This window comes from Pinus tabuliformis, chromosome 6 (assembly GCF_031772625.1).
Source record: "Pinus tabuliformis cultivar Carrire ecotype Pingquan chromosome 6, CPIR1, whole genome shotgun sequence".
Taxonomy (NCBI): domain Eukaryota; kingdom Viridiplantae; phylum Streptophyta; class Pinopsida; order Pinales; family Pinaceae; genus Pinus; species Pinus tabuliformis.
In genome coordinates this window covers 1,408,541,919-1,408,614,007 of record NC_142292.1, presented here as the reverse complement: position 1 = coordinate 1,408,614,007, position 72,089 = coordinate 1,408,541,919, and positions in this window count along the sequence as shown.

Genomic DNA, 72,089 nt, shown 5'->3' with positions numbered 1-72,089 from the left:
ATTGTTGTGCACCATTTCTATTATCTAACTAGATTGGATAAATGAAGCAAGGGAGGAATGGAAGAATGACGAAGAAGTGTGGGCACTTATTCGAATGTTACAACAAGATTCCAGTACATCTTATACATTTAGCTGGCAAAATGATTCATTATGGTACAAAGGTCGCTTATGCCTCTGTAAGAATTCCCAACTCAAACAAAAGATTCTTATGGAATTGCACACTTCTCCCTCAGGAGGGCACTCAGGATTTTTAAAAATTTACCACAGGGTTAAGAAGGAATTTTTTTGGGATGGACTTAAATTGGATATTCAAAAGTTTGTGGTAGAATGTTTGGTTTTCCAACAAAATAAAGTGGAAATAATTAAGACCTCGGATCTATTACAACCTTTATCCATTCCAAGCCAATGTTAGGAGGAGGTTTCAATGGATTTTACCAGTGGTTTACCCAAGTCTGAGGGAAAGAGTGTCATCATGGTGGTAGTTGATAGACTTACCAAGTATGCATACTTTTGTGCATTATCACATCCATTTAAAGCCAGTACAGTTTCTACTACATTTATGGAAACAATTCAAAAGCTACATGGAAATCCAAAGATTATCGTAAGTGACAGAGATCCCATTTTCACTGGAAATTTTTGGACAGAATTATTTTCTTGTCTTGGTACTCAGTTAGCTCATAGCTCATCTTATCATCCTCAATCTGATGGTCAAACTGAGATAGTAAACAAATGTTTGGAAGGATATCTTCGTTGCTTTGTATCTGATAAACGGACACAATGGGTCAAATGGTTGCCTCTGGCTGAATGGTGGTATAACACTTCCTTCCATACAACAACAAAAATGACCCCATTTATGGCACTTTATGAATATCAGCCACCATCCATCACATCATATTTAAGAGAAAATTCTAAGGTTCAAACAGTGGAACATCACATCGAACATCAACAACAAGTCCTCCAACTCTTAAAGGATAACCTCATGTTGGCACAAAATAGAATGAAACAACAGGCAAATCAGCATCACAGCGAAAGAAGTTTTGATATAGGTGATTGGGTATTCCTACGACTACAACCATATAAACAAATATCCCTCAAGCAAGCTAAGAAGGATAATAAATTATCACCAAAGTATTATGGTCCGTACAAGGTGTTGCAAAATATTGGTACGATGGTATACAAATTGTAGCTTCCTGCAGCTTCTCGAGTGCACCTAGTTTTCCATGCCTGATGTTTAAAGAAGGTTATACGCGACAAGATCCCAGTTCAAACAATACTGCCAGAACTTGAAAAGGAAGGAAAAATTATATTGGAACCGGAAACAATCACAGAAACAAGAACTCAGCAACTACAAAATTGATCAATTTCGGAGTATCTCATCAAGTGGAAGAACTTACCCGCTGAAGATTCCACATGGGAGGATGAGAATTTTATATAGAAGCCTCTAGAACTACTCAAGCATTGAGGACAACATTCTTTTGAAGGAGAGGGGCATGTTAGGTCCCTAAAATACTAGTGATTACCCCATTACTATTGTAGTTGTATCCCTTGTCAATATTGTTGTGCCCCTATTATACCCATATGGTTATATTGTGACTCCTTAGACTCCTATATATAGAAAGGAGGTTTTGTCATTTGAATCATCCAAGAATTGTTCATTTGTTTAATGTAAAGGAGGTTGCTACCTCGAAGAGGTTGAATTCTAAGGCGTTCGACTATCTTTTCTATCTTTTTGTGAGCTAGTTTCATAACAGAACTTCACATCGGAAACAAACTGAAACCTCCACAGATGCTCCAGGGAAAACTAATGTCGTCGAGGAGCGGGGATAGTCCTCCGGAGTCAGAATCAGGAAAAGATTGTTGGAAAGACCTATCGGTAGTAGAACACCAAAGAGAAGGGCCAAGGATTTCTCTTGACCAGAACCCTCACCACCATCTAAAAATAATTTCATTTCAGCAAGCATGAAGGTGAAAAGGAATATAAGAAAGAAGAATAGGCCAAGAAACATGATACTCCTTCACTAGTTAAGAATGAAACCCAAGACTTGCTTTTGAAAATTAAAGAATTAGAAGCTAAAAAAAAGGAATGAAGCAACGGTTAGAGGATATGGAAAGGGAAACAAGGGTTCCGGTCCTTGACACATTGGCAGAGGTTGTTGAAAAATTGGGAGTAGAAACCACATAGGGGCATATATGTGCAGTATGTGCTAAAGGGGAAACAGCATGGTATAAAATATGTGATTCAAACACCATCTCTGTTGTAGGGAAAAGTATCCGATTCGGATGACCCTATCCCACTCTAAGGGTGATAGTACCTCAGCAACAACTGTAAAGAAAACTACTTAAGGTTTACTTCTTTATGAAAGCAAGAGAGAATGAAGAAATGCACTAACCGTTGTCTTGCGCTTAATGTCGAATCCAAACTCTTCTCTTTGCTTGCTTGCTCCCAGCTCCTTGCTCTTTTGTTGGCCCAGCTACAATGAGATCCTGCAAAATAACAAAGAAGGAAACTACAAGAAGCATGCAATCATAACTGATTCAAGGATTAGCATAAATCAAATATACAATTATCACAATACATCATTGAAACAAGTGCATATAGAAGAACCTCAATAGCTTTTATTAATGGAAGAAGTAAAGTTCTGAGAGTGTTACAACCATTGAAGGCCCCAATCCAGCAACACCTCCCAGCAGAAAGAATTTCTCCTCTTCACCTCCTTCAAGCAATCACCCAATAGCTCTATACTGAAACCAACAGCATATCATTACTTTGCACAAAATTCCAGCCTCCTGAGCTCATAGGAGAGAGCTCAATATATAGATGAATTGAGAAAGGATGAGTCAGCTTGCAACTGATGTGTAGCTGCCTTGTGTCCTCTCTCTCTTCAGTTGATCTTCAGTTCTTGAGTCCACTTAGAGAACCTTGCTTCCACTTGGAGAAACAGAGCCTCTGACTCATCACAAGGCGAAATCTCTGATCCAAGTGTCATTTTTGGAAGATTCCAGAGCAATGACTCAGTGTGCCACTTGTCCCATCTCGCTCAGCGCAGGTGGCCTTTGTTCTACCTGCTTTGCAACGCAGGTACACCATGGAGGAGTTGAGTCTCAGTGCAGAAGCCTAGTGGAGCACCTGCTTTGATTTCAGGATTGCTTGTTTTTGAGTGTTTTCAGGTGGAGAACTGATCTGAGAGCTGTTGGTTTGCTGACCTTGTTCCTCTAGGGGTAGGAACATCATGTTTAGGGACTTTGGATCCCTTGGATTATTGACAATTCATGCCTGATGCTGCAAGGCACAAAATTGTCTATAACAGATGCCCCCTAAAGTATGAGGTCGTTTATCGGGTGAAATGCTTTATTAGGAGGATCCGAAGTTCATTCAATCTGCTGAGAAGTGTCCTGTAATAAGATACAATACAATACATTATTTTTCATACTTTTTCATGATCTAGCTGAGGCGGGCATTCCCATGCTCAGCTTTATAAATTCATTTTGGTACATAGAACAGACGATCGTCTGATGGTAGACTGATAATTCTCTGCTGAAATTATCATCCTTTGAGAAGGATGATCATCTGCTGCAATGATGTACACATCAAATGTCTTTATATCCTGAATATATATCGCAGCCCGGATGGATGAAACTAGATCCGGGTCTTCAATCTCTTCCGATCTTCACTCGATGTACAAGTCGATCCATGTGAGAATTTCTTGAAGTCGAACATGGAAAGACATCGCTTGATTACCGGTCAATGATGTAAACTGTTAACAAGCGCGAGAGGAATCACCGATAAGGATGATGACCCTCAAGGTACGGCAGTACAATTCACATGGTGGGAATAAAGGACTTGGCGTCGACCACCATGCAAAATCTTCTGGTCGAAGGTCATTGATGTATACCTGTCGCCGGAAGTGAGAAACTTGCCATTGAGGTATGCAAGCTTCAAAGTACTGAAGGGGTTGTTCCTAGATCAACTCCTTGGATAATGAGCTGATGTCGACAAGGAGCGATCCGTCAAAGGAGGGCCTTAATGAATCCCACATCAGTGACACGGAACGGAGCTAGTGATTGTGATGAGGTGAAAACAAACTGTGATGTATGATTCAGGGTGGCGGTCATGAAATGGATGAAGGACAATGTATGGCAGTGGATGGGACACGGTTGACTCTTTGCAGAACAACATCTCTTGAACATATAACGACACTGATGTGATGGATTGGTAGCATTACCCCAAATGTGGATGGTGTGGCGAGGACCATGGTGATGAGACCGGTGAATGAAACAACCCAACCCGATGTGATGCGGAGGACAAAGTGTCATGTTCAAGAGCGACTTGCTACCATTAAAGCTGTGAGGTTCTCCCAATTTTTTCCCCAGTCATTGCTGACCAGTACCTCTTTATTTTTATCAAGCTTGAGGAGGATAACATATGCTTGTTCTACAACCTGCCCTTCGGGCAAGCCCATCGCTATGTTTTAACGAGCCTAGCGATAGGGAAACTCGTTCTCGTCTAAAGACAAGTTTGTCGCTATTTAATGAATTTAACGAGTCTAACGACAAGGATAACTCGGTCCTTTTCATTTTTAGAGAGTCTGAAAAGGTACATAAAGTCAACTCCTGAATTCCTTTTTCGTCATCTAATCCCTTAAGTCCGAAAAAGTATAAAACAATACAGAAGGGATGAATTTTCGATTGCTTTAACGAGCCGAACAAAACAAGCGCTCGATCTTTTTGTGCAATAATCCCTCAGGTCCAAAAAGATTAAAATCTAGAGGAGGGATAGCTTTCCGGTTGCTTTAACGAGCTGGAAGGCCAAAACTCGGCAAACTTTTCATATTTTTACGAGTCAGTGAAAAGAGCTCAAAGAAGACTCGTCTTTTGAGGAACGAGTGATGAACAGGGCAGCAGCAGATTCCAGGTACAGGTTGGAATATCCCAATCACGGCAGTGTCACAAGGATGGCTTAGTGAAATCACTCTTCGCAGCTGTTCCTCAAAATGGGTAAATAAACACATGGAGATGAACGATTGGCCAAACGAACGGATGGAGGTGATGGCATATAAACACGACCAAGGGCTTTAATATGGCTGTCAAAGGTTACATTTACCAAGGTTATTTACCGGTTCATTTTTTCTGGGTAAGCTTGAACTCTAGGGGAAGATTGCTCACAACTTATGTTTATTTTTTAACGAGCTTGAACTATGTGCTAAAACTGCTCGGATCTTGCGTTTATTTTTTAACGAGCATGAACTGTGTGCTAAAACTGCTCGAATATACCAGTCATAATACAAGAAACGCCTCAGGTGAGATAGCTATTTTTTAAGGAGCTTTATCTCACGAAGCTATGCTCCTATTTGGCAAGTTTTGACTTTTGCCCCACATCCTTTCTTTATGCAAGCTGGAAACTGCTAATCCTACGAGTTTAACGGGTTAGACCTACAGGTTTAAAGGGAGGACCTAAAAATTTAAAAAATAAATAGTCGTCCCGTGCTTGCATTCCAAAAGGTTTGCATGCCCCCAGGTATAAAGTATAATTTCGAGGTGCTGCCTCTTTCTTATTATCCGAAAAATGGTTTTATTTGCTGCCGCAAACTGAACTCTTTTTTCGGCGATGTCTATCATTAGGTTGCTAAGGATGGTGACTACTTGTTGCAGCAATTTCATCTCTTTCTTTGGAGGCTGCCCCTACTTATCCTTCAAAACATATGTTTTAATGGGTGAGGCTTGCCTTCAAAGATGGTGGCTACTTGCTGCCACAAATGGATCTCCTTCCTCAGGAGAGCCTATTTATCTAGACAAGGGGAGCGAGAAGCTGATTATCTCACTCACATAACTTTGACAAAAGAATCTTATTCTAGAACAACCCTCTCTTCCTTCCTTCGGACGGGGTACGGACTAGTCATATTCTTTTGCGGAAATCAACTTTATACCCAAGGTTTCCTCTGCCCAAGGCAGGCCAGGGTGCATGCCCCCTGGGTCCCAGTTACATCTTTCCGAATCACTCGCATTCATCGGGAAGTAGAACCGGGGGTGGAGGCATTCCTTGAGTGAATAAACCGTTAAGGGATGGTATTTGACTATTTGCGATGCGTGATCCTGGAAATGAAAGTTGGTCTACGAGCTTGACCATTCTTCCTTCGTGCGGAAAACACATGACTCTAAAGAGTGAGGACACTATCGCCTCCATGCAATATATATAGTCTCGTCCAAGGAGTAAGTTATAAACCAAGGGTCCCTGGATGACCATGATGTTCATATGAACTGTCTTCCCTTTCAATGTAACTGGAACATTGGGGAGAATCCCTAACGGGTGACTGGTTCCTTTATCAAAACCTGATAGATTTCTTATCTCAGGTAAAAGCGTCAGGGAACCCAGTGCTTTCCAAGCAATAGAGGAAAGGATACTCACAGATGCCCCTTCATCAATGATAGTTCCAGCCATCACCATTCTGTAGATTTGGACGATGATTCTGAATGGGATACTGGCTGGTAACCGGGGTTTGCCTAGTTGATTCCAATCAAAGGATACAACTAGGTTGCTTGGTGGTGGGACCGAATATACGGCCGGATACGACCCTGACGATGTTCCTTCCTGCGATAAAGGAATGGGCGCATTGCCCTGATGCTCATCAGAGTCTGTGTTGATGAAAAGAATATGGACGATGTCATCCTTATTCTCTTCAGTGAGGGTGTCATTCGAAGATGAATCTTCAACGACGGTGTCATTTGAGGATGAAACCTCTGAAGGAAGAACCGGGTCAACTGCCGTTTCGACCTTTAGACTTTCGTCTGGTCTGGATTCAGTAGGTTCATTCTCAATGACGGACACTTCAGCTGACCACTTGAGCGGGCCAGCTGGATTTTCAACTATCGAGGGATTAGGCACGAGTTTTTGGTATCTAGGAGGAAGTCGTAATGGTGATACCGGACGATCTTCCAAAACTCTCTTCGCCTCATCTAAGAATGGACATCGGTGGATGGCGTGATCGCCTTCACACAACATACAGGGTGATCTTGGTCTCCCTTTTCGTCCTTCACTCTCGCTAGTTGATGGACTGCAATCAACATGACTACCAGAGGTTGATGCTACCGGATTGTGCAACCTTGGGGACCAGTCCCTTAGTATCCGGGGAATACAAGGACAATCACGATGGAAGTGGGTCCCTTTGCAAATGACACATGGTGATTTAGGCCCGGTTGGTGCAGTGTGTGGATTTTTGTCAGATGTCTTTTGCTTGCCCCCAGTCGCCTTTGCCATAGGCCCCTTCTGCTTCTTTTCTCTCTTCTTCTTTTCCTTCTTCTCCATGGGAGGCTGACTTTTGCCGGCTCTACCTTGCGAAGATGAAGGATCAAAGGAAGTATTGTAAGAAGTGGAAGGCTGGTGGGTAGTTCTAGACTGGTCTGACTGTTGATTCGACTGCTCAGGATTAGTGGCGATCTGCACTACATTAGTTGAAAAGAGCCATACGGGTAGGCCAATTGTCAATCCTGGAAGTGACAATGTGGCCATATGAGGCGCACCAACATCTCCCCAAGAGGAGAAGGGATTGGGATTTCCGCCAAGGTTACTTCCTTGGTTGGTGGGCTCCATACTTTTTCAACTGAAAGATCAACGTGGGAATAACAGGTGATTATGTTCCGATTTAAAATAAATTTTATTAACGACGCTTTAGACACAACTTTGCTTTTTCATGTTTTAAGAGTCGAGAAAAAGCTAAAGATGACTCTAGTCCCCTTCGATGTTTTAACGAGCCCGAAGTGACAAATGCTCGGATGGACTTTTTCAGTTATAGAGTTTGAAAAAGGCCAAAAGAAACTTCTCTGGAGTTCTAGGCAGAGGGTGTGCCAAACTTTTCGCGAAACCACAGAATACGTTTTACGGTACGGGTGGTCGATCTTCGTGAATGCTGTGTTCACTGCATCGCGATCAGTAGGGCGGTCGACACGGCTTCCTATGGATAAAGGTTTTGTTCCTATAGGGGTCTCCCAATATATACACGACGGTACGTGGGAGCACAAGTCCGTATTAGTGCCACCGACTCTCAGGAGGAATCACCCACCTTCGTAGAGATCGACAATCACTATGCTTAACAACGCCGGAACACGTCTCTACCTAGACCTCTATGTGTTTGCGTTATGTTACAAAGCGTTGTTATGTAAATTGAATTTATTTTAATGTTGATCTTGCTTAGCAGTTTGCCTTTAAGGATCACCACGAGATGTATGTAACAAATTCCTGAATGCAGTCTAAGATGAGAAGCAAACTTTTCAATCTTTCAACTTTGAAAATCTTAACTACTGAGGAGAAGAAAGACAAATCTTTTCACACAGATCATAGAGCACACACTAATGCAAAATTTCCTAAATCAGCATGCAAACAGTCAAATGCAAAATGCACAATGCATGCATTTTCTTTTCCCTTTCTTAATGTTGATGTATTACAAAAAGAAAGTTGTTATATAACTTTGATTTCGATTTAAAGCGAAAGTAAACAAGTTTGTCCAAAATCAAAAGACACCTTTAAGATTTACTTGTTTAATCACTGGAAATACATGAAATCAAACCATAATGACGAAAGTAAAAAAGACTAATCAGCTATGGACAGCAAACAAGCTAACTCTTTAGACCAGCAAAATGCCTAACACAGGTTCAGATCTAAGAGGCCAAAGCAAGACTAGTTTACTTTCGTTATGGGAAATTGTAAATGATGTAAGAAATACAAAATAACAAGTACAATTTCATTACATAACAGAGGCGGAATGATGGCAAGTAAGGTTGGTTTCAGAACAGGTACAAGACTGGTAACTGGTTGCAAAATCTATAGTGAAAACAGGCAAGAAAAAGGGAGGAAACCCCAAATGCACAAGGCAAAATTGGGCCAACGCAGGTGCTGCACAGCCAGTCTGGCTCTCAGCGCAGGTAGCCCCTTCGGGACCTGCGTTGCAAAGCAGGTAGCCTGTGTACTACCTGCTTTGGAAAACGAAAGTTGCGTTTTCTCAGTTTCCGGGTCACAATTTTCTCAAAAATTCACAGTTTTTGCTCAAATCAGAAGCAATCAGTCAAGCACACACTAAGGGATGACAAGGAAGATGAAAAGCTATCACTAAGAGCTTACAAGGATCCTTGTATATCAGCTCTTCAAATCATGAACATGCTCAGAAATGAGCTAGAGTAGCTACCCTCTACTTCGCTTTTGATATAGTCAAAAGCTTTTCGATTTGGTACTCTTTTGTTCAGGAAACGAATAGCAAAATACTACAAACAATCAAACAGATACGATCCCCAGCGGAGTCGCCAGTTTGTTGTAGGGAAAAGTATTCGATTCGGATGACCCTATCCCACTCTAAGGGTGATAGTACCTCAGCAACAACTGTAAAGAAAACTACTTAAGGTTTACTTCTTTATGAAAGCAAGAGAGAATGAAGAAATGCACTAACCGTTGTCTTGCGCTTAATGTCGAATCCAAACTCTTCTCTTTGCTTGCTTGCTCCCAGCTCCTTGCTCTTTTGCTGGCCCAGCTACAATGAGATCCTGCAAAATAACAAAGAAGGAAACTACAAGAAGCATGCAATCATAACTGATTCAAGGATTAGCATAAATCAAATATACAATTATCACAATACATCATTGAAACAAGTGCATATAGAAGAACCTCAATAGCTTTTATTAATGGAAGAAGTAAAGTTCTGAGAGTGTTACAACCATTGAAGGCCCCAATCCAGCAACACCTCCCAGCAGAAAGAATTTCTCCTCTTCACCTCCTTCAAGCAATCACCCAATAGCTCTATACTGAAACCAACAGCATATCATTACTTTGCACAAAATTCCAGCCTCCTGAGCTCATAGGAGAGAGCTCAATATATAGATGAATTGAGAAAGGATGAGTCAGCTTGCAACTGATGTGTAGCTGCCTTGTGTCCTCTCTCTCTTCAGTTGATCTTCAGTTCTTGAGTCCACTTGGAGAACCTTGCTTCCACTTGGAGAAACAGAGCCTCTGACTCATCACAAGGCGAAATCTCTGATCCAAGTGTCATTTTTGGAAGATTCCAGAGCAATGACTCAGTGTGCCACTTGTCCCATCTCGCTCAGCACAGGTGGCCTTTGTTCTACCTGCTTTGCAACGCAGGTACACCATGGAGGAGTTGAGTCTCAGCGCAGAAGCCTAGTGGAGCACCTGCTTTGATTTCAGGATTGCTTGTTTTTGAGTGTTTTCAGGTGGAGAACTGATCTGAGAGCTGTTGGTTTGCTAACCTTGTTCCTCTAGGGGTAGGAACATCATGTTTAGGGACTTTGGATCCCTTGGATTATTGACAATTAATGCCTGATGCTGCAAGGCACAAAATTGTCTATAACAATCTCGAAGGAAAATAAAATGGAACCATGGGAAGCTACTACACAAGAACCCCTTGACGATGCTGATGTTACACAAGAACCAACAGTCGGAATGGAGCAGCCTATGGAATTTGACCTAGAAACTGAAACAGAAGAACCTACCAGTGACACTGTTGTTACAAAAGAACTAGCAGTCGAGGCAGAAGTTTTTCAGGAAGAGAAAGTGAGATTTAATCCATAACAGCCTATTGATGGGACTACTACTACACAAGAACTAGTAGTCAAGGTAGAACAACTCCAATTTTGAGATGCGGTTACACCTTCCATTGCATTAGACCCTAAAGTAGATTGACACTTAGAAAATTTTTTATTAATTTCTGAAAGGTGGAATTGGAAAAGTTGTCACTCTCCCCAAAAAAAGGAGTAATTTCTTTAGAGGAGCAACAAAAGATTAATCACACTCTTAAGGATCAATGAGCTGAGGAGTTTCTGACAGAAGAACTCATACAATGGGAGACGAAGGAAGATGAGAATAAGAAGGAAGCACAAAGTCAGGAGATGCAACAAGAAATTAAGGAATTAACTAAATATAAAAGATAAATGTACGAGTTCGCCCTAAACATTTTGGGTTGCATGGCACCATCTCCATATTATCCAGTTTTCCTGTGGGAAAAGTGTTATCTTTTCCAATTGAAAGATATTTGTGAGAATAGACCCTATGTTGGCTTGAGGGGGCCTAACCCAGGTTCGGAGTTATTTAGCCAAACAAATCCCTACACTACTGGCCCTTTCGGCATCAGTGCGTGGAGCATGGACTGAATTCTCACCCAAAGCAGTATGGGGGGGTGATGGAGCCAAGTTTCTGCACCCTTGAGATGTTTGTGGTGTCGATTTACTCCAACTATGCCTATATTCATGCAAGTTACTTTGTGCACTGTTCTAACTTTCAATACCCTCGTGATCTGTTACAACCCTAATAAGGGACTCAGACGCTTTCACACTGCTATGTCAGTGAACTGCACTATTTCCCCAAACTACATCATGAATCTTACTTATCTTCTTACAGATGTTAGTCAACTTCGTGTAAACAGATATTCTATCTTGTATTCACTTAATCAATACAATCATATATATTCGCGCATCATATAAACAATAGAAGTGCAATTTATACCCAATATATTCAATGCATAAAACAGGAAATAAATACACAGAATTGATATGTAACTTCTCTTTATTAATGCTTTCAACTATTACAGACTTGACTCGCCCTGCGCACTCAGCTGTAGACTACTAGGCCTCTGCACACTCAGCTGCAAAGCCTTCTCCTACTCTACGACCCAAACTAGACTTTACACTTCCTTTCTTCCACTATGCTTCTATTCCATGATTAGATTAGATTATTCTTCAATGTCTTAACTACTTAGAGCCTCACTCTATTTATACAATCCCATGGTCCGCAAACCATGGGTAGGTCTCTACAGCTAACATTACATTACAAAATTGAGGGCGAACAACCCTATGACTCTTTTACAAGCTACACACTCTGCACCCACAAAATGCGGAGTCTTTACATCGGAGTTACAATTTTTGACCAAAATCTAGGCTCTAAGCCCCAAAACTTCCCTTGGGGGATCCCGCGCCCAACACCATATAAGGGTACTTTTACTAGGACTCTTTTAAATGTATTTTGTCCCTGTGATTTTGATGAACAAAGTTTGTTGTGTGAGCTCTTTTTGCACAATATATTTGCTGAGCACGTAATTCTACAAATGATTATAATTTTTTATTTATTTTTTTGTGGGAGACTTACAGTTGTGAATCTTCATATCTTTTATGAGGAACCAAGTTGATTGGCATCTTTCCGAGACATCATTTGATAGGAATGCAGAGATGCTGAAAATGAGATCAGAGCTTGGTATGACTACTATATTGAGACGAGAATTCAGAAGATTTCTTTGTAGTCCTAAGTTGGTGGAACAATCATCCCAATATAGGAGAAGAGTCATCGGGTTTTGTCTTAATATTTTTGCATAGTTGAAAAGTAGTGCATTGGTGGGAAGATTGAAACATTCAGAAGCTAGCAACGAAACTTTACAGATGAGGGATCCCTTTGGATTTCGTAACTTTGTGATAGTTGTTACTCAAGTTCCTGAGTATGCATGAATTTTTAAATCAATGGGAGATTTTTGGATAGGACTTAAGTTCAAATTCCCTTTGATTTGGCTTTCGATTGAGAGCTACTAGCCTCACTACCAGTAAATAGGTATGATGAAAGATCTTGGATCTCACAAAAATACATCAGGAACACGCCAGTGTTGTAATAAAGGATGAACTTGAACATTCAGAGGAATCTGCATGAGGGCATGCAGTGGCTTCAGTTGGGGGGAGATGTTGGGTGCAATATTTAAGGATATTTCAGGCACCTTTTTCCCTATTTTTGGCCATTTCCCTTCAACAAATCCATCAATCCCTTGGCACAATGTCACTCTCCCAATATTTTTCCCTAACTTATTAATTATCCCATTTTATGTTAAGTATCGAAAGAAACAATGTCTTTTTGGAATGACTAATCAGGGCAATTGTGGAAGAGATATTTTAGATGTTTTTCTTTCAAGTGATGTTGTAATTACTAAAGACTATGGCAAAATAGTTGCAACTGTTACATGTTACACCCTGAAGGTTGTTATTACATCATGAGTTGATTGTTACATCATGACACTGCAACTACACTGCAAACTTTTAAAGACCATGGCTACTATTTTAGAGATAATTGTTTAAGACCGCGAGATGTAACTCTGTGTGGATTATTAAAAATATCTGAGGAGTTATAGCTATAAAAAGTGGCGTAACCATAATAGGTCTTTAATTGAAAACTGGTTCTAACAAATTCTATTTTATTTCATTTCTATTAAATCAATTAGCATGAGAATCATGATATTCTCATGACTGATTCGTTCCCTAATTTTCGGGATTTGTAAGACTTTATAAAAAGGCTCAATCCTATGAGAAGGGAGTGACAACATCTGGAACAATACCGATATTTTGATATTGTATCTTTCAACTATTTTAATATAGCAAGTACTTGGTGATGATTATGCAATTCTTATGTTGAATCTTTGAGTAATTTCATTCCATTCCTACACCCTAATAGGGAGGAAAGGCCTCCTCTTTATCAGGGACCACAGTATTAGTAGTATACTTATTTTCTTAGATATTGATGTGAATTTCTTATTGTCGTTGCATATGTTGTGGAATAGACACACTTCTGTTTTTCAGATTCATGGTATGTTGTTTCATATTATTGCTGCACTCTAGTTAATAATACATGGTGCACCTATTTCTTTTCTGAAGCTTATGAAGTGTGAATTTCTTCTTTGTTGAATGAGTTTCATTTCTACAGTGTGTTCTTTACTTCCTTCAAGTGTTAGTTTCATTTTTGCAAGAATGTTTTAAGAATTCTGCAAGAGTGTTCAATGGCATTTCTTGTATTTCCTGGTTGTTCATGTATCGACAAAAATAGTTCACACTCCTTTGAAATAGCACAAACATGAGTGATAAAATAGTGCAAACATATGGTACAGGTAAGTCATGGAGTATCTTCCTTCTCGAGTATAAATTTCTGTAAAATATACAATAGACATCACCACTTCTCGACCATCTTGCTCCTTTGCACTCCTTTCTTCTAGTCAACTACACAATCAACCTTTGCCAAGAACCTACACCATGCACCTTTTTCTACTTCACCTTTATTAAACCATTTCTCCCCAATAGCGAGCAACTCAATGGCCTTTAAAATGAACTGCTCTATCACTTCAAACTTCAACGAGCCTACAGTAACTATCTTTCCATCAAAATTTTGTGCAAAATCCTGGGTAATGGCTGAATCATAGCCATTAAACTTATACAAGAAGGGAAGAAATCCTACTTCCTGTAAAATAGGCAGACTCATTTCATATTCCACTATCTCCTCCATCTCTCTGATAGAGCATGGTTCCATCCACTCTGGTGCCATAGTGTCTGTAGGATTGCTAGAACATACAATCCTCCAACTGTTCAAAACTTTAGACTTCTTCAAGGATCAACAACCATGAATTTGCATGATGCCAAAATTCTTTCATAATTCGAAATTTGGAAAGTGCAGGAATAATTTTCTTTAATGATCACATGATTCCTCTACCAAACACTCATTTGGAATACATGTCGGTTCATATCCCAATTCCTACACTGACACCATCATGTTTAAACTCCACATCACCCAACAAAGCAGTTATCATGCTTGAAGTAGAAAATTCAGTTAATAGGACAATAGATTCTATAATATTTCTAAAATAGGCAAGACAATGATAACTAGGAGCAACGATTAGACCAACTACAATTTCAAGGGATTAGATGGTAAAAAGTGGTCAGCCTACACATGGTGGGAGGAAAAATCAATTAATGGTGGCATGAATTTGAATATAATGACAAGGAATTTGAATGAAATGACCTCCATACATGCATTTAGCCCTCATAATGACATTCTATGGGGATGGTTGTTGCTTGTTATGATAAAGGCCACCTAGATCTAATGTTAATTCCTGCACTTAACCATTCATTTCCCTTTAGACGTAACAATAATGGTCACTAGTACAAATAAGAATATGGGTACTTATTTTATAACAAAGCCATTATTTTTACACATGGCTACCATACTTTTTTTTAATAATCGACCCATAAAGACAAGAAGCTCGAAATCAATTCATAATGAATTCCTATACTGACATAAAAAATATAAATAAAAAATTTCTCGCACTGTAACAAGAGGGATTCCTACACTGTTATTAGTGAGATTCCTGCACTGTAACAGGAGGATTCCTGCACTGAACAAAAACAATTCTTGTACCATGATGAAAAAAGAAAAGGTTCTTTCACTGAAATAACCAATCAAGTTGCCTCTGAAAAATTCAGGTTGGATTGTATGTAAATAGATTGCAGAGTTTGAGGAGATTTTTTATCACTAGGTTCAAGGGTCATCATACTGTTATCCAATATAGATAAGGCTTCAAAATTTACTAGCACCTGAAAAATATGAGGGAGAAAAAGAAGCAGAATAGGGATATTATAAATAAAGGTAAGGAAATGTTGGGTTGTGTTATATTCTTTCTAGGGGGTTTTAATGGGGCGGGTAGCCCCCCTCTATGGGATCCGGGGCAACACCCAAGGGAATTTTGTTTTGGACCCTATATTAGGTGGGGCGAACCTACCTATGGATTTGTGCATGGTTTTCACACATGGTTTTGGGCGCGATGGTTTTCAGTCCATGGTATTGGATGCTTTAGCATGTATATATGTGTATTGTAACATTGAAAGGAACATAATGAAAAATCAATCTAGTAGTCCTAGTTTTGGGATCTATGGGAAAAACTTTGTCTATATGTGTTTTATGTGTTATGCTCTCACATTGCTTATTTTCTGTGTTTTAGAATTCGTATGCAGGTAATTTCTGTATGGGGTTAAAACCTACGTTTGGTATCAGAGTTGTTTTAGCTTCACAGGGATGCCTTTGTTGCTAAGGGGTTTCGCTCGGGCCTGTGGTAAACCCTGTTCAGTGGGAGATCTGTGGGATCAATTCTAGTGGTGAAAGAAGATGGCGAGTAGTGGAAAGATAGAGGTCGAGAAATTTAATGGTCAGAGTTTTGAGTTATGGAAACTCAAGATGGAGGATATGTTGGTAGATAAAGATTAGTGGATCGCGGTAGATCCGGGTACTAAACCAATAGGAGTGTCCGATGAAGAATGGAAGAATTTGGATCAGAAGGAAAAGAGCACAATACAATTGTGTGTCTTAGATTCAGTATTGCTGAATGTATCATGGGAAGCTACGACTAAGGCTTTGTGGGTCAAATTAGGGACTTTGTACCAATCTAAGTCTCTGGTGAATAAACTGTTCCTACGGAAAAAGTTGTATAACCTGAGGATGAAAGATGGAGACTCGACGACAGAGCATCTGAATGCATTTAATACTATGGTAAGTTAGTTATTATCTATTGATATTAAAATTTCAGATGAATATAAGTGCATCAGTTTGTTATGTTCTCTATCAGATTCGTGGGATAGTCTGGTTATTACAATAGGTAGCATTGCAACTTCCTTGTAGTTTGATGAAATAGTCTCATCCTTACCGACAAAGGAGATGAGATGGAAAAATATGGAGAGACAGAATGGTGATGCCTTGTCTATACGAGGATGGTCCCAGAACAGAAATAAAAATAAGTCATCGAGTGTGGAGATCTAAATCTAGAGGGAGATCTAAATCTCCAGGAAAACCTGTAAAGGTGTGCTAGAAATGTGGAAAGGAAGGGCACTACAAAAGGGACTGTAAATCTAAAGCTCCTGAAAAAGGAAAGGGATCTGATGATGCTCCTTATGTAGAGGCGAAAACCACCTCAGATGAAGGTGGGGATGTATACTTGTCTTCTTCAAGTACACATGTAGATCATGAGGCATGGTTGATTGACTCAAGTGCATCCTTTCACTTCACTCCCCATAGAGAGTCGTTTTGCGAGTATGAGAAATATGATGGTGGTGATGTCATCTTAGGGGATGATAGGATGGCTAGAATCATTTGTCGTGGAAAAGTAAAGTTGAATTTGCAAGGTGGAAAGGTTAGAAAACTTCTGGGTGTTCTGCATATTCCTACATTGGCCAGAAATCTGATTTTTGTAAGAAAGATGGATGATGCAGGTGTAAAAATAGTGTTCAAGAAATATACCTGCAAGATGGTTCGAGGAGCACTGGTATTGATGCGGGGAGTTTGGATTGGAACTCTGTACAAGCTGCAAGGTAGCACTGTTATTGATGGGTGCAATAGTTTTGTGGTTCCTGAAAGTGGAGCAGAAAATCTTGTGGTCTCTGGAGAAAATACCATGCTATGGCATCAAAGGCTTGGACATATTGGAGAGAAGGGCCTTCAAATACTTCATGGTAAAGGTATGGTAGAAGGTATGACTAATAGCTCTCTCGATTTTTATTTCTGTGAAAATTGTGTATATGGGAAGCAAAATCAAGTCAGTTTCCCCTCTAGTGGTAAGAGGGCGAAACAAATATTAGAGCTTGTGCACAGTGATGTGTTTGGACCTATGAAGTTTCCATCACTGGGTAAGTTTGTGTACTATGTATCATTTATAGATGACTTCTCAAGGAATACATGGATATATTTCCTCAAGAAGAAACCTAAACTCTTTGACAGGTTTAAAGAATTTAAGTCTCTGGTGGAAAACCAGACAGAGAAGAAGATAAAAATGCTAAGGACAAATAACGATGGAGAGTTTTGCAGCAAGGAATTTGAAGAATTCTGTAAGAAGTGTGGTAAAGCACGATAGAAGACTACTCCATACACACCTGAGAAAAATGGAGTTGCAGAAATAATTAACAAGACGTTGATGGAAAGGGAAAGAAGCATGCTCAGTGGTGTTGGGTTAGGAGAGGAATTCTGGGCAAAGGTAGTGGAGACGGCATGTTACCTGGTCAATAGATCACCTTCATTAGCATTGGAGGATAAGACTCCACAAGAGGTATGGACTGGTAAGAAATCCTCCCTTTCACATCTGAGGGTATTTGGATGTGATGCATATGTACATGTTCCAAAGGAGAAAAGAACAAAGTTGGATAGTAAATCTAAAAAGTGCATCTTTATTGGGTATAAGGATGGCTTAAAGGGTTATAAGCTTTGGAACCTAATAACAAGGAAGGTTGTGTACAACCGATATGTGGTGTTCAGAGAGGTGAAAAATGTTATTAAACATGAAGTCCCATCAAAGGAACCTGAGAAGATAGAATTTGAGCTAAAGGAGGAAGAATCAGACTCTACAGTAGAAGAGGAATCAAAAGATGAAGAGCCACAAACTCTGGTTGTGAGAAGATCGGTTTGAGAAAAAAGGAAGCCAGAAAGGTATAGTCCATCTGCTTTCTATTTTAATTTTTCTTTATCTATTATTTATGATGATCCCAGAACTGTGAAGGAAGCAATAGATTTAGAGGATGGAAAACTATGGAAAGAGGCCATGGTTCATGAAATGGAATCTTTGCACAAAAATGAGGCTTGGGATCTAGTGGAGTTGTCAGCCAGAAGGAAACCCATTGGTAGAAAATGGGTGTTCAAGAAGAAGAAAAATGCAAAAGAAAAGGTGGAGAAATACAAAGCTCGATTGGTAGCAAAAGGTTATTCCTAGGTGCCGGGAATTGATTTTGATGAAATTTTTCTCCTGTTGCCAAGGTAGCTCCTATTAGATTACTTTTATCTATTGCTGCTACTTTTGATTTTGAGGTAGAACAGATGGATGTGAAGACAACATTTCTCCACAGGGATTTAGCAAAGAAGATCTACATGAAGCAACCTGAAGGCTTTGCGGTAAGGGTAAGAAAGAACTGGTATGCAAGTTAAAAATGTCTTTGTATGGGCTAAAAAAATCACCAAGGATGTGGTATCAGAAATTTGATACATTTATATCGAGACTTGGCTTCACGAGAAGCAAAGCAGATCACTTTGTGTATTTTAAATTAATTGGTGACTGTGTTATTTATTTGGTCTTGTATGTGGATGACATGTTGCTGGTTGGAAATGATAAAGAATTTATCCAGGATTTGAATACCCAATTGTCCTCCAAATTCGACATGAAAGATCTTGGTGTTGCAAACTATATTTTGTGCATGGAAATTAAAAGAGATCGGGAAAAGAGGAATCTCTGGTTAAACCAGGGGAAGTATGTTGGGACAATATTGCAGAGGTTTAATATGTAGTATATTAAATCGGTGAAGGTTCCTATTCCTGTAGGTGTAAAGTTATCTGTTGAACAGTGTCCCAAGACACAAGAAGAGGAAGAGGACATGTCCCCTGTTCCATATGCAAGTGTAGTCAATAGCCTGATGTATACGATGGTTTGTACTAGAACAGACATTGCACATGCAGTGGGAGTATTGAGCAGGTTTATGTCAAAACCAGGGAAGGAGCATTGGACAACAATGAAGCGGTTTTTTAGGTATTTGCGTGGCACTATTGATTATGGTTTGTGCTACCAAGGAAGACCAGGATTGGACAGAGTTTTGGATATTTGTGGCTTTGTTGATGCAGACTGGGTTGGAGATATGGATCAGAGAAGATCTACAAGTGGGTATGTGTTTAACCTATTTGGAGGTGAAATCAGTTGGATGAGTAAGAAACAATCTATAGTGACACTATCAACTATAGAGGTAGAATACATGGCAGCCACTCATGTAAGCAAGGAAGCAGTTTAGTTGTAGAGATTGTGTTCAAGTATGTGGTTAGTACAGGGAGCTATGAGGATAGATTTTGATAGCCAAAGTGCACTTTTCTTGGGAAAGAACCCTGCTTACCATTCAAAGACAAAGCACATTGATGTTTAGTATCACTTTGTGAGGGATATGATAGAAGACAAAAAGGTGTTGCTAGTAAAGGTGGACACTTTGAAGAATATTGCAGATGCAATGACAAAATCCGTGAGCTCTGAGAAGTTCTCTTGGTGTAGAGAAACAATGGGTGTTGCAGGGATGGATAAATGACTAAGCTCTCATGTGGCCCCTTGTGGAAAGAAAAAAACAAGTGGGAGAATGTTAGGTTGTGTTATATTCTTTCCACGACTAGCCCCCCTAGTTAACCGATGGGTTAGAGGGGGGGCAGAGCCCCCGCTTCTTTGTGTCGACTGCGCAGCGGGGGGATGGAAGCCCCCCCTACCTAGGGGGTTTGAGGGGGGTAGGTAGTCCCCCTATACGGGGTCTGAGGTATCGCCCCGAGGAAATTTATTTTTTGACCCTATATTAGGTGGGGTGAACCTACCTATGGATTTGTGCATGGTTTTTGCACATGGTTTTGGGCGCGATGGTTTTCAATCTATTGGGTCCCTATAATACTAGTGATTACCCCATTACTATTGTAGTTATACCCATTATTAAGATTGTTGTGCCCCTATTGCCCCCATATTGTTATTACTATGCCCCATAGAATCCCTCTATTGTTATTTTTGTGGCTTTATATTATTAGGGTTAGGTCGGCTAGGTTATATTGTGACTCTTTAGACTCCTATATATAGAAAGGAGGTTTTGTCATTTGAATCATCCAAGAATTGTTCATTTATGTAATGTAAAGGAGGTTTCCCCCTCGAAGAGGCTGAATTATAAGGCGTTGATCTACCTTTTCTATCTTTTCTTGAGTTGGTTTCATAACATTTGGTATCAGAGCTTTGGATTCTAGGGTTTCGCTGCTCCAAACAGGTCATCGTGGAATTTTCGCTATAACATTTTTTTCTAAAATGTTTCAAAAGTTGCAAAAAAAACCCATTTGAGAAGAAATCATGCTGAACCTTGGATCCTAATTTCAGAGCTTTTCGCGCTATATTTGCGGAGATATGATCTGAGGAAGTTGGTCCTTTTGGAGACTCCTTAATTACATTCCAAACAGGTGACCTGGGGAAAATCATCATAACTTTCTCTCTGTGGATCAGATTGAAATTTCATAAGAAGGTATAGAAAGAGGACGGACTGTAGTTTCTTGTATACATTTTTTAGATCCAAAGGTCGAAACAGTGACTCGTGGCACGTCATACAAGTTCGCTCTACTAAACTAGTCTATAATCAGGTCACTGTGGGAGATTTCACATAACTCTTCCTTGGAGAATCCAAATTGGATCAGACTGGTGGCATTGGAAAGAGGACATAGAGGGCTACCACAGGTTTCAATTTCAGAACTGGATGATTTGAAAATACAGAGATACATCAAAGGCAATATCAAGCTCCTACAAAGTGAAAAAAAAGGTGTGTAGATTCTTTTAAATTTTTTGCTTAAGAGTGGTTTGAAAATTTATTTTGAAGGAATTCAAAGGGCTAGTAGAGCATTATTATCGGTAACTGATGCCCTGAGGAAAGAAAATGCAAACACCTAGTAAGGAACCTGAAAGCTCTAGCATGACTCATGAAGAAGAAGAAGAAATGCTACATGATATATCAAAATTACAAGAACAAGTGCAACAAGTGTCACTTGCACAAAAAGCAACAAAATCTAAGATGGATGGTTTAAGGAAAGATGTAGAAGCTAAGATGGATGGTTTAAAGAAAGGTGTAGAAGCTAAGATGGATTGTTTAAAGAAAGGTGTAGAAGTTAAGATGGATGGCATGGAAGCTAAGGTGAATGGCATGGACGCTAAGATTGATGGCATGGATGATAAGATGGAAGAATTGAAGATAAATATGAATAAGTTGCTACAAGAAATGGTCACTAATGGTGAAAGGGTACTAAAGGAAACTCATGATGAGAACAAAAGAAATGTTAATCATGATTCCATAGACTCTAATGTTGGATCGAAGACTCACCATATTCCAAAAATCGATATGAGGAAGTTTGATGGCAAGGATCCCGCCACATGGATATTACAGATGGAGCAATTCTTCGATCTCAATAATGTGCAAAACACACAAAAGGTACGTATGGCAACTTTATATTTGGAACCAAATCAGTTTGTATGGTATCAATGGCTTTGCTCTCGTAAACAATTTATCACTTGGGCAATTTTTATGGAAGAATTGATAGCACATTATGAGGATACAAAAAACAACACTTTTTTTAGAGAATTGATATGTCTCAAACAAAAGGGTTCAATAATGGAGCACATTGAGGAGTTCCAAAAATTGAACATAAGGGTAAAAGATATTCCAGAGGAGCATAGGATTGATGTGTTCATAGGGTCTTTAAAGGATAATATCCAACATGATGTTCGCCTTTGGGAACCTAATTCATTAGAGAAGGCATTCAGGTTAGCAAGAAAAATGGAAAGCAAAATTATGGCAACCAGGAAGCATACCACTCACAACTATAAAGACAGAAGTGTTGTTGCCCCTAGTCTTCCACAACCTATAAGGTTGACACCACAACAATTGGAAGAAAAAAGAGCAAAAGGGCTTTGTTACAGTTGTGATAGCAAATACACTAAAGGTCATAAGTGTGCTGAGAAGAAATTATTCTACATAGATTGTGAAGAGGAAGAAGAAAAGGAGCAAGAAAGGTCAAAAGAAGAGGATATACTCCAGGAACAAAGCCTAGATGAAGAACAAATAAATCCGACCATATCTTGTAATGCATTGGCAGGAATTACCACTCCTCAAACCATCAAGATAGAAGGACAAATCAAGAAGAAAAAGGTAATAGTGTTGATTGATTCAGGAAGCACCCACAATTTTATTCATTGTAAGGTAGCAAAAGAATTGAATTGCTTCCTATATCCAGCACCAGAGTGTCAAGTGATGATTGCAAATGGAGGAACAATAAATTGCTCTGGAAAGTGCCATAATATCAAGCTATCCATGGGAGAATATGTATTGACTAGCCCAATGCTTTCCATTCCAATGGGAGGTGTTGATGTTGTACTAGGAGTCCAATGGCTACAATCCTTGGGTACAATAGCTTTTAATTTTCAAGAAATTTTCATCAAATTTTCTACAGAAGGAAAGGAAGTTGAATTAAGGGGTATTGCAGGGAAACCAGGAAAGATAATCAGCTCTAATGGTATGACAAAGCTTCTAAAAAAGGAGAAAAGAGGTGTAATTGCACAATTATGTTCGCTAGATGTTTCCACATCGGAATCATCTATTTCTCCAAATCTCCAAAAAGTCCTGGACAATCATTCCAAGGTATTTGAGACTCCCAAAGGTCTCCCACCTATGTGTGATCATGATCATGCTATTCATCTGATTCCAGGAAGTGTTCCTCCAAACATCAGGTTGTACAGATATCCCTATGTCCAAAAGAATGAAATTGAACGTATGGTTGCAGAAATGCTAGAGGCTGGTATAATTCAACCGAGTCAAAGTTCTTTCTCTACTCCAGTAGTATTGCACAAGAAGGATGGATCATGGCGCATGTGTCCGGATTATAGGGAGCTCAACAAGCTCACTATTAAAGATAAGTTCCCCATTCCTGTCATTGATGAATTACTGGATGAATTGCATGGATCAATTTACTTCACCAAGTTGGATCTTCATTCAGGATATCATCAAATCAGAATGAAGACTGAAGACATTCTGAAAACAACATTTAGAACTCATGAGGGTCATTATGAATTTTTGGTCATGCCTTTTGGCCTTACCAATGCACCTTCAACATTTCAAGGTTTGATGAATTCAATTTTCAAACCATTCCTTAGAAAATTTGTGTTAGTATTTTTTGATGATATACTAATCTACAGCAAGTCTTGGAAGGATCATGTTGAACATGTTGACAGGGTGCTACAACTATTGGAGGAGAAACAATTATATGCAAAAAGATCCAAATGTTTCTTTGGAGTCCAGGAGGTGGAATATCTGGGTCATATTGTATCTCATGAAGGAGTTAAGGTAGACCCTAGCAAAATTAAAGCCATTAAGGAATGGAAAATCCCCACATCCATAAAGCATTTGCGAGGATTTCTTGGGTTGACAGGGTATTATCGCAAGTTTGTTAAGAATTATGGGAGAATAGCAGCACCTCTAACAACATTATTGAAGAAAGATGCATTTTCATGGACTCCAGAAGCAACAAAGGCCTTTGAACATCTTAAAGAGGCAATGTGCCAAGCACCGGTCTTAGCTACACCGGACTTCACAAAAACCTTTATTGTGGAATGTGATGCTTCAGGAAATGGAATTGGTGCTGTTCTAATGCAAGATGAAAGACCCATTGCTTTTGAAAGTCGTCCAATCAAGGGAAATTTTTTAAGAAAAGCTATTTATGAGAAGGAAATGTTGGCAATACTCCATGCACTTAAGAAATGGCGACCCTACCTAATGGGAAGACACTTCAAGGTAAAAACGGATCATGATAGCCTTAAATACTTTTTAGAACAAAGATTATCCTCTAAAGAGCAACAAAAGTGGGTCACAAAGATGTTGGGTTATGACTTTGAAATCATCTACAAAAAGGGAAGCAAAATGTGGTGGCAGATGCACTCTCAAGAAAGGATGAGGATGTGGAAGCATTGTTGTGCGCCATTTCTATTATCCAACCAGATTGGATAAACGAAGCAAGGGAGGAATGGAAGAATGACGAAGAAGTGTGGGCACTTATTCGAAAGTTACAACAAGATTCTGGTACGTCTGATAGATTTAGCTAGCAAAATGATTCGTTATGGTACAGAGATCGCTTATACCTCTGTAAGAATTCCCAGCTAAAACAAAAGATTCTTATGAACCCTTAGGAGGGCACTCAGGATTTTTAAAAACTTACCACATGGTTAAGAAGGAATTTTTTTGGGATGGCCTTAAATCAGATATTCAAAAATTTGTGGCAGAATGTTTGGTTTGCCAACAAAATAAAGTTGAAACAATTAAGAAACCGGGTCTATTAAAACCTTTATCCATTCCAAGCCAACGTTGGGAGGAGGTTTCAATGGATTTTATCACAGGTTTACCCAAGTCTGAGGGAAAGAGTGTCATCATGGTGGTAGTTGACAGACTTACCAAGTATGCACACTTTTGTGCATTATCACATCCATTTAAAGCCAGTACAGTTTCTACTAAATTTATGGAAACAATTCAAAAGCTACATGGAAACCCAAAGATTATTGTAAGTGACAGAGATCCCATTTTCACTGGAAATTTTTGGACAGAATTATTTTCTTGTCTTGGTACTCAGTTAGCTCATAGCTCATCTTATCATCCTCAATCTGATGGGCAAACTGAGATAGTAAACAAATGTTTGGAAGGATATCTTCGTTGCTTTGTATCTGATAAACATACACAATGGGTCAAATGGTTGCCTCTGGCTGAATGGTGGTATAACACTTCCTTCCATACAACAACAAAAATGACCCCATTTATGGCACTTTATGGGTATCAACCACCATCCATCACATCATATTTAAGAGAAAATTCTAAGGTTCAGGCAGTGGAACATCACATCGAACATCAACAACAAGTCCTCCAACTCTTAAAGGATAACCCCGTGTTGGCACAGAATAGAATGAAACAACAGGCAGATCAACATCGCAGTGAAAGAAGTTTTGATGTAGGTGATTGGGTATTCCTACGGCTACAACCATATAAGCAAATGTCCCTCAAGCAAGCTAAGAAGGATAATAAATTATCACCAAAGTATTATGGTCCGTACAAGGTGTTGCAAAAGATTGGTACTATGGCATACAAATTGGAGCTTCCTGCAGCTTCTCGATTGCACCCAATTTTCCATGTTTCATGTTTAAAGAAGGTTATAGGCGACAAGCTCCCAGTTCAAACAATATTTCAAGAACTTGATGAGGAAGGAAAAATTATATTGGAACCGGAAGCAGTCACAGAAACAAGAACTCGACAGCTACAAAATCGATCAATTTCGGAGTATCTTATCAAGTGGAAGAACTTATCTGCTGAAGATTCCACATGGGAGGATGAGAATTTTATGCAGAAGTATCCAGAACTACTCAAGCGTTGAGGACAACACTTTTTTGAAGGAGAGGGGCATGTTGGGTCCCTATAATACTAGTGATTATCCCATTACTATTTTAGTTATACCCCTTATTAATATTGTTGTGCCCCTATTGCCCCCATATTATTATTACTATGCCCCATAGAATCCCTCTATTGTTATTTTTGTGGCTTTATATTATTATGGTTAGGTCGGCTGGGTTATATTGTGACTCCTTAGACTCCTATATATAGAAAGGAGGTTTTGTCATTTGAATCATCCAAGAATTGTTCATTTATGTAATGTAAAGGAGGTTGCCCCCTCGAAGAGGCTGAATTCTAAGGCGTTGATCTATCTTTTCTATCTTTTCTTGAGTTGGTTTCATAACACAATCCATGGTATTAGATGCTTCGGCATGTATATATATGTATTTTAACATTGAAAATAACATAATGAAAAATGAACCTGGTAGTCCTGGTTTTGGGATCCAAGGGAAAATATCTTTGTATATGTGTTTTATGGGTTATGCTTTCGCATTGTTTATTTTTTGTGTTTTAGAATTCATATGTAGGTAATTTTTGTACGTGGTTAAAACCTACAAGAAAATCATTAGGGACACTTAGAATAAAGTGGATTAATCCATAGAGGGATATAGGAAAAAAGGACAAGGGGAAAAGTTTTAGGGGTAAAAGAGGGAAAAAATAGAAATGGGGATAGGAAATTTTTGTAGAAGAATAGGAGGGGAATTTAATATATTAAGGAACAAAGACAAAATCAAAGGGAAATTTCAGAATAGGGAAAAGAAGAAAGACAGAGTATTCACCTTTAATGGTTAATGCCTCCGCCAAATAATATTATGACCTGTGTGAATAAATTAGATGTAGCAAGACTTTTTGTGCCACCTATATAAAGTTTTACCATGTTTCTTGTTCTAAAATTTAATAAGGGATTAGTTTTTGTTGGTTTTTTTTTATGCCACCATAAATTCCGTAGAAACCTACTTCTTCTCAAAACAAGTTAGCCATGCATTCCAATTCAAGTGACATCCCATTTTATTAAAAAGGAACCTACTCTCCAACAATCTAGTTTCCAAGCATATCCCCACATAACTATGCCAACAAGATGATTTTCACAATCACGTGTTGGTTATTTTTTTCATTAATTTCTAGCTTTTATTTTCCAATTATTCTAGGAAAAGAGTAAATCAAAAGGTACTCATAATAGGCTGGTATTCTCTCCTACCTACCATCTTCAAATCTGATTGTTTTTGTACTTGTTGCATGAAATCTTCCTTAGTGATGGGCTAAAAATATGTTCTAAGCCTATGCCCATTCACCAAGAAAACAACTCCTTGTCCATCAATGGTTTTTATCTCCACTGCTCCATTCTCAAAAACTTTAACCACTTCGTAAGGCCCTAACCAGTGTGTATGAAGCTTCCCCTTAAAATTTTTAAACTTTGAATCATAGAGGAGCACCCAATTACCTGGTTGGAGTTGCTTTTTCTTAATTAACCTGTCATGCCATTTACTGTGTTGTTGTTGCATCAAGGTAGTTTATTGAACAACATCCCTTCTCATTTCATCAAGTTCATTCAACTGCAAAAGGCATTGTTGTTGTGCTTCTGAGAGATCCAATCCCAACTAGACTGCAATTATGAAGCTTTTAATCAGCAATTTGATTGGCAACAATACTTTCTTCTCGTACACCAGCTCATAAGGTGTATGACCTGTGTTGTTTCTCCAAGAAGTTATATAAGCCCTTACTTCCTTCGTTAATCTATTTTCCTAATCCTTTTTATGAATATTTACTGTTTTTGTAAGGATGGACTCGATCACCTTGTTTGTAGATTCTACTTGGCCATTTTCTAGCAGGTGATGCAGTTTAGATTTCCTGTGTAGAATCCTGTATTGATCTATAATTCCTTTTACTAGATTAAAAAAAATCAAGGTCCATTGTCAATAAAAAATTATCTTGGTAAAACAAATCAAGTAAAACTTTCATTAAATGAAAAATCAACAACAACTCTTTTAGTAGCATAAGGAACAATTCTAGCTTCTACCCATTTTTTTACACAATATATACAAACCAAGTTATGTCTTTTATTTAAATATGTCAGTGCTATGGGTCCCACAAATTCAATGGCACATTTCTCAAATGGATCTAAGATGAATTGAGGGCATAAGTTCATCTCATCGTCTTGACTAGATTGGCCCATTCATTGACAACTATCACAATGCTTAACATATTGTTTGGCATCCTTGAACAAGGAAGGCCAAAAGTAGCCAGCGCAGAGAATTTTATATGTTGTTCTCTTGTCAGAGAAATGGCCCCCACAAGGCTCATCATGGGAAGCTCTCAAGATATCAAACACTTCCTCTTCTCTTACACATCTATGGATAATAAGGTCGGGTCCAGTATAGAAGAGGTCTCCTTAGATCCAGGAGTATGAAGCACTTTTTTGAATGATTCTACGCCTTTCTCTAGTGGATAGGTGTGGTGGTGTTTTCCTGTGACAAGATAGTTAGCTATGTTAGAAAACCAAGGAGAGTTTTTCAAAACAACAAAAATATGCTTGTCAGGAAATGAATCATCTACAAGAATTACTTGACCAGGATTATTCAATCTAGAAATATAATCATCTACTACATTTTATTTTCCTAGCCTATCAATTATAGTAACATTGAATTCATGTAGTAAAAGAAACCACCTAGTTATCCTACCACTAGTTAAGGGTTTATTCATTAAATATTTTATGGCAGAGTGATATGTATGTATAAATACTTCATAACCTGTAATATAGTGTCTAAATTTATTAATAGAAAAAACCACAACTAGAAACTCTTTCTCTGTTATTGTATAGTTAAGTTTAGCAAATGACAAGTTTTTACTAATGAAGTAAATAACATAGGATTTTTGATTTTATTCCTATCCCAATGCTACACTAATGGCAGTATCTGAGGCATATGAGGAGATATGAAATGGAAGGGACCAATTAAGTCCCCTCAAGACTAGTACCTATACTAATTTCTCCTTCAGATTCTCAAAAGCTCGTTGGCAAGCCTCGGTCTAAGAGAAATCACTATCCTTAGCTAATAATCGAAAAAGAGGGGTAGCTATCTTGGAAAAATTCTCAATGAATCTTCGATAGTAACTCGCATGTCCTAGGAATCCTCTCACTTCCCTTTGTGTTTTTTATGCAGGCAGGAATATAATAACATCCACTTTGGCCAGATCTAGCTCGATACCCTTGTCAGAAACAAGATGGCCAAGGATCACCCTTGCTTTGCAGATCAATCTACATTTCTTATCAATGAAATCAAGACGATCCTCTTGACACCTATTGAGTACTTTCTTTAAATTTTGAAGGGCTTCTTGAAAAGAATCACCAAATACTAAAAATTCATCCATATAAACCTCTACACACTTGAGGTCAGCAAAAATAGCCAAGAATTCCCTTTGAAAAGTAGCAGGAGCATTACAAAGTCCAAAGGGAAGCACTCAGTAAGCGAATTTCCCCCATGGACAAGTAAAGGTAGTCTGTCCTGATCCTCAGGTGAGATTTGTATTTGGTTATACCTATTAAATCCATCTAAAAATGAAAAGTACTTTTTACCTGCAAGGATATCTAACACTTGATCAATGAAGGGAAGGGGAAAGTAATCCTTGAGAGTGGATTTATTTAATTCTCTATAATCAATACAAATGTGTCATCTCCCATCCTTTTTTGGGATTACTACTAGTGGAGAGACCCACTGACTATTAGATATAGGATAGATAAAACCAACATCTAAGAGTTTTTGAAGTTCTTCTTTAACAACCTCTCTTAGTGCAGGGTTCATTCACCTTTGGGGTTGTCAGATAGGTCGGGTACCCTCTTGAATATAGATATGATGAGTACAAGTTTCATGGTGGTTGCCTTTCACGTCCTCATAACTCCATGCAAAGGCATCAAGATGATATTGCAACAAGCTCACAAGTTGCTCCTATTGGGATGGGTCTAGGTCTAAACCAATGTGTAAAGATTTTCTTGGACTTACCTCAACAAGAGTAGTGTTAGGATCGTGGACATCTGTGGTGGCTACTAAACTATGTAATGATTAGGATGAGGATTAGGGATCACAGTTTTCCATGAAACTTGGAATAAAATCTTGATAAAGTGATTTAAAATTTTACATGGTGTCTGAGTTATCCAGAAAATATCAGTTCACACCCTCCTCAATTGACTTAGTATACTAATGAACCATAGAAAGAGACTAAGTGTCCTGATCACTAATATCAATATCCAACCGCAAGGTATCACAAAGCTCCTGGATAGATCTAGAAGGTGGGTACAAGTTGACCTTTTTCCTCACGTCCCCATGGGAGATGTACATGTCATTGGAGTGACATCCTATATAGGCATATGCTGTAGCAAGCCATGTTCATCCCAAAATCAAATGGTGCCCCACAATAGGATCCTTTGGTTGTAACACAATGAAATCTATGTGGTACTCCCATGAATCAATTGAGACAACCACATCATCTAACACACCCTTCGGCTTGATTTTATCTATCAACAAGTTCAAGCACAATGGGGGTAGGATGAATGTGGGTCAACCATAGATGTTCCATGGTTTTCCTAGTCATAAAATTAATAGACATTCCAAGATCTACTAACACATTGGGAACAAGGATATCAACTATTTGAACATAGACAATTGGGTTTCTAGCATCAATATATTTCTCAACTTGAGGACATCCTTACATCAACTCAGCTACTCTCCCAACAAACTAGATAGTGTGAGTTTCAACTCTCTTCCTCTTGGGATTTTTAAGACATGTTTCCCTAACAATCTTAGTAAATATAGGAATCTCTTTTAGATCCCATGGTATAGGGACCTTTCTACAAAGATTCCTCAACTCGTAATCGAGGTCATACTCAAGGGTGGGTTCAACTTTCTTCACAACCAGCCTCTCTAGAAAGGGAGGTTGGTTCGAAGAAGAAGGTAAGGATTATGCATGTATGGGAATAGGATAAACAATGGTATCATTGTTTGAAAGATTAATATTTTCCTCCTCGGTTTTATCCTCAATGATTGCCACGGGTTTTTTTTTGTTTTTGTTTTTGTTTTTGTTTTTTCTGAGTTTATTACCCTTCCTGATCACATTTACAGGTCATTAACCCCAACTGGCATGGAATGATAAATATGGAAAGGGAGCAGTTGAATAGAATGAATCATTTTTACCACTTTATTATTTGGGTTGGGAATTGTTTGTGCTAGAAATTGATGTGATCAGAATGATGGCGGCAAAGGCAGTGGTGGTGGCATGGTTACGGTTTTCTGAGGTAACAAAGTTGGTAGTGTAGGTTGTGCCATGGGATAAGGTGCATATGATGTAGGATATGACTATGTAGGCATGGGATAGGAATAATGAGAGTGTGGTGGTCCCCTCCATCCTTGTTTCCAAGGGGGAGGAGGAGACTACCCATACTGAGAATGATACCCATGCTACCAAGACTGAGGATAATTCATGTTTTGATAGGAATATTGTGGTGCATTATAACTAGGAAAATATGGTGCAGGTTTAGAAATCATACTTGTACTTACCTGTGGCCATGACTTTCGTGCCCCCATAGCATGCAATGGCTCAGGTACCGAATGTTCTCCCTCAAATGTTGCTTTTAATCCTAGTATGGATGGGAATTCTTTGGTAGGATGCTTCCCTACACATATTACACAACTATTAGAACTTTTAACATTTGCATGACACTCACGTAAAATATGTTTTTTTTCTACATTTTTGGAAATAAATGGATAATGTTTCTTTTTCTTCTACTAATTTCTGCTGAAATTTTAAAGAATCTATATTTTTACTAACAGTATTCATAATTTTAGTTTTCATATTATCCATTTTATTTTCCAAACCAATGATCATAGCATTTGTAGATCCAAATATGTTGTTTCTATAATTTCTCCTAATTCCCTTACCAGATCTGGATTGGTTTCGTGAGAATTTCCTACACATGTCACAAATCTGATCAAAAGTGTTTTGAGCAATGTCTCCTTGTCCTAGAAAATTCAAATTATTTCTAGAATCATTAGAAAACCCTCATAAAAACAAGTTTCTAACAGTGATCATATCAAACTTATGCTTTGACCTTTGAAGAATATATAAGAATCTCTCCAAATAGTCTTCCAAGGTCTCATCATCACCCTATGCAATGGTAAAAATCTCATCCTACATTTCTTGTGTTTTGCAATATTCTTGATATTTATTTAAGAAAACCCTCTTCATTTTCTCCCAAGAAGTTATAGTACTCACCCCATCCCCATGAACCAACATAAAGATGAATCCTTGAGATTTGTAGGGAAAATCTTTATCTTCTAGCATCCATAGAATAATCACAACTCCTACATAGTATATCAAACTCAAAAAGAAAAGAATTGATATCTTCATGCACTTTACCATGAAAATGTGGAAGAACGAAGGGTGGAATATTCTTCATTTGAACCAATGCATGTGGGTCCACAATTGGGAACCCAAAAGTGGAATGCTCCTCCATTGGTTGGTTTTCACCAACCCCTTCACCATGCACATCTTCATTATCTTCCATATTTCCTTCTCCAAACATACCACTCCCCGCAGACTGTTAAGGTTGAATGTGGTTCAAATTTAAATTTTTAGTCTAATCAGTCTCCTTCTTCCCTTTTACTGGCTTTGATATTCCTGAATTGTTGTCCCGAGAGTCCATGTGAAAAGTACCAACTTGATGGGTCTGCTTATAATTCCTACCTACAACAGAAGGCCTAGCATGAGAAAAAAAATTTGATTGATCAATAGTTCCTCTACCCTTGTTGGGCTTCACAACCCTACCTCTCTTAGTCATACATTTTGAAAGAAATCAAACTAGAAATAATCAATGAAACTATAAAAATAGTCTTGTTGGAACAAATCAATTTGAAATAAAATGTTGCAGCTAGTTTAGAAAAATATGTCTATAACACATTATTAATACAAAATAAATTCCTTCAGACAATACAAGTACAATGAACTCTAAAAAAAAAAACAAAGCAATCTTACCTCTACTGCAGAAAAGAAAAATCAGAACTTTACCATAATTCCTTTCAACGCCTTCCCGGCAACAATGCCAAAATGTTGGGTGACAAAATTGAAATTCAATTCCTCAACACTTAATTATCAAACCAGGGCTTCGTAAGATTTGAGGCGTAGCACAAGTAATGCCAAGGGTTTTGGGTTCACTCTGTAAATCCTATCTCTATCCTTGCAATTAAATCACTCAGGTTCAAAAGAACAACTTTAAATAAATCCTTTTAGTTATATTCCTGCACTGTTAACACAATGACACCACACCACTCTAGAGACTGGACCCTCACTCAAAAAATAACAATCAGAGACTTTGAAAAATATTTCAAAAAACAAAACAAACTCAAGATTCATTCCAAACCATGCAAGCTCAATCATTTCGAAACAAACCTATTCCTGCACTGAATTTTTTTCGAAACAAATCTATTCCTGCACTCAATTCTTGTACTAGGAAAGACAAAACAACTATGTTCATGTACTCTGTTCCTGTACTAGGAAAATAAAACAACTTTGTTCTTACACTCAACAATCCTCTGTTCCTGTACTAAAAAGAATATTGTGCAACAAGCCTGAACTCAACTAATGTGGAAAGAAACCTTTCTTGAATCAAGATAAAATCCCCACACTCATCATACTCTCTTTAACTACTCAACGCATAAATCTCAAGATAAGATGAAGACTTTATCAAATAACAAAGAAAATATTAAACTCTTGTGCACAAATAAAGAGATCGCCTCATAAATATAGTTTTGTTCATACCCTATTCTAGTTTGATTAATATTGTATTCGAGATAAACTTCTGTGTTTATTAGAGATGCAAAAAATTACTTCACAAGGAGGATTCAACTAATAAATTCAGATTAATTAGTGACAACAATATTTTGTTCCTGTACCTGAATTACCCAAGTATCCAGATGATAATATGAATTCAACAGGACCAAAAATACGATGTAACATTTAAATCATAAAGTTCTTAGGAAAAAACAAGTCCACTTGCACAGTGACGTTATCAAATAATAACATTCACCAGAACAAAGGTTTTCACTTGCTCACTACATATAAACAATTTAATATATATATATATATATATATATGTATTAGTCACCAAGCAATATCTAATGAATAATCTCTTGTCAACCCTGCAAATCTTCACTCAAAAGAACTACTTGCACCACAGAGCAGATCTAAACTTTTAACTGAAGAGGTGACTTTGAAAACAAAAAGGAACTTTCCATATCCAAATCCTTACTGTGTCTTACAATAAACATAAATATTTCTTCAATATTAAACTTTAAGAAGCAAACCCAAATATGAATGCAAGAGTTCAGATATGAACCTCCATTACTTTTTTCAAAAAGATTGCACAAGGGTTTATCCAATCATACACACCTGTTACAAGCAACCTTCACACACAGATAACAACCACATCATTTACTTATCACACAATAAAATAGATAGAGGGAGAACGAGTTGGGTTGGTTGGGCCCTAGCCAACCAACTCATTTCCCTTTTTAAGGAAAGAGGTTAATCTATGAGAACAAATTTATCATCATAGGAAATAGACGAAACAAATGCATGAACCTGGCATTAGCCCTATTTTATTAAATAACAAAAGTCTCTGCTCAGTACATATCATATAATGACAGATCCAGCTCTAGAGAGGTTGTGGCGATACAAGCTTCTTAGAATATAGACACCCAAAAATTGTCCATAGTATCACTAACCTACACTCTAATCTAACTTGACATATATACAGATTACATTGTCTCACGGCCATATCAAGCTGATAACAAGAAATGAAGTTGTTGGCAACTAATCCCTAACTTTGGAAACCCTCAAATGCTCCAAGCCATTTATAGGAAGACATGAACAAAACTTCAGGAGTGAATGCACACCTTTCTCTTTGACAACTGAGACTGACTCCTAGTTAGACTTCTCGAATCAATGACCTTCCATATTTGGTGCAGGAATCGAAGTAAGTGCAGGAATCTCAGGATCTTCTTGTACCATAACCACTTTGATTTCAAATTAGTGAACATGTATTGCAAAAGTCATAAGGTAATGTAAATGGTAAGTTACATAGAAAAACATCGACCTATTTGACCTTTAATTAAGATAAGCATACATTATCCATTTACCCAAAGAATCATTAAAAGAAACCAAAAATACTTGCATAGAGGTCTTATTTGAGTTGTGAAACAGAGGCTAAGGTAGGGTAATTTAGGTAAAAAGTAAGAAAATTATTATAACCAATAATCATATTCCTCTACCATAGCATCAACCCATACTGGTTTCTCTATAGCTTCCTCGAAGGAGGATGGCTCAGTCTCTACAAGCTCACTCATCAGAGTCATGTAACCAGTGTACCGATCTGGTGACCTCCTCTACCTATGCTAAGAAGTGGGTGCTCCCATAGTCTCTCTAGCATCATGCAATAATCTATCAGCTTCCCTGGTTCATTTCCTTCCATCTCTGGATGTCTCTTCTTAAGTGCATGTCTCCACTCTCTGCTCCTTTGCTTGTGGCTATTCCACAACTTCTTGAGGTTCTTCCTTTAGAGCTAAAATATCCCAATATGAATGCAACTGAATCTCATCTCAAGAAAACACCTCATTTCCTTCTCCTCATCAAAGTTCAAATCTCTACGAACAACTTCCATCCTGAGAGATGGAAAATAAACATGATAGTTATGAGTTGTTTCTATGTACCCCACAAATATGCCTAACTCTATTGTTAGCTCTAGCTTTTTCCTTGATTCCTTGGAAACATGATAGTAAACTGATGATCCAAAGATCCTAAAGTGTGGCACATTTGGTTTCTTCCTTGAAAAATATTCCTTTGGTGTACTCATGCAAAGAATCTGATGAGGAATCCTATTCTAAAAATAGACCGTTGTGTTGCATGCTTCAGCCCACAAGTGTATGGGTAGGCCTTGGTCATGTAGCATCACCCTTGCTACTCCCACAATACTTTTTGTATTTATCTCATCCACCCCATTCTGGTTTGGGTTGTTGAGTGTTGTCAACTCCCGTCGAATCCCTTCCTTGTACACAAATTTTTAAGCTCATTCAACACATACTCACCTCTGTTATCGCTCCTAAGAGCCTTCACTTTATTTCCAATCTCTTTCTCAAAATTTCTTGTTGATAGTGTTGGACCCACCAACATGTCAGGGGATCTCCTCGGTAAGAATTCCCAGCTAGATCTCAGACCGTTTGGTGTATGAGCCCTAGCAGTAGGTCATACGATATTGCCTTGACCAGGGTTGTGCGCAGAGAAAAGTAGGATGTCCTTGTTGGTAGCAAGGGTGTGACATCCGCAACAAGCCAAGGAAGGTGCATGAATGGTTCTAACACATGGAAAGTGGGGTGAGTGCGCCCCTTGGAAACCTGTGGAACCACACGGCTTGGAAGGGAACACACGAGAAAAGATGCGTCACAAACTGGAAGGCAGGTGAACCAACAATCCAAAGTCATGGTTAAACTAAAAACACATCTCAGTAATATTTATACATACATATACAGAAAAAGTCTATACATACATGCGTAAGCAAACAACTACATATATCATTAGAGTAACCAAGATAATGGAAATACAATAACAACATATGCGTGAAACGTGCCAGCTATGTTATATTGAAGTGAAAGCTCCAATCATACAATACAACCATGACCAACCAGTAGTCACGATAATGGAAATTTACAGTTACTGTCGCCTGCACCTTCAAAGAGATGTACTAGCTTTTCACTGTGGAGAAGTCAAGGCTCATTACAATACACTCCAAGCTTTCTCTAAGATACTCCTATTGAAGCTTGGCTACCCAAAATCCCTTAAAATAAGTTATGAGGTTCTATAAATAGTAAAGGGTGGGGTGACCTTTGACATTCCCCTTTGCGACTCTTCACCTACCCTCATGAATCTTCACCTACTACATGACTGTTACATTCAACTATCGACACTTGGACTTCCACTTTACAATATGTTACATAAAATCTGCACATGTACCCATGTGAGACAAAATAGGCTTGAGCAAGCGATGCAAGTTATCACTAAGACTAAGACTATTGTGGGAAAACCAACTCTTCAACATCCTCGCAATGATCAATGGTGGCAAACTGATGCCAAGCTTGGTTGTCCATGATGGTGTCCACGTGCTCAATGGTGACATCCAGTTGAAAGTGAACTCTTGCCTCCGTTGCATCTAGGTACACTATCATGGCTCCTTTGTCCAACTCATCTGATAACATGCACATCATCGTCTTGAGTGCATTTGGACCAACAACATATTGATGCATAGTGTCTATGCTAATCTTCAAGTGAGTGTTGGTAACTGTGGGCATCAACCTATCAAAATACATGTTCATCTTTGGTAGGACTTGGTTCTTGTCTTCGTCTCTATGAGTGTGCCAATGGGTGGGACTACATGCGTGCACATAATGACATCCATGCTCTTGAACACCTTTGCTTGCAATCAACAACACTACTCACCTTGTCTGCTCTGTACCAGCTGCTGGGATGGGTCTATAACCTGTATGGGCATAGTTTCATTAGTCCATGCATGTTGTGCCTCATGATGTACCTGTTCCTGCTGCAACTCCTTCTCTCGTCTAGGAAGCTCCTGTTCTTCCTTGAGTTTTCGCTTCAACACCTACAATTACTTCTCTATTTCTCTCTCTGCCTTCATGTGATCCTCTTGTCACATCGTCACCACATAGCCTCAATCTCCAAATATAATTTTATCACAAATGGATCTCCTTGAACTTGTAACTTTGCTTCGTCTCTGTGCTGTCAACAACCTTCCTGTTGCATTTGTCGCACACAAGTCTGCTACCTTCTACTACTGCTTATGGTGTTTCTTGCTATGATGATGCTGCCATTTCATCTTTATATCCTTTTCTATGAACAACTTGATGTCTTAATAGATAGGCAAGTTCATAAACACTTGATTGACTGCATCCCCAGTTGCACTCTCAATAGTGCCTTTGACTCTGCTCTTGTGGAAGACATTGTACCTTTGCTACTCAGAGGTATACGAACACCTGTGATACCTGGAGACATAACAACACTCATGGTAAGAAATATGTCAGTTGAAAACAAAAAAAAACTAGAGGACTGACATGCAACATACCTGTGTGATTGTCTATGAAGATTGCGCAATTTTCACCAGGAGGCTGGGAGATTGACTGAAAAAACTACACAAGTCACAGTCTAGGCTCTCAAGAGGTTGACTTACCACTGGAACTGCACAATGCACAGTCTAGCCTAGTCTGATTAGGACTGAAACTATGCAATGCGCAATTTTAGTCAGTAGTGACATGAAAAATGAGCAAACTGTATTGCGCAGTTTCTGGGGCCAGCAAAGCACCGCCTCCCAGAATTTTGCATTGAAACCCTAGAGGTCAATGCTGGGCCAGACTTGCGCAACTTCTGGAGGGAAGGGAGAGCCTTCACTTCCAGAAATGTGTAATGCTAGCCGATCAAGGCAAGGTCCCAACCAAGGCAGCCCAGAGCCGTCGACGGGTGACTGAAAACATGAGAAGTATGTATGCATGGTGAAACTGAGTGTAAACAATAGTGAATAATCATGCATGTAAACAATAAGTGTAAGATTTAGAGAATGTGAAAACATGCATCTGTGTGAAGCGGTTCGCCGCAACGGCGACCATCGGTGCAAAAATAGTGTCATGCATGCGACAGTAGTGAGATGCAAATGAAAACTAAAATGATGCTTCTACAAGATAACATAAATTAAAACGACAAAAAACACTCATTGAAATAAAGCAAACACTTACACAAAGCAAAACACAAAAAGTGACAAAAATGTAGCGCAAGACATGAGAAGCATACCTACCCTGAAACAGCTAAGCTGAAAGTGCCAAAAACTCCTCAATGTGATGTGGGATGTCAGAGCTTTAAGATCAATGTGAGGAATGAGCTCTACAATGTCCGGTTCATAAGTTTTGATAAGATCGAGGTATAATGCACATCCCACAAATTTAGGAAAAAGCGACACTTAGCAGGAGGTTTCTAAAATGATCTATGAATGTAACCTCTAGTTGTTAAAAATAGATCCATTAAATCTAGGGATGCCTTTTGCATGCTTCCTTTTGATATTTCGGGAAAAAAAACCCATGCATGCAAATCAGTTTTGCTCGGTCCTGGAGGGAACCGGTCAACCTAAAGGCACATGCATCGATCTGCATGCCTGGGATGAAACTTTGAGCAATTTCTGGGCTGAGTTGGGCTGGCTGTCCCTGAGGGATTGCACAGTTTCTATGGCCAATAGGTGACTGTCTCCCAGAATTGCGCAATTTCTGGGTTGAGCTGCAGTGCTGGGCTAGATTGTGCAGTCTTCTCAAGGAGGACTGCTTGACTATTCTGTGCAATTCTGGAGCCCAGTTGGCTACCCAGCTGATTTGCACAATTTATGGAGGGAAGGATACTTCCCCTTGAGAATTGCGCAATTTTCTGGGGGAGTGTCTCAGCCAATAAATAGTTTAAGTCCGGAATGCTGGCCTATAGGAGGGAGACAAGAAAGCTAACATGCACAGGCCAAAAAGCCACTGAAACTTAGTTGAAGCTTGTGTGCATGACATTGCAAGACATGATGCTAAGGATGGTTGGTAGGGAGGCTCCAAAATGAAGTTAAGCCAAAATTTTGGAGGGTGGTTGTAGCCTCTACAACACTTGTGACACATTGGTAGATCTCCAGCTCTCTGCATGGACCTTGTTCATGAAAAGCAAGTCTACCACCTCCGGAAGTATTGTTCAGTTCTCTGATCGTATCAACTTCCACACTTGCTTGATTGTAAGATGTAGCATCCACCATGCTCTTGATCGGTCGACACACATTCCAAGCCAATCCATGATCCAGGTGGCTCCGTGGACACACACAGGACAAAGAGGGCTTATGGAAGATAAAAATTCAAAGTGATCAAAATGCTTTCAAATTAGGACCAAAGGGTAGATCTTGTCATCTTGACCACAGTGGTGTGAATAGTTCATCAAACTGATTCCGTTTGCGAAAGTTAGGAGCAATCAAAGTTTAGGTTGACTTTGGTGACTAGGCAAGCTTAAGGAGGTCGCAATTTGGAAAAAATACGACCACTGAATTCTAGCCAACCTAGGCCAAATTCTGGGCGAATTTGTGGCCTGATTAATTTGTCTCCTTCGATCATTTTTCAAATTTTCAAAAATGACTAAGTTTGTTTAAATGAAACAAAAAAAAGATATAATTTGGGGTGGCGAACCACCAACCCCTCCACCCCTCATATCCCACGTATTAAAATAACAAAAATATATTAAAAAAAGGGGGTAGGTGGCCATGACCCTGCTACCCCCAGAACAACCATAACTAAAAAACAAAATTTAGTTGGGGTGGGTGGCCATGACCCCGCCACCCCTGAAGTCCACATGACAAACATATTAAATATATGGTGGGGGGCGCGGGTTGTCAACTCCACCGCCCCTCCACCTCACCTCTCTACATAATAAATGGTGGAAAAGGGGGCATGGGCCACCATAACAATGAACCTGTCGCCCAATGGTTATAACGCAACAAATATGTGGTAAAAATAAGGAGGGTGGGAATTGATCCCCCGATCCCTCCTCAACTATTTTTTATGTTTACTAATGCACCCAACCACCTCGTTGGGTAATCCACCCATCAAAAAGTATTTCAACCTTGTTGCACAGTGCACCAAGGAGGATGGAGGAACCAGGAGTGGGCACAAAATTCCAGGCGAATCTTTTTAATTAAATTTATAATGCAGGTGGAACCATCACTGAGTGAAATTTCCAATAGGATGAAATTTTTTCAGTGTCCAAATTGGACAAACTTTATGTCGATCTTACACCTGTGGACAACACGAACCCAATGGCACAGTCACTTTCATGATCTAAGTAGCCAATTTGCAAGGGACCCGGAGGAGGGAATCTTTGAGGAATCTTGGGGGAATCTAAAAGATTCCTTAAGCCCCAGATTCTCACTTTCTTAGAATTCATAAATTTAATAGTCGATTTTTCACTATTCGATGCCAAAAATCTGATGTTGTGTTCATATTTTCCATTTTATCATGTTATTTTTTGGCCACTTTTCTAAGTGGAGTGCAGGTGCCAGCATTCATGTGCAAGAAATCATTTCCATGCGATTCGACATCGTGAGATCGATGGTCCGAACAGCTTTAGCAGCTTGACATCCTTTTCTTCAGATGACCCTTGGATGTGAGGTATATGCAGTGTGTTCTTGTGCTTCTTTTACTATGCATTGTGCTGCATAGATCCCTATTTGATGTTTGATGTGGAATCTTGTCTATTACTTGTCTCATGATTCCTACTTGATGTGATGTAGAATCAACTGTGGGATGTACTTGTTGTCATGATTCGTCATGTTTTGTTTGAGATCCCTTTGTCATTATGTTGATGGGATATGAATGTTGTCGCCATGTATGTTTTGCATTAAGATCCCTTTCATGCCATGTTGGCAGGATGCTCATCATGCATGAGTTTGTGTGATACTGATAGGAGTCCTTTTGACTGAGAGTTCTTGTAGCAGAACATCTCTTGGAGCGACTCCTACGTGATGGCATTTTCCTTGTATGATAGCGACATCACCTCTTACGTACATCATCAATATTGACAGCGCTCAATGCAGCGGCCTACACCATCTTGACACCAGGGCTCAAAGACGTAGTCCCTCCTAGATGAACTCTATTATCAACAGCTTATGTTTTCATGTACTGATGATTATCATGTTCTTCTTCTTTATGGCATGCAGATGTATTCATTTATGTTCTTTTAAAAATGAAATTTAACACATCACAAAAGTAAAAGGTCTTAGAAGGGTCCTTTGTCACACCTAGACCTGGATCAAGTGGTATCAGAGTGGTCTTTGCATGTATGTGAATTACAAGTGTGAACAATGGAATGTGCAGCCACAGAGGATGAAAAAGTGATGCACGAGACCATGCTCAAAATTTCCCAAAGGGTAGAGATAGTGTATGAAACTCTACAGAAAGAGACAGAGGAAAAGGAGCAATTGCAGCTTCAATTGCAAGCCATGAAAGAGGCCCTAGAAGAACTGAAGCACAACAAGAAGAATCTTCAAACAGAGAACGCTGAATTGAAGATGCTTCTACATGAAGAGAGAGAGTAAAAACAAAGTTTTCTACGACAGCTGCAAGCTAACAATGAGGTTGTGGAAAATATGCAACGTGAACCATGTGAGGTAAAATGTAATTCTCTAAATTCATGTATGTGTCCTGATGATGATTTTGCTGTTCTTGAAAATCATACCACAAGAATTGGCTCCAAACTGTTGAAGAAAATGGGGTATGAAGGAAAAGGCTTGGGTGTTAATGGCTAAGGCATTATCAACCCCATCAAAGTAGAAGAATTACCCCGTTAGGCAGGACTTGGGTATGTTAGAAATGAAGTTGGGGAATGCGCCAAGACAACAAGCGAACTACCAACAATAGATGATGAGAAGCCCTCATCAGTTCTTTCCAAGTCAACAGAGGAGGTAAAAGATGTTGATTTCCTTTCGGTTTTGTTTCACATAGTATGCTTTCTGTTGGATATTTGGAGATCCCAATTACAGGGAAAAACATGAGGCTCCTTATAGCAATGAGGCACGAGGAGGAAGAGAAACTTGGTGTTAATAACCAAGGCATAACTCAACCATTGGAGGTTGTGCAAAGACCTCAATTTGCAGGCTTGAGATACACCATAGGAGAATGCTCGAAGGTGTCATATGCTTCTGAGACATCGTCAAAATAATTGCAGAAAGAGAATGATGGGAAAGCATCCCCATCATCCCATGGCAGTGCCCATTGCAGAGAAAGAGCTGAGGCAGGCTCTCATCGCCATACTTACACTAGAGACGGCAAGGAAAGGTATAACCACTCTCGACATTCGAATGTTCATTTCGATTATCATCATGTTTTTAATTATGAACGTAAAACATGGCATCGAAAAAATGTACCTTTTGTGGATTACATAACCATACCTTTTCTAAGTGTTGGAGAAGAATGGCGGGACACAAAAGGATGAGGCATGAAATACCCCCTCAACAGCAGGCAAAGAAACATGGAAAGCAGATCTGGAGGAAGAAAACCTATTGTAGTCATTTCGATAGAAGTGGCCATCAAAGAGCCACATGTTGGAGGCTCCATGCAGAGCAGTGCCTTAAAGACAAAACGTCGGTGCATGAACCAAGTGAAACGATTGTTCGACAAGAAAAACCACCATAGGGGGTTGACCCATTCACCTTGATAAGTGAAAAATGGTTTCTGGATATGTTATCTTGTCACGGTCATGCTTTTGTAAATCATTTGTTGCACTTTAAAATGTAAAAGTGATGACGTTTTTCCATCACTTGTTGAGCAACAATGATGCCTGGTCTTATTTTGAGTTGCATTTTACACTGTGAAAGTGATGTCATGTTTCCATCACTTGTCAAAGAAAAAATAGTGTTTGGCCTTATTTTGTAAATCATGTGTTGTAGTGATGATGTGTTTGCCATCACTTGTTGAAGCAATAATGATATGTTGGCCTTGTTTTCGTAACTGGGGTATTGCATCCATTTCGATGTAAACTTGACCACCGAGTATGTGTCATAAATTTGTGGCAAGTATGGGATGCTTAGGTCATTAGTTGGTCATGAAAGTCAAGCATGTAATTTGCAAAACAATGTACTACAGGTTGTAGAGGTGGCAGGTGTCGGCTCATCGCTTAAGGCTCCGAAGAACAAAGTTGAAGGAGATGGAAGCGAGACCTTTCATGACACTTGTGATGCACATGAGGTACGGAGAAGATGCAGATTATTTCTCACGCTTTTGGAGGAACAAAATCTCCTCAGTGGGGAGGATTGATCTAGGTAGCTCCATGGACAGACACAGGACAAAGAGGGCTTATGGAAGCTCAAAAATCAAAGTGATCATAATGCTTTCAAACTAGGACCAGAACATAGATCTCGTCGTCTTGATCTCGGTGGTGTGAACGTTCATCAAACCGAGTCTGTATGCGAAAGTTAGGAGCAGTCAAATTTCAGGTTGACTTTGGTGACTGGGCAGGCTTAAGGAGGCTGCAATTTGGAAAAAATCCAGCCACTGAATTCTGGCCAACCTGGGCTAGATTCCAGGTGAATTTGTGGCCTGATTAATTTGTCTCCTTCTATCATTTTTCGAATTTTCAAAAATGACTAAGTTTGTTTAAATGAAACAAAAAACAAATAATTCGGGTGGTGGGCCACCAACCATGCCACCCCTCATATCCCATGTATTAAAGAAGAAAAGAAAATTATATATATATATATATATATATATATATATATATATATATATATATATATATATATATATATATATATATCTATATCTATATCTATATCTATATCTATATCTATATCTATATCTATATCTATATCTATATCTATATCTATATCTATATCTATAGCGGCTATGACCCTGCTGCCCCTAGAACCACCATAACTAAAAAAAAAAAATTAGATGGGGTGGGCAGCCATGACCCCGCCACCCCCGGAGTCCACATGATAGCCATATTAAATATATGGTGGGGGGCTTGGGTTGTCAACCCCGCCAACCCTCCACCTCACCTCTCTATGTAATAAATGGTGGAAAAGGGGGTGTGGGCCGCCATAACAATGGACCCACCACCCAATGGTAATAACACAATGGATATGTGGTAAAATAAGGAGGGGCGGGATTTGATCCCCCGACCCCTCCTCAACTATTTTTTATATTTACCAATGCACCCAACCACCTCGTTGGGTAATCCACCCATGAAAAAGTATTTCAAACTTGTTTCACAGTGTGTCGGGGAGGATGGAGGAACCAAGATCAGGCATGAAATTCGAGGAAAATCTTTTCAATTATTTTTTAATGCAGGTGGAACCATGACTGAGCGAAATTTCCAAGAGGGTGAAATTTTTATAGTGTCCAAATTGGACAAAATTTATGTCAATCTTACACCTCTAGGTGACACGAACCCGATGGTGCAATCAGTTCCTTGATCTGAGCAGCCGATTTGCAGGGGACTCGGAGGAGGGAATCTTTAAGGAATCTAGGGGGAATCTAAAAGATTCCTTAAGCCCTAGATTCTCACTTTCTCAGAATTCAGAAATTTGACAGTCAATTTTGCATTATTCGACGCCACAAATCTGATGGTGTGTTCATATTTTCCATTTAATCATTCTATTTTTTGGCCACTTTTCTAAGTGGAGTGCAGGTGTTAGCATTCATGTGTGAGCAGTCATTTCCATGTGATTCGACGTTGTGAGATCGATGGTCCAAACAGCTTCAACAACTTGATATCCTTTTATTCAGATGGCCCCTGGATGTGAGGTATATGCAATGTGTTCATGTACTTCTTTTGCTATTCATTGTGCTACACCGATCCCTACTTGATGTTTGATGTGGGATCCTATCTATTACTTGTCTCATGATTCCGACTTGATGTGATGTGGAATCTGTTGTGGGATGTACTTGTTGTCATGATTCGTCATGTTTTTTTTGAGATTCCTTTGTCGTTATGTTGATGGGATACTCATGTTGTTGCCATGTATGTTTTGCATTGAGATCCCTTTTATGCCATGTTGGCAGGATGCTCATCATGCATGAGTTTGTGTCATACTGATAGGAGTCCTTTTGACTGAGAGTTCCTATAGTGGAACATCTCTTGGAGCCACTCCTGCATGAGGGAATTTTCCTTGTATGATAGCGACATCACCTCTTATGTACATCATCACTATTGACAACACTTAATGCAGCGGCCTACACCATCTTGACACCAAGGCTCGGAGATGTAGTCCCTCCTAGACGAACTCCATTATCAACGACTTATGTTTTCATGTGTTGATGATTGTCATGTTCCTCTTCTTTACAACATGCAGATGTATTCATTTATGTTCTTTTAAAAATGCAATTTAACACATCATGAAAGTAAAAGGTCTTGGAAGGGTCCTTTTTCACACGTAGACCTAGATCAAGTGGTATAAAGCGGCCTTTGCATGTATGTGAATTGCAAGCATCAACAATCAAACGTGCAATGACAAAGGATGAAAAAGTGATGTACGAGACCATGCTCAAAATTTCCCAAAGGGTAGAGATAATGTATGAAACTCTACAGAAAGAGACAGAGGAATTGGAGCAATTGCAGCTTCAGTTGCAAGCCACGGAAGAGGCCCTGGAAGAACTGAAGCACAACAAGTAGAATCTTCAAACAGAGAACGCCGAATTGAAGATGCTTCTACATGAAGAGAGAGAGGAAAAACAAAGTTTGCTGTGAAAGCTGCAAGCTAAGGACGAGGCCGTGGAAAATTTGCAGCGTGACCCATGTGAGGTAAAATGTAATTCTCTAAATTCATGTAACCTCTAGGTTATGATGTGCATTCCACAAATCTAGGAAAAAGTGACACTTAGCGAGAGGTTTCTAAAACGATCTTTGCATGTAACCTCCAGCTGCTAAAAATAGATCCCTTAAATCTAGGGATTCCTTTTGCATGCTGCCTTTTGCTATTTCAAGAAAAGAAACCCATGCATGCAAATCCATTTTGCTCAGTCCCGGAGGGAACCAATTAACTTGAAGGCACATGCATCGATCTGCGTGCCTGGGATGAAACTGAGAGCAGTTTCTTGGCTGAATTAGGCTAGTTGTCCCTGCGGGATTGCGTAATTTATGTGGTCAGTAGGTGATTGTCTCCCAAAATTCCATAATTTTTGGGCTGAGTTGCAGTGCTGGGCTAGACTACGCAGTCTTCTGAAGGAGGACTGCCTGACTGTTCTGTGCAATTCTGGATCCCAATTGGCTACCTAGTTGATTTGCACAATTTATGGAGGGAAGGATACTTCCCCTCAAGAATTGCGCAATTCTCTGGGGGAGTGTCTCAGCCAATAAATAGTCTAAGTTCGGAATGCTGGCCTACGGGAGGGAGACAAGCAAGCTGACATGCACAGGCTAACAAGCCACTGAAACACAGCTGAAGCTTGTGTGTGTGACACTGTAAGACATGATGCTAAGGATGGTTGGTAGGGAGGCTCCAAAATGAAGTTAAGCCAAAATTTTGGAGGGTGGTTGTGGCCACTACAACACTTGGCGACACACTGGTAGATCTCCAACTCTCTTCATGGACCTTGTTCATGAAAAGCAAGTCTAACACCTCTGGAAGTATTGTTCAGTTCTCTAATCGTATCAACTTCCACACTTTCTTGATTGTATGATGTAGCATCCACCATGCTCTTGATCGGTCGGTCCACATTCCAAGCCAATCCATGATCTAGGTGGCTCTAGGGACACACAAGACAAAGAGGGCTTATGGAAGCTCAAACATCAAAGTGATCAGAATGCTTTCGAACTAGGGCCAGAGCATAGATCTCATCGTCTTGATCGCGGTGGCATGAACGGTTCATCAAACCAAGTCTGTATGTGAAAGTTAGGAGCAGTCAAAGTTCAGGTTGACTTTGGTGACTGGGCAGGCTTAAGGAAGCCGCAATTTGGAGAAAATCCGGCCACCAGATTCTAGCAAACTTGGGCCAGATTCCGGGCGAATTTGTGGTCTGATTAATTTTTCTCCTTAGTTCATTTTTTGAATTTTCAAAAATGACTGAGTTTGTTTAAATGAAACAAAAAAAAAAAATATAATTTGGGGTGGCGAGCCACCAACCCTACCACCCCTCATATCCCATGTATTAAAATAACAAAAAAGTATTAAAAAAAGGGGTGAGCGGCCATGACCCCACCACCCCCAGAAAAACCATAACTAAAAAAAAAAAATTAGTTGGGCTGGGCGGCCATGGCCCCGCCACCCCCGGAGTCCACATGACATCCATATTAAATATATGTTAGGGGGTTGCAAGTTGTCAACTACGCCGCCCCTCCACATCACTTCTCTACGTAATAAATGGCAAAAAAGGGGGCGCGGGCCACCATAATAACCGACCCGCAACCGAATGGTTATAACGCAACAGATATGTGGTAAAAATAAGGAGGGGTGGGATTTGATCCGCCAACACCTCCTCAACTATTTTTTATTTTTACCAGGGCACCAAACCAACTCATTGTGTAATCTGCCCATCAAAAAGTATTTCAACCTTGTTGCACAATGCATTGGGGGGGATGGAGGAACCAGGATCAGGCACAAAATTCGAGGTGAATCCTTTTAATTAATTTTTTAATGCAAGTGGAATCATCATTGAGCGAAATTTCCGTGAGGGTGAAATTTTTGCAGTGTCCAAATTGGACAAAATTTATGTCAATCTTACACCTCTCAGCAACATGAACTCGATCGTGCAGTCAGTTTCCTAATCTGAGCAACCGATTTGCACGGGACCTGGAGGAGGGAATCTTTGAAGAATCTAGGAGGGATCTAAGAGATTCCTTAAGCCCTAGATTCTCACTTTCTCATAATTCAGAAATTTGACTGTCGATTTTGCACTATTCGACGCCAAAGATCTGATGGTGTGTTCAGATTTTCCATTTGCTCATTCTATTTTTCAGCAACTTTTCTAAGTGGAGTGCAGGTGTCAACGTTCATGTGCGAGCAATGATTTCCATGCGATTCGACACCGTGAGATCGATGGTCCGAACAGCTTCAGCAGCTTGACATCCTTTTCTTCAGATGGCCCCTAGATGTGAGGTATATGCAGTGTGTTCATGTACTTCTTTTGCTATGCATTGTGTTGCACAGATCCCTGTTTGATGTTTGATGTGGGATCTTGTCTATTACTTGTCTCATGATTCCTACTTGATGTGATGTGGAATCAGCTGTGGGATGTACTTGTTGTCATGATTCTTCATGTTTTGTTTGAGATCCTTTTGTCCTTAGGTTGATGTGATACACATGTTGTCGCCATATATGTTTTGCATTGAGATCCATTTTATGCCATGTTGGTGGGATGCCCATCATGCATGCGTTTGTGTCATACTGATAGGTGTCCTTTTGACTGAGAGTTCCTGTAGTGGAAAATATCTTGGAGCCACTCCTGTGTGAGGGAATTTTCCTTGTATGATAGTGACATCACCTCTTATGTGCATCGTCACTATTGACAACACTTAATGCAGCGGCCTACACCATTTTGACACCAGGGCTCGGAGACGTAGTCCCTCATGGACGAACTCTATTATCAACGGCTTATGTTTTCATGTGTTGATGATTGTCATGTTCCTCTTCTTTACAGCATGTAGATGTATTCATTTATGTTATTTTAAAAATGCAATTTAACACATCACAAAAGTAAAAGGTCTTGGAAGGGTCCTTTGTCACACCTGGACCTAGATCAATCCAACACAATTGTTTCTATTGGGATGAGGGGTATATTGGTGCACAAGCCATATGATAGTCAGAGATTAAGTTTTCATCTCTAGTGTTGCTCCGCTGCCAGCAAGCCTGGATAGTACCCCAGCGGAGTCACGCAGTAACATAAGCATCATCCCACTGACAGCGATCCTAGTCGATACCCTAGCGGAGTTACTTGTATCACCTCTCTACGCAAGAAGCCTTTCTCTTATTTTTCCTTATTCATTTTCACTTCTTTAATTTTTTTTCACATTTTCATTTATTCATTTTCATTTTTTGTAACTGTGCATAGCACTTATTCATTTCATAGGTGAAAGAGGGATCCCAACTTATTGAGAGCAGAAGAGGTTGTTCCTTTAGAGAAATAGTTTGTCTATACCTCCGACGTGCTTGTTAAGGTTTTCCCCCTCACCTTACTCTACTAGACTAAGCTGACAACGATTAACCAAAAACAACCGACTCAAGTAGGAGATACTAGTTAGTGCGCAAGCGTTGTGTTTTCACCAAGATTCACTTCATTCATAACGTATTTTCCATTGATGTATCATGGACTGAAGACAAAAATATCTTCATATAGAGGCAAGACGACAGATAACTAAGTATTGATAACTGCACAAGTCCTCTTGTACTTTTCCCAGCTTGTTTCAAGAGTCACACATGGCTTCATGTGAAAATAACCTACGAACAAAAATAGATAACAAAACAACAGAACAAATAAAAAGCATAAGTAAATTCATAAGCAAAGCGAGTAAGAAAACAAGCAGGTAAAAAAACAAACATGCAAAGTAACAAGGAAACATGCATGCAAGCAAACAAACCAAAAGCAAACACTACTCCTACACCTAAGCTAATGGTGCATGGGTCTGCTCAAATAAAGTGATACTTCCAATGCAGCCACCGATGCATTTGTCAAACCATGCTGGTGAAGGCATTGTTCATGAACATCACAATTGTGTGAACCAAGCAAACATGAAAGATATAACAGTGAAGCCAAACACACTACGGGTTTAAATGTGTCCACAGAACATAAGTGAGTGCAGACACGTGACTTGCAATCCGTGGACTTACCATGGTATTGTGCTACACTGCGTGTAGATGTTAAGTGTACGCATTCTCTTGATTGTGACATGCAAGCAAACATGAGAAAGATAGACCACTTACATTGCGCAAGTGTGCTTGCTATGTAAGATTCCTCCAATGCATGAGTGATGGGATTGTGTAGTTCGAGTGGAGGAAGTGAAATTTGAGTGTTAGATTGATCTTCAGTGCATATAGATGAGTGATGAGGAGCCTTGGGTGTTTGAAAAATTTCTTGATAGGAAGTGAAACCAACCTCATGACAACAAAGGCCTGACATAACCATTAGCTTGGGCTAAATTTCCTCGACAGTCTACGCGGTTTCGACTTCGTTGACATATAGATAATCATAGACCAGTGTCTTAGATAGATTAACAATGATTGAATCAACATCATGACCAGATGAAGAAGTAGAGAGATCAAGACAACCAAGATCATAAAATTTGGATGTTTTTCGACATCCTCATGATTTGATGAGTCACAGAGAGGGGTAGATGAGAATAAATAATGTTCACCTTCTGCATTTTCAGAAAAATAATATGAATTATAAAGTGGATGTTCAATGAATGATTTGTCCTCTCCACTGTCGAATGATGCACTGAAATCCATTGTGTTCTGCTAGTGATCAACAATATGTGCATCTGTAGACAGAGATACACGAGAAAAATCAGGGATGGCAGAATCACCAAAGATGTCAAGGAAAAGCGGAGGAGGTGCAGATGGAAGGGAATCATCCTTCACCATGGGTTGATGTTCAGGATCCCATTCATACTTTTCATGAATGACAACACAAGTTGGTTGTGCAACATCAACTCCATCGATGGCTTGATCCTCGTTCACAACAGGTGTAGAGTCCATAATGGAAGAACATAAGACAGTGCAATCTGGAGGATCAATAGAACGTGAAGATGGAGGCTGAGGTAAGACATGCACGTGACAACCCATGGGCTTCACAAACAAATTTGCGTGAAAACTGAGAGAAGTGATGTTGGGAGGATGTGATAGTTTAATGGACATGTTTACATGTTCTCCCACATCACTTTATGGTGGTGGAGTTGTTTGATGAGAGGACGAAGGACAGTCACTTGTGACAGCGACCGTGTCTGCTTGTGATTGTGCAACTCCATCACCGAAGTATGCTGAGTGGGATTTGAGCTTGAAATTCTTCTTGGGATTGACAGATTTGGTAAGAAAATATTCAAAACTTTCCATGAGATACTGGAATTTCATCTGACGTTTCAAAGCTTCAAACATGAATAGACGGAAGCACTCCAGAAAACCCATAGGTGATTCATGCAGGGCCTTCTGTTGTTTTCACAATTTTTAATCAAGTGGTTTAGGATCAAAATGGTGAAAAACATATTCAATTAGATCATTAAACTTCTTGAATGAGTGCACAAAATTATGGGACAGTGTGCCACACCATCGCAATGGGTGGTCACGAAGTGTGTGTATGAGTAGTGAATAAACCTCTATTCCATTAAAATCTTCCACATTCTCCATGAGTGCATGGAAGTCATCTAAGTGCCCAGGCCAGGCCACCTCGCCTTCACCACCATACGTGATTCATAACAAGTGATCCTAGAACTCCCTCTCGACGTGAAAGATATGTTTGTTGGAGACACATTTCAGAGGGTGAACTATAACAAACTCCATGATAGATGTACAAAGATTCAAAGCAGATGTGAGGACTTAGCCTTTCATCTAGCCCTCCTTCTAGTGCCAAAATGTTGATGGTATTGGACCCACCAACATGTCAAAGGATCTCCCCAGTAAGAAGTCCCCACCAGATCTCAGACCATTTGGTGTAGGAGTCCCAACAGTGGGTTGTATGGTATTGCCTTGACCGCAGTTGTGTGGAGAGATAAGTAGGATGTCCTTGTTGGTAGCAAGGGTGAGACATGTGTAGCAAGCCAAGGAAGGTGCATGAATGGTTCTAACACATAGAAAATGGGGTGAGTGTGCCCCTTGGAAGCCTGTGGCTTGGAAGGGAACACGCAAGCAAAGATGCATCACAAACTGGAAGGCAAGTGAACCAACAATCCAAAGTGATGATTAAACCAACAACACATCTTAGTAAGATTCATACATATATAGAAAAAGTCTATACATGCATGCATAAGCAAACAACTACATATATCATTAGAGTAACCAAGATAACTGAAATACAATAACAACATGCGTGAAACGTGCCAGCTCTGTTATATTAAGAAGTGAAAGCTCCAATCATACAATACAACCATGAACAACCACTAGTCCTGATAACAGAATGTTACAATCACTGTCGCCTACTCCTCCAAAGAGATGTACTAGCTTTGCACTGTAGAGAATTCAAGACTCGTTACAATACACTCCAATATTTCTCTAAGATACTACTATTGGAAGCTTGGCTGCCCAAAAGCCTTTATAATGAGTTATGAGGTTCTATAAATAGCAAAGGGTGGTGTGACCTTTAACATTCCCTTTTGTGACTATTCACCTACCCTCATGACTCTTCAACTACTACATGACTGTTACATTCAACTATCGACACTTGGACTTCCACTTTACATGATGTTACATACAATCTGCACATGTACCCATGTGAGACAAATAGGCTTAAGCAAGCCATGCAAGCTATCACTAAGACTCAGACAGTTGTGGGAAAACCAAATCTTCGATATCCTCGTGATGATCAACGGTGGTGAACTGATGCGAAGCTTGGTCATTCGTGATGGTTTCCGTGCGCTCAATGGTGACATCCTGCTGAAAGTGAACTCTTGCCTCCATTGCATTCGGGTACAATTACATGGCTCCTTTGTCCCACTCGTTTGATAACATGTGCATCATCATCTTGAGTGTAGCTGGACCAACAACATACTGATGCATAGTGTTGGTGCTGATGTTCAAGTCTATGCTGGTGATTATGTGCATCAACCTGTCGATATACATGTTCAACACTGGTCAGACTTGGTTCTTGTCTTCGCCTCGGTGTGTGTGTCAACGGGTGGGAGCACATGCATGCACATAATCAAATCCATGCTCCTGAACAGCCTTGCATGCAATCGATGGTGTTGTTCACCCTATCTGCTCTGTGCCAACTGCTGGGCTAGGTCTATAACCTATATGGGTGCAGTTTCATTAGTCTGTGCATGTTGTGCCTCCTATTGTACCTGCTCGTGATGCAACTCCTTCTCTCGTCTATGCATCTCCTGTTCTTCCTTGAGTTTCCACTTTAGCACCTGCAACTCCTTTTTTGTTTCTCTCTCTACCTTCACGTGATCCTCTTGTCATGCCATCACCTCATAGCCTCAATTTCCAAATCTTCTTTCATCATAAATGGTTCTTCTTGAACTTTCAACTTTGCTTTGCCTTTGTGTTGTCAACAACATTCCTCTTGCATTTGTCACATGTAGGTTTGCTACATTCTGCTTTTCTTGATGGTGTTGCTCATTGTTATATCATTGCAATTTCATATTGATATCCTTGTCTATGAGTAACTTGAAGTCTTCGTAGATAGGGAATTTCATAGATACTTGATCGACTACATCCCCAGTTGCGCTCTTAACTATGCCTTTGACTCTGCTCTCCTGGAAGCCATTGTACCTGTGCTGCTAAGAGGTATATGAACACCTGTGATACCTAGATACATAGAAAAACTCATGGCAAGTAATATGTTAGTTGAAAACCAAAACAAACTATAGGACTGACATGCAACATACCTGTGTGACTGTATGTGAAGATTTCACAATTTTCACTGGGAGGTTGGGAGATTGACTACCAAAATTGACCAAGGAATAGTCCAGGCTATCAGGAAGCTAACTGGCTGTTGGAACTACGCAATGCATATTCCATCCTAGCCTACTGAGGACTGAAACTACGCAATGCGCAATTACAGTTAGTAGTGACATGCAAAACGAGCAAACTGCATTGTGCAGTTTCTGGGGCCAGCAAAGCACTACCTCCTAGAATTAAACAATGCAAGCCTGGAGGTCCGTGCTAGGCCATACTTGCAAAACTTTTGGAGGGAAGGGAGAGATTTCACTTGCAGAAATGCACAATGCTATCTGGGCAAGGCAAGGTCTGGGCCAAGGCAGCCTAGACCCGCTAGTGGACGACTTAAAACATGAGAAGTCTAAATGCATGGTGAAATTGAGTGTAAACAAGAGTAAATGATCATGCATGAAAACAATAAGTGCAGGATTCAGAGAATAGGAAAACATGCATCTGTGTGAAGTGGGTCACCACAACGGCGATCGTCAGTTCAAAAATAGTGTCATGCATGCGACAGCATTGAGATACAAAAGAAAACTAAAACAATGCTTCTACAAGCTAACATAGATTAAAATGACAGTAAACACTCATTGAAATCAAGCAAACAACACTTTCATAAAGAAAAACAAAAAAAGCGACAGAAATGCGATGCAAGACATGAGAAGCATACCTACCCTAAAACAATTATGCTGAAAGTGTCGAAGACTCCTTGATGCGATGTGGGATGTCAGAGTTGCAAGATCAATGTGAGGAATGAGCTCTGCAGCACCCAGTTCATAAGTTTTGATAAGATTGAGGTTATGATGCACATGGCACAAATCTAGGAAAAAATGACACTTGGCAAGAGGTTTCTAAAATGATCTTTGCATGTAATCTCTAGCTGCTAAAAATAGATCCCTCAAATCTAGGGATTCCTTTTTCATGTTGCCTTTTGCTATTTCAGGAAAAGAAGTGCATGCATGCAAATTAGTTTTTCTCAGTCCCAGAGGGAATTGGTCAACCTGAAGGCACATGCATTGGTTTGCGATCCTAGGATGAAACTTTGTGCAGTTTTTGGGTTGAGCTAGGCTAGATGTCCCTCAGGGATTGCACAATTTCTGGGGTCAGCAAGTGACTTTCTCCCATAATTGTGCAATTTTTGGGCTAAGCTACAATGCTAGGCCATATTATGCAATTTTCTGAAGGAGGATTGCATGACTGTTCTGCGCAATTTTGGAGCCCAACAGGTTGCCCAACTTATTTGCACAATTTATGGAGGGCAAGATGGTTCCCCTCTAGAATTGCACAATTTTTTGGGGGAGTGTCTCAGCCAGCAAATAGTCTAATTCTGGAATGTTAGCCTATGGGAGGGAGACAAGCAAGATGAAATGCACATTCCAGCAGACCACTGAAACTCAGTTGAAGCTTGTGTGTTTGACAGTGCAAGACATGCTACTAAGGATGGTTGGTAGGGAGGCTCCAAAACAAAACTAAGGAAAAATTTTGGAGGGTAGTTGTAGCCACTACAACTATTCTTTAAATTCAACAAACTTGGAGAATGTCTATTCTTTCTTCTGCATGAAGAAGATCCAACACTTTCGTGAGAAATGATCTACAAATATTACATAATACATTGCTTGACAGTGGAGGCTATCGAGAAAGGTCCACACACATAAGAGTGAATCCTTTCAAGGATTGCTTGTGCTTTACTGTCCCGGTCATTGAAGGTGGCTTTGGTGTACTTCCCCAATGTACACCCTTTGCATGTATCTCGCTACTCTAGTGCTCCTTTAGGAAGTCCTATAGAAATCTACTGCAAGATCTGCAAAGTGCCATGATGCAAATGACCAAGTCTTATATGCCATAATTCACTGACATATCGGCTCTGCACCTTCTCTTCTTTTGTGCCTAATTCTTCATAATCTTCTGCATCTAATTTGTAGAGGTTCTTCACTTGAACACCGATTCACTTCACTTTTCTCATGGCTATGTGTCTCAAGAAATCCTTCCATTTACTAAATATCACATCGTAGCTGCGATATTCCAACATAGCAACTGAAACGAGATTCTTCTTCACACCTAGAACATACATGACATCCTTGAGTTTGAGAGGGGAGCTTGAATCCAACTGAAAAGTAATTTTACCAATATCGGTGACATTATACCTTCCATCATCTCCCATATCGATGTGCATCTCAAGATCTTCCTCCTCCAAGTCACTAAAAAATTCTTGGTTTCCCGCCATATGGAAAGGGGATCCACTATCTAGATATCACACAGTACCCATCATTGTGCTCACCATACATGAAATGAGGGTGAAATCAAGCTCAAACTATGAATCCAAATCTTCACTTGTTGCTCCTCATGAGGGTTTCCTAGCTTCCTTCTTGTGTGGACACATCATGGCATTGTGTCCCAAATATTCATGACAGTGAAAGCCCTTTATTTTGCACAAATCTTTCTTCTTGCCCCCTCGACCAGATTCTCCTTTGGATTGGGATATATTCCCTTTACCTTTCTTTTCCTTTCCAGTTGTTGTCATTGCTACAACACCCCCCAAACAATTTTCCTACACTCAATTCTATAGCCTTGGTTTTGTACATTGTAGTCACAAACATTGAAACTCATTCCATGCATTCCCTTGAGGTGTTTTGGCCCCTTTTGCAAGATAGGCAAAATGTTGTCTTTTCACATGTTAGTTGTCGCAAATTGTGTTTAATCTTGTTTTGGTGGTTTGTACGGGGATACCTTTGTGCAAATGAGTTAATATAACCATGTAAACATTCGTCACACTCATTTCCAAAGTTTTAAGCACTGTCACACAAGTTTCATCACGGTCGTCACAAAGTGTATCTTTAGTGTCACACTTGTCGTAACTTATCATAAAGTTGTCACACTAAGGGAAATGCATTATTCATGTGTCCTAGATTATCTATGTTTTTGTGTCATCAAGTATTCTAAGTTTGTGATCACAGTCGATTCTTATCATTGTTCACATCAACCTCACTGATCTCGCACTTAGCCATTTTTTGAAAAGCTTCCCAACCAAGCAACCTAACCTCTACTGGCCTCCCTGAACTGCACATTGTATAGTATCAGTCCTCAAGCTGTAACCTTTCCTCTTGGAATTGCACAATGTGCATTTCCTGCTTGCTAGTATTGTTGCACTACGTAGTTCCAGTGCTCAAGCCCTGACCTTGGCTCCTAGAATTGTGCAATCCATCTACCCAGCCTGGCCTCAATTGCACATTATGCAATCTCTAGCCTCAAGCTCATCCCTTGAGCCCCTGAGTTGCACAGTTTCCAATGTTCCAACCTCCTCTGTGCCCCAGAATTGTGCAATATGTTGATCCAATGCTCATCCCCTCATCCTGTCACACTAACCTCCATAATTGTGTAGTTTTCTTCCTCAACCCATCCCAGACTACACATTACATAGTCTCAAGGCTTAAGGTTTACCCCTAATTGCTTGAACTGCATAGTCACTGAGCCCTTCTCCCAAATTTTCACCCAGTTTTGGCTCAACCAATGGATCAATATGCATTATCTTAGATTAGGGGTTTTTAGACCGATTCATCTCGTCATGAGTGAATTGAAAATACATGTACCTTATCATACCATGGAAAGATGATGAAGAAGGATAAGAAGAAGGGAAACATGCTAAAAGACATCTTTGTAGCTAGATATGCAAGATGATCAACCGAGAGAAAGCAAAGGGACAACAATTTGCAATCACAACTCAAGACTTGATATCATTGAATATTCGTTATCACCAAGCCATATAGAGGTGGAAAAAAAAGAATTCTCAAGAAGCCACTCAACACACACCAAAAACAGTGGCTTGACATTTCCACATCATCAAGCAGTCCATGTCAACATTGTCATGTCATGTCATGTCATGAGTTGTCACATGTCACACCATTATGGTGGATTATGTAATTCATGTTTCGAAAATGTATTGTAAAGTGAAAGTCCAAAGGACATGTATGGAATATGAAGAGTCATGTAAAGTTGAAAAGTCATAGGAAGTCAAAGAGTCATGAGGGTAGTCAAAGAGTCACAAGGAAGGTGAAGCATCACCTCCTCATTGTTATATATACACCCTCATTGTAAGAGAAAATGACTTTTCACCTTGGATCCTCCCGCAAAGAATTAGAGAGACAAGCTAGTTCTTTTGAGGAGCAAGGAGTGGCTCCAACACTCCACTATTGGAGCTAGTGGTGTTCATTGTATACATGTGTCTTGGAACTTTTACTTAATATAAGAAGCCTTATGGCTAGCACACTCTTCATGCATGGATTATGGATATTTGTAAGACTATTCTATGAATGTTTGTAATTCATGTTTGATTTCATCTATGCTGAAGTAGTTGAACTATTTTGGTTATTTTGGAACTTATCATATTGAGAACGTGTTGTGATTTTTATTATCGTTTTTGCATCCTCATAAACTATTCCACTGGATATTAGACAAACCTTTCTTGTTACATTGGTTGTAACGATCATCACATCTTTATGGACTATTCTGCTTGATGTTGTACAAATTCTTCTTGTTTATGTCTGTCTCTACTAGGGTGGTATTTTTACCTCTCTCTTAGTGGCTAACTTCTCCTCCCCCTCCACAATGAAAGAACTTTGACACACATATGACCAAAAACTCACCAGACACACACCCCTTGCTTTTTGAAGGCACATTTGTGTTCCTCTCTCTTGTTGACAATTAGAGCCTAGGCATATCTTTAAGATAACCAACAACCGAGCCATATTCTAGATGGGGCTCCTATCCCAAATGGTGTGAAGTCTAATTGGGACAACATATCAGAGATACCCCTTGAATGTTGGTGAGTCGAGCACTATCAACATTTCTAGTGCTAGCAAGAGGGAAGACAAATTTTTATGTTTGATAAGCTCACCCACCCAAATCTTACTTCCTTTGATCAAGGCAAGAATATTCCCAACACCCCCCGTGCATATTTCTGAATTTGGAAATTCTCCCAGCCTGAGACTATACAAACTTGTGAAATCTCTTACAACCAGATCTGGCCATCCACCCTATAACTTGTATGTTTGAAAGAGTTATTGGATTGATACCTGAAGTACATAACCTTCCGTATTTTCCAAAGAAGAACCAAACCACCCCCACTAGGATAATGGTTTCAACAGTTGAATATTTGGTTCTTGCCACCCTTGAAGAGTTAGCAGACTCTGAAGAGAACCCAAAAAAACTAGAGCAACCTCGAACCTTCAACAATGGTGACAGTGATGATGTGGTACTCTCAGAAGAAGAAGAAGAAAACCAATCATATTCCAACAAAGAAGGGTAAAATAGTGATGAATACATGGCATACCAATATTTGGACTAGATGAATTAGGTCCCACTTGAACTACTAGGTGTGTTACACAAAATTTCGAGGCATCCTAAGAAGCTATTAACGAAGTATGACCCTGACAAAGAAGTAAAAATGGAGGACCATCTAGACAACTTCTGCCTACATATGGAAACAATTGAGGTACATTACGATGTTGTTTCATGTAGACTTTTTCCATTTACCTTAGATGGAAGAGAAACTATATGGTATCACAACCTTCCTATGAACTCGATCTAGGATTGGAGGGGTTTTAAGAAACTATTTCTTGAAAAAAATTCCGATGACAAAACCCCCACCATGTTATTGAAAGAGATGGGAAATCTCAAGATGGAGCACAAAGAAAAGGTGAAAGGTTTCAATCAAAGGTTTAACCATATCTTGAAAAAATTCTAGTAGACATGAAACCTCGTGACTCCATCATTATTGACTATTTCACATATGCCTTACCAACAAGCATTGCATAGTTCATGAAAGGAACTGTGAAGCCAACTTTTACTGATAATTTTGAGGAGGTGATGATGTCTGGAAATGTCCTGACTCAACACGTGAGGAATTACCCAATCAAAGTCTCGATTATAATTATTTCTATTGTGATGGAAATCCTAACTGGTTCAAATGGGTTTCCAGCTACCCGTATCCTAATAATAGTCTAATTTAACCTAGCCTAAACTAGTATGTACAATCTGCATAAGGACAACCTTCAATTTGTTTATGTGTGGTAATTATCAACATTAATAGATTGAAGGGAAAAAAGAGTCATATGTATGATATCATTAAGGTGAGATGATTCTTTTAGGGTTTCATTGAAACTAGGGCTCAATCCAGCCACTATAAGGTAAGGTGTTTACCTCTATGGAAGAGGACTTTATGCAAAGCGAAGGTAGAAATGCAAGTGCGATCCTATTATATGATGCAAAAGGAAACCTATCTTGATTAAGAGAAGGATAACCTTACTCTTAATCAGGAGAAAACAAATTAATGAAGAGGGAAGAGATTATGTTTGAATGTAGGATTAAGATTCACTTTGTGATTAATCAAAAGTGTTTGAACAATTATAAGCGATTCAAGAAAATATGTAATTAGTTAATCTTAATAAGTAGTTATTGAGTTAACTCCTTACATATACCTAGATCCAACATAGACATGAATTGAATATATTATGTATATCAGACAACAGGAGAAAAAAAATCATTTTAATCCAATATAAAGGAAAAAAAATTGACAATGTGTTTGGTAATTTAATTGACCTTAAATTACTTACATGAATTATCAACTAGGGCTAGTAAACTGATGAAGTGGATGTGCACTGTATGTGCTAGAAGTCTTTTATTACTCACACAAATTCTAAATTAAATTGAATTATTGAGATGCACATGTCTTCTATGAGTAAATTAGTTACTCCTAGAAAATAAGATTAACTCTACAATGATGATCACACTCTCTTGCAAAACTACTTTTGCTTATAAAATTCTACACTTTACTTCGAAGTAAAAATATCACACTTCTGCACAAATATAAATCAATCCCACACTTTGCATAAATTAAAATTATATACACACTCGTTTGCAGAAATTAAAATTACTGTCAATTTCATACTTAAAGAAAATCACACAGCTACATAACACACTTGCATGAAAATAAAATGAAACAAACTCTTGCTTTAAACACACTCACGCCTACTTAAATTAAAGATCACACATTCTTGAAATTTAACATTGAATTCTGTGAATAAATACATTGCCTATAAGAAAGATAAAGTTTTGTCTATTTGATTGAAATGTAAAACTATGTCATTGTGCGGCTATGCTCTATCCATGTGCATCCAAAATCTCTGAATAATATAAATGATTAGTAGAATGGTATCAACTCAAATCAAAAAGAAATTGAAAAGACAAATACTCAATCGAATAAACAAAAATCTATGGAAAATATAAAGCTAATTTCTAACACCTAAAACAAAATAGAAATCCTTATTGCCTTGAGGGTACCCTCCATGAGAAGCAAGCAATCACTATGCTATTGATAAATCACTTAACCATGCATGAATGCTTACTAAGAAAATGAAATGATTCTTTAAAAATAAAGTATCAATAACATAGTTTCAATCTTGTTGTCATGTCCTTACTATCATTGTTTTCATTTTTGTCAAGAGGTATATTTATAGAGCTCATGTAAATTAATTTTTCATCGCTATACACCTAATCCCTATCAAAAGAAACTAAATTTAACTTGAAAAGATAACATCACATAATTTGCTCATGATTTGCTATCATCGAAGAAAATCATGAGGCACAAATCTCATTCTCGCTTGCCTATTGTCGACTACGGAGATTGACTTTGCTTTTGACTGCATTACTAGGACCAATTTCGATCAATCTAGCTCATGAGATTATGAGGAAATAGCTGAATGCATCAATTTCCTTCTACTGATATATTTTTCTTCCTAGCTGACACCTTAGAATCTATCAAACCACGGACTTGGCTGCAGAATCGTGTATTAGCTGCAGAATCATTGTAATTCAGTAGCTAAAGTAAAAATTAAACTAAATAATAAAGAACATTATCATTTTATGAAATAAAAGACAAGTATATACCTTCCATGTCATAATTCCTGTAACTTGATGCCCAATGTGTTATTATGAAGATTAAAAAGAAATAGATTAGGTGGAAAAGGATGTAAAAAAGAAGCAATTGTGAGGTTCAACATTTGCCCACACAGAGGTCATTGCATGTCCTCATGCAAAATTTCAAAATTGATGAACTCTTCCTGTTATTGAACTTCTTCATATAATTGAGCCAAAACATCTAGATTTGTCCTCTTTTCTTTCCTCTTAGTCACTGCCATTCTCAGTTTCTTCATCAGAATCTTATACTTCAAACTTATGGCTTTTCTCTTAAGGGATTTGTTCTTTTCTTTCAGCTTCTTATCCTTTTCATACCATAGACCAAGATGTAAGAGAATGTTGTCATTCTTGGTTCTTTGTATTTCATTCTTCACTTTCAATGTTTCATGCTCCTGTTTTAAGTGCCTATTTAGTGTCTCCAATTCATAAATCTCCTGTTTGAGAGTATTTATAATTGGAGGTTCTTGTGGACTATCAGAATGAATTTCTTTTTCTTGATTTGAAGAGGATGCAGTGGCCTTTTCTGTAGCTTTTTTCTCCAAATATTCTATATAATCATATATTTCCTCTTGGACCAGGTCAACATCTTCTTTCCAGACTAGAAATTGGTGACAAAATGGTTGGTGATGGAGCCCTTTTCTCTTCTTCTTCCTCCAGATTAACAAATTCTGTGGACTGTCAAGATGGTTCCTTCATTGTTTTATTGAATCTTGCAGTCCTCCTTACAGTGTATGAGGTCTTAGTAAGTGGAATTGGCTTCTGAATTTCCCTTTGTTTTGTATTTTCTTGCTTTGTTTCCTTTGTTTTTCTTTTGGGTGTGTTTCCTTCCTTCTCACTGACTTTCTTTCTTCTAATATTTTTCTTTTTGATATTCTCTAATACATCTACAACACAAGTTTCATCTTCCGAGGGTTGCTCTTGTTGTGGAGGTAGGTCATCATTAAGGTTTATAGATAACCTTCTTCTACTTCTCTTTATTTTGTTGTTGGGTTCTTCCTGTTCTACCTCTTTAAAGTGGTTTCTAACTAAGAAAATTTCCCAATCATCTCCTATATTTTTGAGGTGGGATTCAATCAAAATTTTTATCAGACCGTGATGATACATGGTATTCTCAATAGATTGTATTTTTCTCTGAGTGTTACCGGTCATTTTCTTCAGACTATTGAGTAAGAAATAAGGAAAATTAATTTCATTCCCCTCAAGGAAATGCATCATCAAACGTACATGATAGAAAAACATACTACCAAATCTACCTTCACAAGTAATAAAATTTTGAATGAACAACAATAAATTTCTCCATTTGTTTTTAAGAGTTGTACTTGGGATGCCTTTCTTAAAGACTGAAGTGTCCATACCTGGATTTTTGAGAAATGTTTTCCATTCACTTCCTTCAATTCCTCTATTCTTGAACCATCTTTCACCAACCCTAGGTAGCCCAGTTACTTCTGCTATGAAATATTTTATCAATACTATCTTCACATCTCCAATTTCTGCCTCAACTCCATCAAATGCTTGTGCAAAGGTGTTTGTAACTTATTTTTCATAGTTGTTAAGTTTATCTATAAAATCCAACCATTGTTCTTGTTGTAACATCTGTCTAACTTTTGGATAACCCTCCATGAATTTATTTCCATCCAGCTTTGTCCTCACAATAACCCCCATGTTGGAGAAGTCTTAACCCGCAACTTCTTCTTTTGACAAGGTTATGGAGCGAAAATGGCTTCAGAAAATAGAGTATGGATGAGGGAGAAATTGTCAATGGAATGGAGTGAAAAGGGTTCCAGGAAAACAGAGTATGAATGAGGGCATAATTATCAATGGAACAGGGTTTATGGAGTGGAGTATATGTGCAATGATGAGCGGTGAATGGGCTTATGGCCAACTTCATTGACAAGACAAAATATTTATGGTTAAGTCCAAAGTTGGAATAGTAATGATTACTTTAAGTGGTGGTAGAAACGTCTATTTTATTTCATAATCTAATGTTTCTTACCTTTATTATTTAATCTAATATTTACATACCTTTAGATTCATGATTATGATGTTTTGATTGATCTTTTGTAGGTTGTCCTTGGATGCCTTCAACTGCAAGCTTTATCAGCTTCTTCTTATGCCAAGATCTTCAATTGTCCTAGTTGATCCTTGTCAATATTAGCTACAGAATTTTGTTAAAGTTGCAGATTCTCAACAATTCTGTAGCTACTTATTTTGAAAAGAAAAAGAGGGTTACAAAGAAAATAGTATTAGAACACGGTTTAAAAATAAAATCTACGATGCCAAGAGTACTTGGTTTTCATCCTATATTTTTTGTATAAACATGACATCAGTGTTGGTTTTCATGTTTATACAATTTTTATTTTTTTATATTTTTTTCGATATTTTTTAGAAAACAAAAGGCTTTTGTGAGTCAAGTTGGAGAGGAAGGAGAATCCTTCCTAATCACCTTCAAATCAATATTGTCTTGTAGATATTTAACAAACTCCTCCCTTGTCAATGGTTTGTGATAAATTCTCAATCGATGACCATTTACAAGGAAGGTCACTTTTTCTTCATCAATGGTTCTAATCCTGACTACACCATTATCAAAGATAGTTTCAATCTCATAAGGCCCAAGTGAATGTTTTTGAAATTTTCCTTGAAAATATCTAAACTTGAGTCAAAAAGTAATGCCCAATTTTCTGGCTGAAATTTCCTTTCTTTTATGAACTTGTCATGCCATTTAGATCTTTTGTTTTGAACTATGTTAGTTCTTTGAATAGCATCCTATCTTATCTCATCTAGTTCATTCAATTGCTCCATCCTTTGTTTTTGTGCTTCTGATAGATCAAGACCCAATTTGACTGTTGTCTTGAAAGTATTTATCTGGAACTCAATAGGAAATAGGACTTGTTTTCCATAAACAAGTTCATAAGGAGTGTGGCTAGTTGTATTTCTCCATGTGGTATGATATGCCCACAAAGCTTCTGGAAGCTTTTCTGCCCAATCTCTTCTATGCAAATGCACAGTCTTGGTAAGAATTGTTTCAATTACTTTATTTATGGATTCCACTTGTCCATTTGCTTGTGGATGATATGGAGTAGACTTTCGATGTTTGATTTTGTATTCCTCCATTATCTTCTGTATCAGCTTATATGTAAATTGAGTACCTTTATTTGTCACAATTTCCCTTGGGACACCAAAACGAGTAAAAATATCTTCGAAAATAAATGAAACTACAACATTTTTAGTAGAAAAAGGAAATGCTTTAGCTTCTACCCATTTTGTAACATAATCAGTGAAAACAAGAATGTACCTTTTTTGTCTTGATGGTGAATTAATTGTACCAACAAAATCCATAGCACATTTCTCGAAAGGTTCAATGAGTACGTGTGGTTGTAGAGGCATTTCATTTGAAGGAATAGGTTTTCCCATTCTCTAACAACTGTCACATCTCTTAACATATTCCTTGGCATCCTTAAAAAGGGAAGACCAATAATATCCTAAGAGAAGGACTTTATAAGAAGTTATTTTATCAGTGAAATTTCCTCCACATGGCTCGTCATGACAAGCCTTCAATATCTCTGGTACTTCATCTTCTCTGACACATCTTTGAATGATTAAATCAGGTCTTGTCTTGTACAATTCTTCATTTATCCATGAATAGGATGCACTAGTTTGAATAACATTTCTTTTCTCTCGAGGAGAAAAGTATGTTGGTAACTTCTGTGTAGCCAAGTAATTAGCAATATTTTCAAACGAAGGAGATTTAATAGACACTGCAAAAAGATATTCACCAGGAAAATTATCTTCTATAGGAACATCGTTATTATCATTTTGAATCCTAAATAGAAAATCAACAATTGCATTTTTTTCCAACTCTATCCAAAATAGTAATATTGAATTCTTGTAAAAATAATAACCATCTTGTAATTATACCATTAGTTATTTGTTTATTCATTAAATATCTAATTGCAGAATGATCTATATGTATGAAGGTTTCATAATCAGTGATGTAATGTTTGAATTTATTGATGGCATGGACAACAACTAAAAAATCCTTTTCTGTTACACTGTAATTTAACTCTGCAGGAATCAAACTTTTACTAGTGTAGTAAATGACATGAGGATTTAATCCTTTTGTCCTAATACAACTCCTAATGTTGTATCAGAAGCATCATTAGAAATGTGAAAAGGCAGTTTCCAATTTGGTCCTCTTATAATGGTTTCCTCAGAAATCTTTTCTTTCAATGTTTCAAAGCCTTTTTAGTAATCAGAATTCCGTATGAATTCACAATCTTTTCTGAGCAAGTTGTAAAGTGGAGTGCAATTTTTGTAAAGTTTTCTATGAATATTCTATAGTAACCAGTAAAGCTAAGAAAAATTTTAACATCTCTTTGACAAGTTGGAATTGATAATTTAGAAATAACTTCTACTTTAGATGTATCCACTCTAATTTCATTCCTTGAAATATGGTGTCCTAAAACAATTCACTCAGTAAACATCATAAAAAAATCATGGCTTAATGAGAAATTTGATTCTTTACATCTAATGAGAACTTTTTACAAATTTTTAAGATCTTCTTCAAAGGAATTTCCATAGACAATAAAATCATCCATATAGAATTTCACACAATCATGAATTAGATAAGAGAAAATGATTTAAACTTCCCTTTGGAATGTTGCAGGTGCATTACATAACCCAAAAGGAAGTACTTGGTAGACATAGGTTCCCCATGGACAGGTAAAAGTGGTTTTGTCTTGATCTTCTGAAGCTAGATCTAGTTATATCCACTAAAACCATCCAAGAATGAGAAATATTTCTTTCTTGCCAATGTATCTAAAACTTGATCTATAAAATGAAGTGGAAAATGATCTTTTAAAGTGGATTTATTCAATTCCCTATAGTCAATGCATACTCTCCATTTTCCATTCTTTTTAGGAACAATTACCAATGGTGAAACCCACTAGCTATCTGATATTGGATAAATGAAGTTCACATTTAACAACTTTTTGTAGTTCCTACTTAACAATTTCCCTTAAATTTTGATTCATTCTTCTCTGAGGTTGTCAGATTGGTTTGGCACAACGAGGTCATGGTGGGGTGAGTGATGATGTTGGGATTAAGCTTCTACCTCTACCTACAAATCTACCTCTAAAATCTATTTCCCTATGCATATCATTTTCTTTTTTTAAGTAAAAAGAAAAAGACTCCTATATACACTTCTCCGACAATGATGCCAAAATGTTTAGTAATTTAATTAACCTTAAATTACTTACATGAATTATCAACCAAGTAAACTGATAAAGTGTATGTGCACTGTATGTGCTAGAAGTCTTTTATTACTCAACAAATTTTAAATTAAATTGAGTTATTGAGATGCACATGTCTTGTGTGAGTAAATTAGTTATTCCTAGAAAATAAGATTAACTCTACAATGATGATCACACTCTCTTGCAAAAATAACTTTTCTTATAAAATTCCACACTTTACTTTGAAATAAAAATCTCACACTTCTGCACAAATATAAATCAATCCCACACTTTTTATAAATGAAAATTATATACACACTCGTTTTCACAAATGAAATTACTCTCAATCTCATACTTAAAGAAAATCAAACATCTTCATAACATACTTGGATGAAAATAAAATGAAACAAACTATTGATTTAAACACACTCACACCTGCTTAAACATTCAACCCTGTAAATCCATTGTCTATAAGAAAAATAACTTTTTGTCTATTTGATTGAAATGTAAAACTATGTCACTGATGTTATGCTTTATCCATGTGCATAAAAAAATATCTTAACAATAGAAATGAATAGAAATGATTAGTAGAATGGTCTCAACTCGAATCTGAAAGAAATCGAAAACACACATACTCAATGGAATAAAAAAAAATCTATGGAAAATATAAAGCTAATTTCTAACTGCTAAAACAAAATAGAAATCCTTACCATCTCTAGGGGGATCTCCACGAGAAGGAGGCAATGCTATCGATCAAGCACTTAACCACGCAGGAATGCTTACTTAGAAAATAAAATTATTCTTTGAAAATAAAGTATCAATAACATAGTTTGAGTCTTGCTACGGCGTCCTTACTATCATTGTTTTCATTTCTGCCCAGAGGCATATTTTATAGAGCTCATGGCAATTAATTGTTTAGAGCTATACGCTTAATACCTATAAACATAAACTAAATTTGACTTGAAAAGATAACATCACATAATTCTTTCATGATTTACTATCATCGAAGCAAATCATGAGGCACAAATCTTGTTCTCCCTCGCATGTTTCTAACTATGGAGGTTGACTTCGCCTTTTATTGCATTACTAGGACCTATTTCCATGACTTCGCCTTTTATTGCATTACTAGGACCTATTTCCATGAGTAGGAGGAAATTGTTGAGTGCATCAATTTCCACCTACCCATATATTTTGCTTCCATATATTTTGCTTCCCAACTCTCACCTTGGAACCTGTCAAACCATGGACTATATATTTTGCTTTCATATATTTTGCTTCCCAACTCTCACCTTGGAACCTGTCAAACCATGGACTTTGCTGCAGAATCGTGTATTAGCTGTAGAATCATTGTAATTCGATAGCTAAAGTGAACATTAAACTAAATAATAAACAACATTATCATTTTATGAAATAAAAGACAATTGTATACCTTCTATGTCATAATTCTTGTAACTTGGTTCCCTTATGAAGATAAAAAAGAAATAGATGGGGTGAAAAAGGATGTCAAAAAGAAGCGATTGTGAGGTTCAACACAATGATCAATTATTAATTATCAATCGTTGCAAACAAGTCTCTATCAATTCATTTTGATTCTGATTTTAGTGCTGCAAAAATGTAGCTTATCAGCAACAAATAAGTTGATCAATAATGCAAGTATCAAATTTTCCAATTAGAGCAGAACTAAAATCGTAATGAAGAAAGCATTTGAGTAAATAAATAAAATAACAACTAACAAACCATTAGAGTATGGAATGAAAATCTATTATTGGTATCCCCAAAGTCTCTGTATAAATGTTGTCTTCATGAAACTTGAATCCCTAAGAAATGAATTACAATAGTGTGCCACATTTTCATTACTGAATCAAAGGCTTTAGCCCTCTACCATCTATGAAAACCACGAAAGCAGAACTCAGAAAACAAGAATGCCTTCTCGGCCCTCCTCCCTTACGAATTCTGAACTCCCCCTTCCGTGAATACAAAATCCATTCCTCAAAGAAAAAGGATCTGGTGGTTTTGTTGCAGTTCGCTAAATGTGACTTGCTATCGTTGGAAAATGCCGAGCAGATGGCTTTAGTTTTCCTACGCGATGTTGGATCTAGTTTTCTTTTGATAGGTCAGAATCACGCTACTCACAGTGGTGACCATTTTAAAACTCATTGTTTCAACCTACTGTTCTAATTTTGGTCTGCATTTGAACACGTGGCAGAATAGGTTATGGAGTCGAGAATCTCGTGGTTCTTCTTTTAAGTGATAGGAAGTTGAGTTGTGGCTGTTGGAGATTGCACTAAAATGCAAGGCACGCCATCGAACTGCGAATTAGAAACATACTCCATTGCTGGCACACACCTGCACGATATCAACAATTTTGTTTGTTATGTAATAACTCCTGAAATATTAAACAACTGACGCAAAGCAATGAGTGTAACCACCATGAAATGTTCCACGTAGAGTTGATGGAAACCAGGAAGATGTTAAATTTCATTTCTTTAAATGATGATATCCTATGTACACCATGTAAATTTGTTAAGATGCGACGTAGAGTGGGATATACACTGTGTGAATGGAGCTACTATCGTTTATATGTGTAATGAATGAACGCCAAGTCACAAGGAATGGCAGGTTACCAGTGGAATTATTTAGGTAGAAGGAAAAGTTCAGTTCTTTTTTCCGGTATATAGAGGGTAGTTGTAAAAAAATTAGGTGGCATGAGTTAGTAGAAATTGGTAAAACAAAAGTAATCTTTCCTTTCGGAAAAAGGTAATACAACTGATTGTGTTATACCAAGTAAGATTATTTCAGAAATTGTTGTCTAACGTCCCCCGACCCTGAATGCTCAAAGTAAATGTCCAGTGAGCAAGTCAATATTGAAATGATGGTAAACATAGTTGATAGCACATAGGTAAAAGAAAATAGGCATAAGGTGCACAATCAACAGTGTTGCATGTCCACTACGACAATTCTTGCCTCCATCAAGTGTATTAAAAGGCCCTACCATGAATGCTTAAAGCCAATATAATAGAGCAACCGGTCTTCTATTCTATCAAGCAAGTGTTGATGAAATGTTGGTGTTAGTTGTTGTAGGTCGAACAGATGATATTCATCCTTCCAGCTTCCAAAGGTAATAGTCCTGGTCTAAGTGCGTACGTACCAAATGCCCATATTCTATGTGAATCACAGAGTTTACCATCATTTGAATGTTAACTCATTGTGACATATGAAAATATATGCCAAAGTCATTTTGTTTTTATTTGAAACGTGTCATTAGTGAACCTTAAAACAAATATGACTTGTAATTGAAAAGTGATGAGTTTTGTATAAACTAAAATCAAAGTGAGGATGCCATGGGTTGATGGTATGGATTCAAGTATTAGAATTAATATAAGAATAACTCTATACAATAATAAATATACAATTTACATTATGCATATATTTACAAAATGAATTGTATATATGATTCTTTGTTTTTAAATGAGTTTGATTTATATATATATATATATATATATATATAATAATAATAATAATATTATTATGTTACAATTAATCTATGTACATGAAGTTATTAATATAAAATATATTTACATGTTTTCACGTTAATGAAAATCCATGTGAGATCAAAGTTGGACAAAAACCAATCAAGAAAATCAAAAGGGATTCATTGCAACGAGGCGTCAAAAAATAATAATCAAGCTTTCAAAGGGATGCGTCTAAATTACATGTGTCAAATAAAACACTGAGATCATTTACCTTCAATAATTAGGTGACCAAAGCGCGATGATAGAGGCAGAGCCAATTGAGGTGACATGGAGGAAATGCTATCAAGCAAACCAAATGCAAAATCTGGGCGATATGGAAAAATGAGAGCAATGATGCAAGTGTCGCTTTAAGGAGAGGAATAATAACGCGAAGTGAAACAAGTGTCATCATGTGAGAAAAGGGTCATAAAATGGAAACATAATCAAGACCAAAAGCAAGAAAAATGAGAAGCAAATTGATCATAGAAAAGAATACGGGTCCCCATTTATTGTAGAAACACCAAGCCAAAATGGGGGTTGTTGCAGCTACAAAAGCTGGCTACAGACTAGGAGAACTAGTTATCTTTGTTTACATTAAAAGAAAACGAAAAATGAGTGTCTTGTAAATAAAATAAACTTGTAACTTAAAAAAAAATCTTGTCAAAATAAGTTATGATCACTAAATGATAGGAAAAGATATCTTTAAAATACTTTACAATCTATCTTCATCCGGAATAAAACAAAATCAAAGTTATGTGAAGAGAAGGCTTAAGAATTGACTACTTAGCAACATATAATACTAATCAAATGCATGTTTTATTCATATTTGACTTCCTTAACCCAACATCGCTTCGCTGCCAACGAGCATCCATAGCCCTATCGAAAGTGACTTAGCATCATGCATGCATTTACCCACTACCAGCGAGCATCCATAGCCCCGACGGGTTTACATACACTTCCCACAACTCTCTTTTACCACCCTTTTGATTATTAATTTAGAAAAATTCTTTTAGTATATTAATTTTGAATTGAGTGAAGAGAGTGGGGTGATGTAGAAAGTTATGTAAAAAGCACTACATATCATGGCTTTTAATTTTCTTTTCATCTTATCATTTTCCTTATTTATGTAGCTTTCTATATTTTAACACCATGGTTTTGGAAAAAGAGTTACTGACAAACAATATTGAAGAAGCCTTTAATTTTTAATGATGAATGAATCAAAATTAGACTGACATGATAAAAATGAGTTATAACCTTCAACCTATCTACAAGTTTTAAATATTCTCAATTATCAATATAAATGAGATATAAAAGATCAACATGTCACCCATATTGTAACTGAAACAACCAAGACATCAATAGATGGACCTAACTTGTGCAATTTGAAGTGGTGGGATGGGTGGG